Below are 72,089 nucleotides of genomic sequence, written 5' to 3' on the forward strand. Positions count from 1 at the left end.
TCAACTAGCATCTCCAAGAGCCCCTCAACGGCCTCAGCCGACACACTGGCTCCCCACCCAGGCTCGAATGAGTTAGAAAACAATGTTAGGGGGAAGCATGCCGCATCAAATGCCTCAGTGAAGTCCTTCCCTGTGATTTGGTTGTCTGCCAGGTCAAGAAAGGACTTGAAAGCCGCCATTTGGAGCTGCACCTCGATGACAGTCGCATGGTGCAGTCCTCTGGGGTTTTTGAATCCTCTTGGGCGAGCATGGGACCCAATGCATCTGAGGGCCCACTCTGTGAACTTTTGCACCTTTGTGCTGGCTTCAGCTTTTAGAACCTCATCTCCGTGGCATTCTTGCAGGCGCTCATTTAGCCTGAAAAAATGACACGTTTTCAAATTTTGAACGAAATTCTTTGAAATTTTTTTCTAGTTAAGTAATGGTGACGCGAAGTCAAGCACAGGCATAGTATAGAATCAAAAAATAAAAATGACTCGGCAACAAACATATTAATTAAGAATCAATTAGATCTAAGAAATCCCAAATTACAGAAACAAAAAAAAGGCTATCACAAGAGCAAACATAGTTACATACACCATGAACTGATTCAATACCAGCATGGTGTTGGTACAAAAAAAATGCAGAGAATTAATTACCTTTGGCCCATGATAGTAACAGCATCAGTCAGGCTCATACTTTTCCCCTGGCAAGCTGAGACACACGATGCAAGAAATGAGGTTCGTAATGTCGCTCTTGTGAAATCATTCGCACCATTAGATACAATTTTCCTAATCAGACCAGTAATTTCTTGTAATTCTTCACGGGACATTAAGAACCATATTGAATCAACTGCGATGCATAACACATCATTAAGGGTATGTGCATCGGCCAACCAAATTAATTCTTCGGATTTCTCCCAATCGCGCAAGCTCACCGCTTTTTGAAAGGATCGACCAAGCTCAATTCGGTCTTGTCTGCTCAATCTTCCTTCTTGGGTTTTTGGTTCTCTTTCCTTTCTCTCAAACTCAGGTTCTTCGGTGAAATCTGAAGATTGTGATCTGGGTTTCTTTGAGATTTTTGAGATTTGAGAGTCTTTGTGTTGTATTAGTGGAACTTGGGTGTTCGTATTTGTATCCATCTCCATGTCGGTACACATTTGGTCTGATTGCTCTTCCTCTTTAACAAAAGCCTTGTCGGTATCCATCTCCATCTTAATGAAATCAATCGCTCACCGATCCCTGGAATCAGAATACAATTGATTCATCTCATCGCCATCAACTGTCATAGCATAGAGAATAAGAATTAAGGTTAGACTTCTCTTTTTCTTTCACTTTATACCCACCCAACAAACAGAACATAAATGACTATCGAATAAAAGGAATAGTGTAAACTTAAATTAATAAATTAATGACCTTCTAAAAAGGCAAAAGCTTAGTAGCATATATGAGATTATATTCCACTAATCTGTTAATTGCCTATTTTTCTTCACCAGCAAAAATAAATCTAATTTACAAAACTCCGTCAATCAAGCAACCGAAAAATTAAAATCATCAAAGCGATGTGCGAGATATACCAGCAACTAAAACTTGAAAACTTATCACGATAGGAAGATAAATTGAAAATAATGAGGAACATATCGTCACTCACCACCCGAAATTTCCAGATGTGCAAGTACTGGTACAGCCGATTCAACAAAACTTCTTCCCGATCTAAGAACTTCTTTCATCACCCATATAAGAGGATCAATCGAGCTGAGAAGGAGCTGAATGGAAGTAGTAAGCGATGATGTATTGGTTGTACGGAGAAAACCCTAAAAAAGAGGAGGGAATCCTTGGGAGAAACGAACCCAATTGAGGCCAACCACCGAAAAAGTAATATTAAGTAATTAAGAAGGTATTTTCATGTAAGACGCCATGATCGTACCGGGCAGGAAGAAACAGGAATAATTAAAGGAGCTTTTTTTAATGGAAGAATCAAGAGAAGGGAGCAACAACTTGTTGTAAAAAAAAATTATAAGCAACAGGAGCGCGACAGAGAGTGGTGGGGGGAATAAAAGAGGAGAGAGAGGGAGAGAGACCCAACGATCGGAATCTTGGAATAATCTCTCCTGTGGTTGGAGAACAAATATTACAAAATTAGTAGAAATTGTTTTTTTAGTAGTAACTTTTTATGTCCAACCAAAGAAAAGTTTTTTTTTAAAAAAAAAAACCTTCGCAGAACAACCAAAGAAAAGTTAGTAAATATTTTGTAAGAGAGAGAAGAGACGGAGGGAAAAGTGAGCTGTTTTGTTGGGCATTGCAAATTTTGTTTATTTTGTTCAATATTTGGTGGAGATGGGCGCTGCTGTTTTATTTTTAAGTCCGGCTGTGGCGCTCCAATTTGCACCCATATAAAGCGAAATCTTATGTTTGTAACTTTGTTTACAAGAGAGAATATTACTATTGAATTTTCTTGACAGAGACAAATTCATTTTCAATTAATAACCACTTAATTATTAATCTAATTTCTTAAAATTTTCGAACACGGATAGATAAAACAGATGGCAATTTTAGTAATGGAATAAGTTATTTAAATGATAGGATGTACGTCTATAATTATCATTTCTATAACTTTATTTCTCGTGAGCCATACCAACAAAATTATGTTTATCAAATAATTTTATTCCAAATTACACACATCATTGTTAATACACACACACACACACACATATTTGCTTGAGTTATTGAGCCTGAATGCTACTAATTCGTTTTTTTAGTTATAAAGTTCAAATTATCAATCCGAAGTGTTCAACGGGTTCTTGGAGACTAAATTTTATATTTTTTGAAAATATTATACTATTTTTTTAAGAATTTTTGAAAATCAATGTGTTGAATAATAAAAAATCTTAAAAACACTGATTTTTAAAAATTCATATAAGATAGTAATTTTTTTCAAAATATAAAAAATTTGATTCCAATCATATTTTAATATGGAGAACATGATAAGCACTTCAGATCAACTATTCAAATTTTGAAAATTATAAAAATGAATTGGTAACACTGAGACTCGGAAACTACTATTTTGATCTTAGCCAAGCTCTTTCTGTGTGTGTGTGTGTGTATAGAGAGAGAGAGAGGGGCTACCATGCTTTGCAAATTAAAGTGGGTGATTTAATTTGCGTTCATATCTCTAATTTCAAGGTTCAAATAGTCAATTCGAACTTCTCAACATGTTCTTCATATTGAAACGTGCTTGGAGACCAAATTTTACAATTTTTGAAATTTTTTTACTATTTTTCAAAATAAGTGTTTTTCATTAAATAAAAAATAATAATTTTTTTGAAAAACACTGATTTTGAAAAATTCTAAAAGAATAGTAATTTCCAAAATATGTAAAATTTGGTCTCCAAGCACATTTCAATTTGAAGAACATGTTGAGAAATTCAGATTGACTATTTGAGTTTTGAAACTATAGATAAGAATGCAAATTAAAACACTTGTTTTAATTTACAAAGCATGGTGGCACACACTCTCTCTTTCTATACACACACATGTATTTAGAATTTAAATTGTTGTTAGACAGCTTCAATTAACTTCTAACTTAACAATTTAGAGATCCAAGTAATCTATTCTTAAATATCTTCCATGTAAATACAAATAGATTAAAAATAATAAATTAAATTAAATCTTCTTTGATATACTATTATATAAGTATTGCAAAAGCTACCATTTTTTATCTAGTAGATGTAAATTGGATACCGTTAGCAATTTCATTCATTTTTTTTTTTTCCAGTTTTCTTTCTGCTGCTGTCAAATGTCATTTTCAGAGAGTGATTGATTTTTAATTTTATAGAGTGATTTTCTTCCTTTATTTCACTGTCATGAAAGTGAGAGTCACCTTCCACAATGCTACCACCAAACTCCAATCCTTTTCTCTGGTGAGGTCCAACGCCTTACTCTGTGGTTCTCTATGGCCCACCTCAATAATTACATAGCCACTCTTTATTCAAGATCTTGTGTGGACATAATATTGTACACCTCTGTGTGGTCAAGTTGAATATACGAATCTCGGAGAAGGGTCCCACCTCCATCCAACGTCAACGCCGATGCTTTTCCTCTTTTGGGTCTGCTATCGAAGGAAATGAAAAAGCAAGGCTAAAAATATTAATTCCTTCAATGAAAAAGCAAGACTAAAAACAATGCTTTTCCTCTTTTCATATACCGTATTCTATATATAATAAAAAACAATCATAGCAGCTGTTTAATCTTCAACGGCGGTCCAACCGTTAGGAATACACTTTTTCATATAAAAATGATTAAGTGTTCATTTATTGTTTAATCGTCCGTTTATTTCAGTTTATTTAAATTTATTCCAGCGAATATTTATTTTTACATTTTTTTTCTGTGATAGTGTGATAATAAGTTTTATAAATCATGTATTGTAGTTTTATTTGTACTTGGACATGCATACAATATTTTTTATAAGTGTTTTTTTTTCTTCTTATTAACTTTGAAATTGATTAATTCTACTGTTATTTATATACCATATATTTTTTTCTTATTGACTGATATATTTTTTTTCAATTAGTATGACATATTCGTTTATAAAACTAAGTTGTTATCACAAACTAAATTTAGTGATTTTATGTTGTAATGTTTCATTTTTTTTTTCAAATAATATGTTATTAGTATTTGAGAAAGATTAATTCTTAAATTTATTTTTTTATTAAATAAATGTGTTATTTACACATGTGTTTATGTCTTAAGAAAAATAAGCATAGTCTCATGTTATAATAATAAAACTAAGTTAAATTAAATTTATTTGGTAAGTTTAATGAGTTAAACAAATTATTTTTAATAAATTATGATATATATACATGAATGTAATAAATATGTTAAATTGTCCGCATAATTTAAATTAATCAACCGCATATCGATTAATCGCTTGACGGTATCCCGTCTGTCCAACAATCGCATACTGTTATTTACAACACTGGTTCATACAATTCAAGTGCAGTCGCCAAATTAGTCCAGCGACAATCCATTTTAAACCTCTCAGGCATCTGCTTGAAATTCAGACCAGCGTAGGACAGTATTATCGGACTTTAAGATTCGTGTCAAGTTAAAAAAAAAATGGTTCAGATTCTACTAATTATAAAAGATTCCCTTTTCAGATACCTGGGAGGATGTGAATTCGCGAATAATAACCGTTGCCAGTTGGTAACAGGAATCTCAAAATAAAATTAACGGTGAAATTTGGTGAATTCGTATCAGTGCAGTATCTGTGTAGAATGAGATTTGAGTTTCATTCTAAATAAATAGATACCGAAATAATTTTGATTCAGGTTTAGAGAATTCTACCTCCTCCTCAGGTTCCGAAATCATATAGATTCAAATTTGGTACTAAAATTGATGCATCCGAATTTTTAAAATTAATTATAGCAGTAAAAAAGTTAAAGATTCTCTCACAGAAAGATGTCAACGGTTGTAATTTAAAAAGAATAATTATTTCAATCCCCACACTCCAGTACCCGCATTATACCCCCATCTCTTAAACAGTAACTTCCCATAAACTAACTTAACTAACTAATTTAATTAAATTTATTCAAAACACTAGTATAAATACTTGGAAGATAATAAATTAATGCTTGCAAATTAAGATATTAATACTTGCATGTATAACTATATGGAGAGACCACTCAAACTACATGGGGAGAAGAATCATACACGTTTTTAGAGGTGGGTTTTTTTTTTCAATATCTTCCACATTTCTCACGTTCTATGAGGAATTTTGCGAATCTAAAACCACGAATGTATTCTACGCAATTTTATCTTTCAAATGAGATCCATGATGATGTACTTTCGGATTCATCATCACACAAGTATTTATACCTCGTTGTGCAAGTATTTATACCGCATCGTACAAGTATTTATACCTATACTTGTAAGTATTTATCCCTAATCGTGGACCCTGCATCTCCGCATCACATTTCTCTAATCGTCCCCGCGTCAACCTTTCTCTAACAAAAATGTTGACCACATAGGTATAAATACTTCAGTGCATAGATATAAATACTTGTAATACTTGATATTAATACTTTTAAATTTCAGCAGTGTCATATGTGAAAAATACTATGTATAAATACTTAAATTACGAGATATAAATACTTGTGTGATGACGAGCTCGAAAATATGTCATCATGGATCTCATTTGAAAGATAAAATTGTGTAGAAGACGTTCGTGATTTTAGATTCGCAAAATTCCTTATAGATCATGAGAAATGTGGACGAGATTGAACAAATAAAATTGGGGGGATGAGAGTGCGGGTACTCATATCATCTCCCATTTAAAAAATAAAAATATGAGACATGATTGAAGACATAAAAGATATGAGCTATTTGAACTTTATTTATAAATAGTAGAATTTAAATACCTTATATTTTTCATGTTTTAATTGCGCATCATATTTTTATTTTTATTTTTAAAGTGTAAGTAGTCAATCTAAATTGTTCAACATGATCTCTATATTAAAATATGTTATGATGTCAAATTTTATATCTCTGTTTTGTTTTACCTATTTTTGATAGGTATAATTTTTTTGTTTTGGATGGCTCATATTTTTTTTTAAAAAACCAACGATTTTGTATTTATCTAAAAAAAAGATAGTAAAGAATTTTCGAAAAATATAAAATTTAGTTTTCAAGTATGTTTTAATATTGAGATGTTTTGGTTTAAATTGATTATTTAAAAATTAAAAATAAAGATAAAAAATATAAAACACAACATAAAAACACGAAATATTTGAACCCTACTTCTTAATAAAATAATAAAACAGCTGAAACGTAGAAACTTGAATACTGTTCCAATGGTCATTATTCCCTTCCGTCTTTCCTTTTTATTCTATCGACAATTGTGGGTCTCGACCGTGACAATTTGAAAGAAACCATTATACTTCCAGGTTCAAGCGAGGCTTCTGGCGAGATGAGTCAGCGAGGAATGACTTTTAAGATGCGAGGAAGCTTTCACGGGAGAAAGGGTGCGATGCTAGTGCTACACTGCTACGTGGAATATAAAGAGCTATTTGATTTATATCAAGAATAAATACAAAGAACATCATTTCAACGCGCGCTAAAATTTAAGGATTGTCAATCAAATTTATCAACTTAAATAAAGTAAAATTAAATTGTTTAATATATCATTTTCAACATGTTACACATCAATCTATAAGACATTTGCAAATTATTAAGTCATTTACAAGATTTTTTTTAACTATTAATATTTGGGAGGTGATAATTGCACCCGTACTAAAATATCTTCAAAGTTTATGCATCATAAATATTTGAAGAGCGCAAAACTTGAGCAATAATTTTTTTCCCACAAGTATTAATATTGTCATTCTCAACTATTTAACGCTATGAACGGAAGTATTTTATACTTATGATGTAAATAATTGTCTCCCATAAACCAAATTCCCCAAACGGCTCCATACCATAAATACATAGGGGACCACTTAAAGTACATGGGAAGTCCATACACGTTTCTAAAAATATTAATATTACCATAACTATCTCGGGGTAGGGATGGCAATGGGCCGAGCCCACGGGTATTTTACTAAGCCCATGCCCGGCCTGTCCGCTAAAAACTAATGGCCCACTTGCCCGACCCAGTATGATGTTATTGAAAAATCTATGCCCGGCTCGCCCATGCCTGCCCGTCCTTGCCTGCCCCAGCTCATGAGCCTGCTTGGCCTGCTCATACCCACTGGCTCATCCATATTCAACCACGTCAAATGAACCGTACAAAAAAACAAAACAATTCATAAGTGATTTTTCTAATGGAAAACAAAATAATTCATAGTTTAATAACAAACAACAATGTGATTTTGATACTAGAGCAACCAAAAATTTATAGTTTAATAGCAAATAAAGACGGCTAGTCTGCTTATTTTTTTTAACATAAGACCCATGGACTGCCTGTGGGCTTCGACATAAGCCCAGACCCGGCCCGGCCCGTCTCTAGACCCGCCCTTACCTGGCCCATCACAGTGTCGGACCGATTGGGTAAAGGGCGGGCCGAGCGGGAAAGACCTGGCCACCGAGCCAATTGGACTTTTTTGCCATCCTTATCTGGGGGGCGCAAAACTTTACATATGACGTCTGAAAATATTAATATCAAGTATTGCAAGTATTTATACCTATGTACAAAAGTATTTATGCCTATGTACAAAAGTATTTATATATACATTGTACAAATTTTAATCTTTAGATGTTTGATCATATCAAGTTATACATCAATAAAGTATTAATATTTTATTTTCCAAGTATTTATACCTATGAGGTTCACTACTTCATTAGAGGAAGGTTGGCGTGGGAATAATTGGGGGACTAAAAAAATGGATGATCATATCAAGTTACGTATGCAAATATTAATATCTTAGGACAAATTTGGTTGTGGAGTAAAGTTACCCGGGATTAAATTTTTTACTCAAAACTAAGGTAGATTAAAATAATCATGTTTAGTTGGAGTTTAGTAAAGTAAGTTCATGAAGAGAGATAAAATTGTAACACGACTCTAATCGCAGGACTTACAGGTAAAGTAAGTTACTCCATCTAGAGAAGCGGAGTAACTTACTTTGGATTGACTCAAATGTTACTTTATTATACTTTAAATTTACTGCTTGTTTGGCTTTTTAAAGGTGGAGTAGAGGATTTACTTCACTTTCTCTCCAATCAAACATGACCTTATTTTACAAGTATTAATGTCTTATTTTCAAAGTATTTATAACTATGAAGGTTGATGCAGAGATGCGTGCGGAAGCTAAAAAAAGAGAGATCATAATACATCATTAGAGGAAGGTTGATGGGGAGATTTTGAAGAAACTAGGAAAGGGAATTAATATAATTATTCTTAATATTTATAAACGTTTTGATTGATGATGAAAACAAATTTCAAAATAATATTTATAAAGTTGATCTATATAAAGCATCCTATATAAGTCATTTACGTGGCATATATTCGTTTGCCATTAGATTAAAGATTTGTTCTCATTTTATTTTTACTTTGAATTTTCACAGGTAAATTACTCTCCACTCCAGTAAATACCATGAGAGAAAAACGTGCTTCTAAACCTTAATTTCAGTTTTGCAACACAATTTAACAAGAGGCATTTATGATTTAACAAATAAAAAAAATGACTCCAATCAGATCCACATCAACTGGGACCGTCCAATAGGACCAAAAAAATTAATTAAGATTTAAGATAGATCCCATTCCCAATTAAAATAACAGGCAGTGCTACGCGGCTACCAAGAGGACACACATGGGTCCAACTAAATTGTCTCCTTGCCAATGTAAGTAACCATGCAACGACACAGGTGCGACTGTGACACGTGTACGATAGATAGACATGGCGACATGCCACGCCTGCCCCCTCTCGCCCTCCGCTCGGTTTGCTACAAAACAAGCCGCTACCAGCCGCTATGGCGTGAACTGAGGTCATAAATGGTAGTTGACAATTGGGGCCCCCTTGAAAGAGCAAGGTGACTTAAACCAAACATGGCAATCTATTTAGAGATGCCTGATGTAGTGACTCGCTGCTGCGTATTATGCTTTTTTTCTGTTTTATTCTTGCAAGCGAAATTAAATATAAAAGACGGTTCAACTGCTTCTATTTTTATATCTTTAGTTTTAAAATTCTAATAATTTTAAATTTAAAACTTAAATACTAAATAAAAATCGTTAGAATAATTTATGACATTTTTTCAATTATATTTTGATTGTTCTTACAAGCTGGCAGAGATACACTTAAATTAATATTTGGACTTTGATTTTTTTTTTTTACTCGATTCTTAAAAAAATAAAATCACAAAGTGATTATTTTTTATGTGTAACGGTTTCGTTTGACATATAAATTTTAGAAATTTTGTTATTAAAAATGGAAATAATATAAGTATGATGAAGACATACAAAAATAAAGAATTACATGTATCGATATAAAGTAAAATTACATGTTATTAAATTATTCAGCCTTTCAATTTCAATATTAAACCCTTTCTTAAAAAACAAATCATAAATGTATCAGGGCACTATTGTACCACAAGTCAACGTGTGTGTTTGTGTGTTTTGTAGAAACGGATGGTAGATGTTTTTGTTAAGGGGAAATTGTGAGAATGCCACTACAAAATCTTGAAATTTTGAGATTGTCACTACAAACTTCAAAATTGTGAGAATGCCACTATAAAACGTTCATAATTGTGAAAATGTCATTAACAATGTATTTTTATAATATTTTTATCAAAAAATAACTGAAAAATACTGTTTTGATATACATAATTCTGTATTTCCGATTATATCCTTCATACAAAAAAGTAACACTCCAGTTGATATCGCCTCTTCAAATTAATTTTTGATAAAAATATTATAAGAATACACTGTTAATGACATTTTCACAATTATGTACGTTTTATAGTGGCATTCTCACAATTTTGAAGTTTGTAGTGACAATCTCACAATTTCAAGATTTTGTAGTGGCAATCTCACAATTTGTCCTTTTGTTAAAGGTCAGGTAAACAGCAAGCAGACTAGCAGAGAATCGAAAGTACATAGGTGATCACTCTTGTTGTTTCGTTAGTTACCCATATAATTTTATTATTTCAATTAGAATTACAAATACAAACATTATTTGATAATTTTATAAAGAGGAGGGATCCAATTACATTCTTTTTTGGTGACACCGGATTACACTTTATATTTTCAAAGTTCAAATAATCGATCCAAACCGTTCAACATGATGGATATGTTAAAATGTGTTTGCTGATCAAATTTTACATTTTTTTGAACTTTTTTACTATTTATTGAGTATTTAACAAAATCGCTATATTCAAACCATTGAATTTTTGTACCCATCTTAATAAATAGTTAAAAAATTCTAAAAAATGTAAAATTTGATTAGCAGGCACATTTTAATATATCCATTATGTTGAATGGTTTGGATCGACTATTTGAATTTTGAAAACTTTGAAAATCGAGAATGTAATTCGATGTCACCAAAAAATGTGTAATTGGATCTCTCCTCTTTTAGAAATCATCATAACGAAAAATAAAATAAATTAACTTTTTTTTAAGATAATTACCAGATCACATGCAGTGTCTTAGAAGAGAAGCCTTGGTAATAATTTTTTTGTTTTTTTGAATGAGAGAGTTGGAGGTCAAGCCATCCAATATTTTGTTTAAAGTTTAAACCTTTGTTATTACAATAGATGATTTTTCATCTGAATTTTGAATTCATGATCTTCTACATGAGAGACATGTGTTTTTGCCACTAGATCAAAAGCTAATTTTCGATATATATATATATATATATATATATATATATATGAGGAGGGTTCCAATGCCTCATTTTTTTCATACCTCATCATACCTCATATTTTATATTTTCGTTTTCAAAGTCTAAATTGTCGATCTGAATCATTCAACAAAATATTTATACTAAAATATGCATGGAGATGAAATTTTATATTTTTTGGAATTTTTTTGTTATTTTTTAAGATAGGTACAAAATCACTGTTTTTTAACCGTTTAAAAAACAGTGATTTCCTACCCATCTTAAAAAATAGCAAAAAAATTCCAAAAAATATATAATTTCATCCCTAACTATATTTTAGTATCGATATCATGTTGAACGGTTCGGATCGACAATTTAGACTTTGAATATGAAGAAAATGAAGATATAAAATATGAGGTACGATGAGGTATAAAAAAAATGAGGCATTGGAACCCTCCTCTATATATATATATATATATATATGAGTAAGGCTACGCTACTTCGCGAATTAAACGGGTTGTTTTAATTCGCACTTATATCTCTAGTTTCGAAGTCCAAATAGCTGATCCAAACTGTTAGATGTTTAATCTATATTAAAATGTGCTTGGAGACCAAATTTTATATTTTTTTGGAATTTTTTTACTATTTATTACGATGGTTTGAAAATCGTTGTTTTTTAATGCTGCAGAATTTTAATAAAAACAGCGATTTTCAAACCATCTTAATAAATATTAAAAAAATTCCAAAAAATATAAAATTCAAAATATCACAGCGACTGATACGCGTCAGTACCGTGCCCAACTGGAATTCAATCCAGTTTGATACCCTAGAGGAATAGCTCAAGAATAGCGATTTTTGGGTTAGTGATTAAGAATAGTGCTAACCCAAGGGATTCAAGAATAACACTAACTTTGGCTATTCCGAATTAGTAGAAATGTTGTTTGGATTGTATGTTAGGAATAGCAAATGGAGGGAAGAAATATAATAATGATTTATTTGTTTTTATTTTTTCAACTAACTTTTATATTTATAATGACTTGTTAAATATATATAAAGCATCATATTTTTCAATAATACTTCAATCTAATATTTAAATTAATATTATATTACATTTAATATTTAAACTAATATTATATTATATTTAATCTAATATTTTATTTAATACTAATCTAATATGGTATTATATTTATTTAATATTAATATAATATTTAAACTAATATTATATTATATTTATGATTTAAATGACTACGATATGATATTTAATCTAATATTTTATTTAATATTATATTTATTTAATACTAATCTATATTTTAAATTGATATTATATTATATTTAATATTTACACAAATATTTTATTTAATACTGATCTAATATTATATTATATTATATTTAGTATTAATTTAATATTTAAACATACTTTAATTGAGAGGAATCAAATATTTTATTAATATCACTAACCCCACTAGAGCTATTCTTGCTAACCCACCATTTCTTTGGATTAGTAGAATAGAGCTATTCTTGAGCTAATCCTATTTGCAAATTTGTGTTTGAATCACCAAGATTTGAGAATAGTGAAGCTAACCCAAGAATAGCTCTATTCTTGAGTGATCCAAACACACCTGAATCTTGACCGTGCTTTAACCAGGCATAAATCTCAAAACAGACTCCTATTATTATTAGAATAGACACTGAATTCTAATCGCTCAACTGGAATTGTGTCATGTTTATTTGAGGAGACGGATTCGCTCAACTGGGGCTTCAATATTTCACAGAATTAATTTTTGTTTCCCCTTAAAATGAAAAGGAAAAATGGAGGAGAAAGCAATTCAAACTTCAAAGGAAAAAGAAATACGGAAACGGCCCCACGTTAGTTGGGGTACGATTGGAAATGGCAAGAATAGTGTATTCTATGAGATGCATAATTATTTTCCGATACAAATGTGGTTAAAGCATGGCCACGGTTGACGGTACCAGCCTACCAGGTGCATTATGTCAAGGCCCATTCTGGCATCATGGGACCCGATGAGTACAAGATCCAAACTGTTTTATTTCATATTCCATCTCTTCACCTAATTATATTCATGGTTACCTTTTTGACACCACTGCGCGGTACACAAATATATATATATTTGTCACTCTCTCTCTCTCTACGGGGAGAGAGAGAGAGAGTTGGGCTACAGTGAGTTGCGAAGTAAAGCGACTATTTTACTTCACGCTCATATTTTGCAATTTTAAAGTTCAAAATGTCGATCCAAACCGTTAGATGTTTAATCTATATTACAATATGCTTGGAAACTAAATTTTATATTTTTTGAAATTTTTTTACTATTTATTAAGCCACTTTGAAAATCTGAAAATCCGGATGAACAATAAAAACAGTAAAAATTTCTAGACCGCTGGATCGGCAATTTTCAAAGTGGCTTAATAAATAGTAAAAAAATTCCAAAAAATGTAAAATTTGGTCTCCAAGCACATTTAAATATGGAGATCATGTTGAGTGGTTCGGATCGACATTTTTAACTTTAAAATTGCAAAATATGAGCGTGAAGTAAAATAGTCGCTTTACTTCGCAACTCACTGTAGCCCAACTCTCTCTCTCTCTCTCTCTCTCTATATATATATATAGAGTTAGGCTGGGGTGCTATGGATAGCATAGTGGCCTCTATGCTACGGCTCAATATTCGAGTTTTCAAAATCCAAACGGTCGATCCGAACCGTTCATCTTATTCTCCATATTAATATCTGCTTGGAGACCAAATTTTATAATTTTCTGAATTTTTTTAATATTTATTAAGCCACTTTGAAAATCGCTAATCCAACGGTTTTACTATTTTGTGGAGCCACCGTTGGATCAATAATTTTGTAAAATACTTAATAAATAGTAAAAAAATTCAGAAAAATGTAAACTTTGGTCTCCAAGCAGATATTAATATGGAGAATAAGATGAACGGTTCGGATCGACCGTTTGGATTTTGAAAACTCGAATATTAAGCCGTAGCATAGATGCCACTATGCTATCCATAGCACCCCAGCCTAACTCTATATATATATATATATATATATATATATATATAGGAACCTGCTAGCATGCTACGCATAGCATAGAGGGCCTCCGTGCAATGGCTCAATATTCGACTTTTCAAAATCCTAATGGTCGATCCGAACCGTTCATCTTGTTCTTCATATTAATATGTGTTTGGAGACCAAATTTTAGATTTTTTGAAATTTTTTTACTATTTTTTTAGATTTATTGAAAATCATTGTTTTTTTATGGTCCAGGTTTGCTGAAAACAACGATTTTCAATAAATCTAAAAAAATAGTAAAATAATTCCAAAATATGTAAAATTTGGTCTCCAAACACATATTAATATGAAGAACAAGATAAACGATTCGGATCGACCGTTAGGATTTTGAAAACTCAAATATTGAGCTGTTGCACGAAGGCCCTCTATGCTATGTGTAACATGCTATCATATTCCTATATTATATATATATATTCCTATATAGGGTCTGTCTAAATTGCTGCTGGCAGCATTTCGACAGAGGTGCTGCCGGGGCTATATTTAGCCGTGTGATGTCCAAACAACAAATCCAAACCGTTAGATGTTTAATCTATATTATAATCTACTTGGAGACCAAATTTTACATTTTTTGGAATTTTTTTACTATATATTAAGCTAGTTTGAAAACTGCTGATTTCAGTAAATTTCTGCAGCATTGAAATCAGCGGTTTTCAAACCAGCTTAATATATAGTAAAAAAATTCCAAAAAATGTAAAATTTGGTCTCCAAGTAGATTATAATATAGATTAAACATCTAACGGTTTAGATTTGTCGTTTGAACATCAAAAAATAGAAAAAACAGTGGCAGCACCGCCGGCAGAAATGCTGCCGGCAGCAAATTAGCCACAACCTTCCTATATATATATATATAGGATTTGGCTAATATGCTATGGGTAGCTAAGAGGCCTCCCGTGCTACGGCTCAATATTCGACTTTTCAAAATCCTAACGGTCGATCCGAACCGTTCATCTTGTTCTCCATATTAATATGTGTTTGGAGACCAAATTTTACATTTTTTGGAAATTTTTTACTATTTTTTTATATTTATTGAATATCGCTGTTTTTTATGGTATAGATTTGTCTGAAAAACAGCAATTTTCAATAAATCTAAAAAAATAGTAAAAAATTTCCAAAAAATGTAAAATTTGGTCTCCAAGCACATATTAATATGGAGAACAAGATGAACGGTTTGGATCGACCGTTAGAATTTTGAAAAGTCGAATATTGAGCCATAGCACGGGAGGCCTCTTAGCTACCCATAGCACCGTAGCCAAGTCCTATATATATATATAGAGTAAGGCTTGGGTGCTATGGATAGCATAGAGGGCTACGGTGCTACGGCTCAATATTCGAGTTTTTAAAATCCTAATGGTCGATCCGAACCGTTCATCTTGTTCTCCATATTAATATGTAGTTGGAAACCAAATTTTACATTTTTTGGAAATTTTTTTAGATATGTAGAAAATCAAATATCTGAATGGTGCAGAATTTTTTAGATCAAGTGATTTTCTACATATCTAAAAAAATAGTAAAATATTTCAAAAAAATATAAAATTTGCTCTCCAACCACATATTAATATGGAGAACAAGATGAACGGTTCGGATTGACCGTTAGGATTTTGAAAACTCGAATATTGAGCCGTAGCACCGTAGCCCTCTATGCTATCCATAGCACCCAAGTCTTACTATATATATATATATAGAGTAAAGCTAGCGTGTGACATGCTCACCAAGAAAGTTTGGTGAGCATAACTCCAAAAGTATATCGGATCGACGTCAAATGCCAAATCCAAACCGTTGAAATCCATGTACTTCATGAGTGATGCATATACATGCAAAATTTTGAAAGTTTCGAGTTTATTTGCTACACGGTCAAGTGGTCAAAGAAATAATAAAAATTGAATATATAAAATAACTTATAATAAAATGTTCATTTCTTTGACCACTTGACCGTGTAGCAAATAAACTTGAAACTTTCAAAATTTTGCATATATATGCATCACTCATGAAGTACATGGATTTCAACGGTTTGGATTTGACATTTGATATCGATTCGATATACTTTTGGAGTTATGCTCACCAAACTTTCTTGGTGAGCATGTCACACGCTAGCTTTACTCATATATATATATATATATATATATAGAGAGATGGGCTATGGTGCATTGCAATGCATAGGTCATGGTGTGCATTTGACCATAAATCACCGATTCAAAGTTCAAATGACCGATCCAAACCGTTCATCTTGTTCTCCATATTAATATGTGCTTGGAGACCAAATTTTACATTTTTTGGAATTTTTTTACTATTTATTAAGCCACTTTGAAAATCGCTGATCCAACGGTGGCTTCTGATTTTACTGTTCCAAACAGTCACCGTTGGATCAGCGATTTTCAAAGTGGCTTAATAAATAGTAAAAAAATTCCAAAAAATGTAAAATTTGGTCTCCAAGCACATATTAATATGGAGAACAAGATGAACGGTTTGGATCGGTCATTTGGACTTTGAATCGGTGATTTATGGTCCAATGCACACCATGGCCTATGCATTGCAATGCACCATAGCCCATCTCTATATATATATATATATATATATATATATATATATATATCTGACAAAGTAATTTTTGTTTGTACAGAGTAACCGTGACACACCATGGTTTGAGATCCCCCCAAATGATTTGGGAGGAGACTAATGCTGATTCAACTAATGAAATGTCCCTATTTAACATTAAATTGAAATGACTTGAGGTCTTGAGGCAGTGGAGAAATTGAAGCCTTCTTTATGGCCCCTTTTACTTTCTCTTTTTCTTAAGTCTTATCCCACAATCCTTTTCTTAATGAACATGAATGACCTAATTGTCCATCTACCGGGTAAACTCTAATATCATCCGATTCGCTTTAAGATCTATGAACACGGAAATTAAAATAGACTGCACGAATTTTAAAGTGGATCGGACAGTGATTGAACCAATCGAATCAAAATAGATCCTATGGGCATCGGACCTACTCTTCCCTCTCACACCTACTCGGTCTTATTTGAATTGATATTATGTTTTTCTTTTTGGATTTTTGAAAAAAGCTTCATCGGTAAATAATGCAAGGAACACCACCAGTACATTTATTCATCCAAATCGGGAAATTGGCATCGTAGAGTTGACAGTGCGGTGCATGATATATTGTGAAAGTTTCAGTTGCGCGATACCAAAGTTAGAGCAAGCACAAAATGGCTTGTTCCCATCAACTTATTTCAAAAAGGAACGACTAACAATATCTCCTATTTAGTACCCTATCTGTTTCCCACGCTAAAAGACAAAAAAAATATAACGGGGACCATTAACTGACGCGCACGTGCTAATTCATACTTACAAATTTATAATAGTCAAAACATATAGTATTCATACCTACAAATTTATAATATTCATACTTATTATCTATAATAGTCAAAACTGGAGGGGACTATTAATCTTGAAAACCAGTAAAGATCAGGGAGACCGCTGGCGTCTTGTGACAGCCTGGATTGGGGACCGCAACCGTCTGAAAGCGACATTTGCCAAGATTGGAGATCACTACAGCGAATCTATATAGTATTCATATCTAAAACAATGAAGTATTCATATCTAACTAAAGAAGTATTTATACTGACGATTACAAAGTATTCATACATGTTCGAAATAATTTATACAATTCAAAATTCAAAGTTAGATTCATCTCTCTCACCCCACCTCTTTCAAGAAGTATTTATATCTAACATGAAGTATGCATATCTAACAAATGAAGTATTTATATCTAACTAATAAAGTATTAATATGTTCTACTTTGACAACTTTCATTGGGCTAGCATGGATCCCCTCCAATGGTGCACCACACTCTCCCGGCCGAATCTTGACAGTGCACCACTCTCTCCTTGCCGGATCTCGACAGTGCACCACGCTCTCCTCGCTGGATCTCGCCAGATCTCAACGGTGCACCCGGATTAATTAATGCCAATCATTAATAACTACTTTTGTTAGTTAGAACAACTTAGACCAGGAGACTGTTAGAGAACACGGGGACAATATCTTTATTCTTTCAAAAAAACCTAATGGTCGCTCAAGAAAGATTCTTTCAGGAAGAACTTTTGAGAAAAAAGGTTCTTTGTGAAGGTCTGTGTCTTGCTTCATTGTCATGTATTATTAATTTATTATCAGAATATCTGATTCGGCAAACCTTTTACCCCCATTTCAAATTGATTATATGAATCCTACATCTCTTTCCGTAATACTCTCAATCATCTTTTGTTTGATCAAGAGCAGTGGTACTCAAGTTCACAGCAGCTCTGTAACACAAAACCTTTTTATAGCATAATTAATATTTCAATAATAATTTCCTGGAGGATAACATTAAGCCATATATATTGTATAAGCTTAAAACTATTCCACCAGGTGGTCAGCTTGATCAGAAAACAATTACATCAACTCAAAACGATAAATTTGAACCGGTAGTGTTGATCAATAGTTAGGTTTCATCATTTCCGACCGATCAAATACTTTTTGAAATTAAATTCATGATGTTAATAATAGCTCTACTCTTATTATTTACACTGTATAACAAACTTGACATAACCCACCCAAAGCTCCTGTATGATTTTTGTTTTTTTTTGTTTTTTGTAGTTTTGATGGTAAGGTCTAAGATCAAATTAATCTAGATGGAACTAACGAATCGCCCATATCGATGACGGAGACATCATAATATAAATTAAATTTTGCATTAAATAAGCAATAGTACTATAGTAGTGAGGAGACAAGTTAATAATTCCAGGCTGAATTATTGAACTTAAATAAAAATAAATGTTGTTCAGGTATCACAAGGCTTTTGTCTTCAGTGACTGAGGGGATCCCCTAACCTGCACATCTGTCCCCATCTAACCAATAGAAATAGACCGGGTACTGCTTTTTCATTCTTCTATTGTTAATTTGCCACTGTCATAAGGTACTAAAGTTGTTGCCAAAACAACTAAGAAAAACAAAGGCTATGAAAATTAAACAGACGGAAGTCATATTTTCTCATGATAAAAAAAAAAAATCACCTCACAAGACGACAAAAAAAATATTAATCTATTTAAGGTAAAAACTTTTATCTTTTCTTTCCAAAGTCGTGACAATTTTATAGAAACTTAAAATTAAATATACATATCTAAGAACGAAAAGCTAACAACAAAATTGATTCCCATATACCGCAACCCCAACCCCCGAATTCATATCACCTAAGGTGCCTCAAATTTAGAGTTTAGATCTGGCCGTTCGATTTGTTTACACGAATATTAAAGGGGGTCTCATGCATTCCACCCCTAATAGGATTGGTCTGAATTCTGATTGGACCGTACGGATCCAAATTTGGATTTTATCATATCAGATCTTCATCTCATGGCACTAAAAGCCCTTTTGCAAAAATAAAAGGAAAAGGGAAAAAGGAAAAAGGAAAAAAAGGAAAAAAGGAAAAAAAAAAAAAGTAGTTTCTTAGCAGAAATGAACAATCTGTGAGCAAAATGATAATTGAAATACCAATATATATTAGCTGGACTTGGCCTCCTCAGGTACTACTGTCAGGTTCACATACTTATTGCCTCGCCGCACAACAACCGCTCTTAAAGGCACCCCAACCCTGTCACCCATTATATGCACAATCTGCAATTATATTTGTGAATTACTTAAATTATAACTTAATAAAGTTCAATTAGTCACAGAGACACAGAACTTCACAAATCTGAAAGATTTTACCTCATTGATGGATTCAACAGGTTTTCCATCGAAGGAAACAACAACATCATTGGCCCGGAACCCAGCACGATCACCTGGGGATCCTGGAATAACCTGCTCAATAATTATACAAACTACTTCATATTGCATTTATCAAGGAACCTTGCGAGCAAAGGTGCTACAAAGTAGGGAGAGATGCATGCTTCTGCATTTCTTATGTTAATTCTTACACTATCTAAATGGTTACTGAATCCAACATTGGACTTTATTAATCCAATATATCAGGTCCGATGGTAGGTGCCCATATCGTATTAAAAATCTAATAGGGCAAAGGATAGAATCAGGTCTAAGGGTCTTTCAGATAGGTGTTGCAAGGTAAGCTCACTTATAATTGAATAACAAGGTCGATTAACAAAACAAGAACTTCTGTTATTAATTATGAAGAAAACAAATAACTTTTTAAAATTTATTGCACTTTCTGAGTATCAATGGTGCATGTTCATTCTATGCTTACCAAGTAATAAACATAATTGTAATATGCAAGGTCAACTGCACCAGGTTGGATTGGGTAATGAAGGTAAACCATACCTTGCCAGATACAGCCAAAATTTTTATTAATAGGAAATTAAATAAATATCTATAATGAAGAACGAATCTGGATTTTTTCGAGATATAGGGAAAACGTGATAGTCTATAACTTCCTCTGGACGTTATGGACTATCACGGCCAGAAGTAGTGATAAACTAATCACCTCAATTATTAATTAACTAAAAAAAAAAATCACTGGTCGTTAATGTTTATCACGGTCAGCAATAAACCTGACGAATAGAGGGAATAGATTTCAACGTAACCTGGACGCCAGAATTTTTTATTTTTTATTTTTAGTAAGTGCGGTGATTAGTGCTAATTTTGGCCATGATAGTCTATAACGTCCAGAGGACGTTATAGACTATCACGTTTTCCCTATCTCTCGAAAAAACTCAGATTTGTTCTTCATTTTGGATATTTATTTAATTAATTTCCTATTAATAAAATTTTTGGCAGATAGAGTGTCAGGTCCAGTTAAAGCCAGGGATAAGCTTAGAGATACTAGACATATAACCCTACCGATGATACTAAGTTACTAACTGCCAACTGGTTATATGTTTGGGACTATGTCTACCTGATTTTAAGAGTATACAGGTTGATTCTGGTTAGTGTCTGATACTCTGATTTATGTCAGTGTCAGGACCAAAAAAAAGAGCAGAAGTAGCACTTCTACTTACATAAGTGATCAACTTTGTTTTAATGAAAGAAAATGAAATACCATGGGAACAAGAATGCCCCGGTCGACATCAGGAAACTTTTGATCCCTCTCTTTAAGCTGAGAAATAATCATTGCATTGAGGTCGAGCATCTTTAGGCCTAGCCAAGGCCTCATCACTTTCCTACACAATTCAATTCAAACAACCAATTAACAGAACAAGTTTAAAATCCTTAAAATGAAATTTTGAAATGCAACACTGTAGTACCCTCTTTTTCTGAAATGCTCCATTATTTTGGCAACTACATCTATCGGCACTGCAAAGCTTAAACCATCTGCTGCCATGACTTTCATCACATTCATTCCAACAATTTCCCCATCTAGATTAACTAGAGGTCCCCCAGAGTTTCCCTATAAGCAAATTCATAACATAACCAATTTAATTCAACAAATTTTGCAAAAGAAACTACTGAGACAAAGGTGTCCAATCTGATTGGTAAATTGATAAGTTCAGAAGTAATCAACCTGATTAATTGCACAATCAGTCTGAATAAACTCTCTACCAACTCCTTCAAAGCCTAGATCACTACCTTTTCGGTTAACACAGCTAAATAACAAAAGAAGCAAAAAGAGATTTGTTAATTTGCAAACAAAAAATGATACAAAGCCAATACCATACAAAATGGAAGTGCATCATTTGCTTCTCTAAAGATAAAAATAAAGTCTACCATGTATTTCATGAAGACATACAAATAAATAAAATCAATAAAAAGATATTATGGATAACAAAATCAGCTACTAAAAAGAAATCATCAATTCAGCATTGATACCCTAAAGATAGAAATAATAAACTAGACTTTAGCAAAATACCTTACAATACCAGCTGTGATGGTATTCTGCAAAGACAAAGGGCAGCCAAGAGCAACAACCCAATCACCTGGTCTAAGATTTGCTGAGTTACCAAACCTAGCTGATGGCAAAGGGGTGTTGGATTTGATTTTCACAATTGCCACGTCAGAATGGTGATCAGCATTGACAACACGGCCTTCAAAATTACGACCATCTTGTAGCATCACAGTTACCTACTATTATTGATCTTATCAAGAATCAGGCATTGCAGTGTTGGACTTCAGTAACAATTTTGGCAGTGTTCGTTTTGTGTTTAATGAACTGAAATAGGTTATTTAATGCTTAAGCAGTGACGGAGATACAATGCATGATTGATGATTCACTGAGGCAAAGCCACAGTAATTGAGACTTAATAAAATAACCAAAGCCTGCTTTATAGTTTAATTGCAGAATTTATTAGGGGGTACTACAGTACAGTTCCATTCTAAATCTGATTTGATTGAATAATTGATCTGGGGGAACTAAAATACTGGTACAATTCTGAATCTAATTTGAGTATTTGACAGTGGCAGGTATGGACAGGCAGCAGTTAAAGCTAAAAAAAAGTACGCACATTATGTATGTGTCTGGTAAGGAGAGTAACTTTCTTCAGCAGTGAATACTAAATTTTTATTTCAAAATGAGATGTACACAAGAAGCCTGTGGCTGTGGATGGAATCGATGGTGTGCAAATTGCTCCCCGAAAAACTTTTACAATTAACTAAAGTCATGCTGAGCAAGGCATGTTTTCTGATTAACCTTTAAACAAGACAGATAATAAGTACAATTGTACATACATTTCCTTTGTTATAGGCTTTTCCATTATGAAAATCTGCCACGACATGGGCACATGTCAGAATCGTCCCATCAGGGTCAATAATTGTGCCGGACCCAATGCCCCTTCCAAAACCTCCTAAAACACAAATTTAATTCATCAGTATTTGACAGTCTACACAAGAAAGTATGTGCAAATTGCAAACCTTGTGATATGGAAATATTGACAACAGCAGGAGAAACAACAGATGCTGCATTGGCAATTGAATTCTTGCTCATACATCCTTTACCGCACTTGCAATCATCCTTGTCGGCATCTGTTGGTGGGGCCGTGCTGCCAACAAATTGATGTTGAGAAGGAAACCCCAATCCTACATGTAATTTGTTCATAAATGTTAACAAGTGAATGGGTTTCATCCCATGACGTCAAGGTTTCCCATGATCATTTTTGGTACTTGTCAAATATATCTAATAAATTTGTTGCATAAGCCTCAACTGAGCTCTGGAAAAGTTCAAACATGTTCCTGTCTCCATTCCTGCGTTTTCTATCAAGCAACCAAATACTAAATGAGTTAAACCATTACAGAAACTAGACAATCTTAACGGGGGATGAACTAACATGATACCTTCACTGCACTGATGGAAAAGGTAAGAAACTGTCAAATTGGTTCTTCAATTTTACCCTGCTAATTAACTCGCAAATTATATTCCATTCTTACATGTGATATAGAGATTTAGTAAAAGAATTCTATGAAACGATAGAAAAAAAGAGAAAGAAAAAATCAGAAACCTCCAGCAGATATAGGAAAGGTGGAAGCGATGCCAATGTCTTTCCACAGATTACGCAGTGGCAGAGAAATGGATAAACTAGCTGATCGACAGGCAAAAGGAAACAACATAAAGATCACAGTGATGGTAATATGCATATCAAAAGAAACGAAAATATGCAACAAAATGGAAAGGAACGAGATATTACCGCTCGTGTAGTCGGGCGGATTGGAAAAGGAGGCGAAGTCCCCCGCCGCCGCAATAGCGGAGAGGAGGGCTACGGCGGCGCCGGCGGTCCGGTGAGGTTTCTTGAGGAGGAAGCGCAGCATTTGGAAACCGCAAACTGACAGGTACAAGCAGCGGCAAAATCCCGCTCTAATGAAACGGAGTGCATCTCCACCCTTCGTATAATCAAAGCAATTCTAACTTAACAAGAAGAATTTGCGGGGCTGCCCAGATATTCCTTGAATCAGGATCCAGTGAACCCAATCTTTGGGTTTTAAATTGGGACCGATAAAAATCTGCGATAATCTATCCGAAGTGGAACTCACATATTCCGAGAAATAAATTCGAACTGCAAAGCAATCTCTAACGACGGATTCGAATCAGACGGTTTCAACTTTCAATTCAAAACCCAAAAATTGAGTTACTTTAGGGGATCTGGACCCGACATTCCTCGTTAGAGGTGTCAACGACATCCTTTTACTTGCTTTGTATCATATCGAAAACACAAATATAATGATAAAATTATTTTTTCGCTAACTTATCTCGTATGGATAAAAGTAATGATTTTTTTTCGTTATCTTATCTATTTTCGTATAAGATACTTTTTACAAATAAAATAATATTATAGATATAGAGTAGAACTAGGGTGTTCTTAAGCTCACCAAAGTGTTTGGTGAGCTTAACTCCAAAATCTATCAAATATATTTCAAATGACGAATCAGAACCGTTGAAACCTGTCTACCTTACGAGTGAAGAGTTTACATGTGAAAATTTTAAATATTTAAATTAATTTAGTATAAAGTCAAGCGGTCAAAAAACGTTCAAAAAATGAATGCAATAAAATTAATTTATTAACCTTCTAATTTTGACCGATTGACTTTATACTAAACTAATTCGAATGTTTAAAAATTTCACATGTAAACGCATCACACGTAAAATAGGCGGGTTTCAACAGTTCGGATTCGTCATTTGAAACCGATTTGATGAGTTTTGGAGTTAAGCTCACCAAAGTGTTTGGTGAGCTTAACTCCAAAATTCATCAAATATATTTCAAATGATAAATCCGAACCGTTGAAACCCGCCTACCTTACGAGTGAGGAGTCTACATGTGAAAATTTTAAACATTTAAATTAATTTAGTATAACGTCAAGCGGTCAAATTAATTGTATTTATTATTTTTTCTTATTTTGAAAAATATTTGATCGAAAACACAAATTAAAACATCAAGGACCTTTTTTTAATTGTTTATCCGATCTATAATATATTCAAAAGATGAATTAAATAAGAATAAATAATATTTTTCATTATCACAGCGTATACATGAATCGTATCGTACCGGTTGACACCCCTATTCCTAGAGGTGCTACTTTTACCCGATTACCCGGATCCGATCCGGATCCGATTAATTTGGATAGGGTATGATTTAAAAAATATAACCGATTAAATTATGGGTATGGGTACAAAATTAATAATTTAATATCCGATCCGGATCCGAACCAGAACCGATACTGTAATGGGTAGGATATGGGTATCATTTAATTATCTGACCCATAACCGGACCCAACCCGATACCCGTATAAATACCCAATAAAATATATATTAATAACTCTGCATCAAGTTTTTGTGTTAGATAATATATTTCAGTTGAGCTATAATTTGATAAAACTTAACCAAATTTATGCTACTGTTTGACACTACCATTTAATTACATCCTTAACTAGCCCTTTAATTACGCCCTTTAATTTTTGTTCTATATTATACACATGTGACACATGACACATGATTGTCAAATTTATTCTTCCATAATCAACTTATTTTATACCTTTTTTCTTCTATTACATTCAATTCATAGATTTTTTTGAATTATAGAAAAGGAAATCATCATCTCTAATATTTTACTTTCTAAAAATTATATCTCCTCCATCCTCCTGAATTCAAAAGCTATTAACAAAAAACTGAATTCAATATTTTTTGTTACACCATGAGTACTCCAAACAACCAACAACCAACTAATAATTTAGAGTTATTATTTTTATTTTGCTATGTAGCATGATATATTTTATTATTTATAAACATGATTAATAGTATAATTTTTATTTTGCAGTAGTTTTTAATTTATATTGTAATGATTTATTATATGAGATGTTTAAGAAATTATAATTATATTTAAATGTAAATAATTTCTCGAATACTTTGGAGTTGTGACCTATACCCGCTCTGGATCCGGAACCGCCCCGTATCCGAACCGGACCCGATAATCCACAAACAAGTTACGGGTATCTATCTACCCGGAACCGAAAGACTGGACCCGAAATATCTACGGGTAGATAGGTATCCGGATCCGGACCCGACCTGATTTGAAACAAATAAGTATATGGATCGAAATTTGGACCCGAACACTTTTAGGGTCCGGGTCCAAATATAATAGTACCCTGACCCGACCCGACCCGATAGCACCTCTACCTATTCCTCGTCACGTCTCATCGTTGGATAGTAGTGGGTCGGATTTATGTCAACTGTCTAAGTCCAATGTCCGGTCCGCTGTTTAAATTTTATGCTCGGCCTGCTCAATTATCGTCCAGAGATCGGAATCCTCCAAGCTAGCCACTTGTCACTGGAGATGGGTCAATGAGAAACACTGGTGCATCAAATTTTGTGATGATGCCGTTGTTAAATTATGTCAAAATAATCCCGAACCTCCCCAGTCTATTTACCAATGCATTTGCGGAGATAGCTTATTATTTATGCTTCTATATTTGTCTCTTTTTTTTTTTTCTTTTTTTTTATATCTATGCTTCTTTACTTGTAATGCATTCGTTAAATGAAAATTAAAAGGACTCATTTAAAAAAAGATTCTGATTGCGTGCTTAGTTAAAGATATATTGACCGCTCATATGCCCATTTTTTATTATACTTCATTTACAAAAATTAGCTAGGAAAATGGGACGAAATTAAGTGTGAAGAACCATGAGAAACAACTTGCATTAAAAGCTCCGAAATTTTTAAAAATATTCCTGCTAAAAAATAATAAATTAAAAGACCACTTAAATAAGAAAATTCCATATTTAGCACGTTTGTCAATTCAAATGGCGAACAACTAAAACATTCAAAATTCCCATTTAAATGGCTGAAATGAATTTATTGAATTTATTTGTTAATTAATTTTCAAAAATAGAAATAACAAGTTATAATTTGAATATGTTAGAAGGAACATCAAACAAAATAGATAAAATATCTTATAATTTAGATATACTAGAAGCATTACGAAATATTTTTCAGGCATAATTTTTTCCAGTTACAGAAAAATTAAATTATTTCTTTATATGTTACTGGAAAAAAAAAATTTTAAAAATTTGATTTATTGATTCCAATTCAAAAATTACTTCTAAGAAATTATCATGAGTACATTGAAATTCTAAGACACTTGAGATTATATTTCACAAATAACGTTATGTAATTGAACTCTCTTGTAAATTACTCTTTTTATTAATACATATGTTGTTGACTTGCCGAGAACCTTTATAAAAAAAGTTCTAACTGCTGCATTTTTATTTCAGTAAAAAGAAACTAGCAACTTCAGTACTTTTTGAATCAACATTATTTTGAATTAGATAAGTTAAATAATATTTTATTACTTATCATAATATTAATAATATTTTTTTACGTTATTCAAATTAACAATTTTTTTGGCACTATTTACAAGCTAATTTACATAGCATTTTTATATTATTTTATTCACTATCTAAACGTACCTAGTACGATAGTATGGTTTCTACTTTCTAACAAACGCAAGACTTAGACTTGGATCAGGCAACTTGGAGCCACCACTGTGGAGTAAGTTTGAAGAGCATGAGATTTACTTTTAAGTTTGATGGGTCCAAAACCGTTTGATTCACTTTAAGGTCTATGCTCTTCACTTTAATAATCGTGCACACACTCGCGTCAACTTTTGTGTGTATAAATCTTAAAATGGATCGGACCATTCTGCAACCCATCAGATTCAAAAGTAGATCTGATATCCATCGGACCTACTCCGTTCTCGTATGCAATGCTTAGCAGGACTATCAAGGTGTCATCAGGGGCGGAGCCAGACATTTACCGAGTGGGGGTCAAAAACATACTAAAAAAAAATTCAATAACATATTTTTTTTTAATAAAACTTACATTAACAATTTAATATTTACATACTTGGACATGAAAAGCTCAAAAGTCCAAAAGTGTCCCATATCAAAAACAAAAATAATTTCTATTAATAACAAAAAGGGACCAAAATGCTTTCATCACTTCAAATTTCATATTCATTATTGCTCAATTGTATTCTTTGATCTCTCACTTTCTGAAAACGACGTAAGATGACACCATTACTAACTCTCTCCAACAACCTTTCTCAACATAAGTTATTAAGCAATCATTCATCCATTCATCACACATTTTGTTTCGCAAATTGTCTAATGAATTTCAAGGAAAAATACTCTCTCTACATAAGTTGTAGCAACCGATAAAATCAATGCCAACTTTAGTAGAAGAAAAACTTAAGGATGTGCTTTATGCTTGTTGGTTTGTGCCATAACACTAGCTATTTCACTTAACCCATTCAAATTTAAAAATTTATCAATTGGGCGCACATCAACAATGAAGTTCTCTAGGTGATTGGGAAAAGCTAGAAGACCAACATTGAAAAATTCTCTAGGATATAATGAAGCCAACTTTACCAATTTTTCATTGTCAAAAGCCCGAATGAATCTCTTGGATTCAAACAAGTCACACAAAGAAGAAATTCTGAATTTATCTCGTCTAATCTACTTTTAAGTTCTTGTAGTTGTGTATCTATAATGACACAAAATATATCTACTTGGTACCGATGAAGATGAGTAATGTGAGGAGCCTTACGGGCTGATTTACCTTGAAGAATAAATCTATCCTCCATGTTGGATATGTTGATTTCATGTTTCATGCAAAATGAAGACACCTCATCTAATAAACACGCTCATCCATTATCTCTCAAGGCTTGCAAGCAGTCCTTTGCCACTTTAACAAGAGACATCACATTTTCAATGTCTTGATCTTTCCCTTGTAGTACTAAAGAAAGCTCATTTGTTATCCCTAACTCATTTTTCATTAGGTGCAAGAGGGAAACAAAATCAAAATCTTACAAAAAATTTACAAGTCAATTTGCTTCGGTCTTTTGTTCTTGCTTTGGGCTATCTTTTTCAACAATTTGAAGCACCTCAATGACACATTAGAAAGTAGCAATCAAGTTCAAAACACTCCCGTAATGAGAACCCCAACGACTATCACCTGACCTTCTAAGATCGAGCTTTTGATTCAATCATTTTCCAGTTTTAAGATTGTTGTGACTTAATTCTTCTATAATCTTTATAGATTGTTTTTCTCGAAACAAATCCCGACGCTTTGTTGAACCTCCAACAATATTGCAAGATTGAGAGAGCAAAACAAAAAATTGACATCATCATTACGCCTTGCTACATAAACAAGTGCCAATTGAAGTTGATGGGCAAAACAATGGATGTAATATGTTGAAGGATTTTCTCTCAAGATTAAGCTTTTCAAACCATTAAACGAGCCACACATGTTACTTGCACCGTCATAACCTTGCCCTCGTACTCTTGACAAGCTTAAATTAAGACTAGAAAGCAAAGTACAGATTGCTTCTTTAAGAGATGAAGCAGTTGTGCCAGAGACATGCACAATTCCAATAAATCGTTCCAAAACTGAACCCCTCTTATCCACATAATGCAAAAGAACCGTCATTTGCTCTTTATCTGAAACATCACAAGATTCATCCACCAAAATACCAAATAAATCATCTCCAAATCATCGGTTATGACTTTTAATACTTCTTTAGCTGAGGCATTAGCGATATCCTTTTGGGTTTCATGACAAATCATTTTCTGAGTTTTTGGAAGCATTTTGACCATCTTACTCATCTCTTCATTGGCTTTAGAGTAAACTTTTAAGAGCTCAAGAAAGTTACCCTTGTTATGAGAATTTTCTGATTCATCATGTCCTCAGAAAGGTAATCCTTTATGGAGCAATAACCTCGCCGTGGTGATTGTCACCTTCATTCGCAAGTAATAGTCACGTTTTGATTGCTTAGTTTGATTAGTAAATTAGGTTCAAATTTATAGTTTATGGTTTTCCAAAGCATCACACTTCTTCATTGCTTGGTTATTGAAGCTATTGATCCTACCAATATGTCTAATTAATATATCATTCTTATTCCAACTTTTAAACCTCTCGGTTATGAAAGTATCACCACCTTGTTTATTCTCATTAAACAAATAACAATACAAACTGTTACATTCTGAAATTTTAAAACACGATTAATTGCTAAATTTATGTTTACAGTAAATAAAAGTCCTTAACTAAATTAATAATCGATTCGATTAATCTGGTTATTTAAAACGAAACTAAAATTTCAAAATAAAAATTCTATAAATTAATGGTAATTATGCGTGTAATTCATGAATTTAAAAATTCATTACCATCGCAAAACTTAGAAAGAAAGTAAACTAAATTTTATCGATTCATTTATGTAAATAAATAAATATGTCAAATTCCAATTAAGAGAATAAATAAACAAATGTTTGTCCCAATAACATTATATAAACGTTACAAGCTTCGTTCGTTAAATCCATAGAATTGAATTGGATAAGTATATATATATACTAATTAATATCAAATAATTCGGACTCTAAAATTCAATTATAAATACTTGAAAATATTCATACGACCTTATAAAAATATATTATGTAACCTCGATTCAGAATTTAGAATGGAAATGTAATATTAGATCAAACAATCAAGTTATTTAAATTTCTGAATTTTTGGAACCGTTGATCTAGTAATCTAGCACGCATCTTGAAGACCATCTCAACCTTCCATTTTGAATTGACGGGGGATTTAACCCCCTTTGATAATGGGGTCGGGTCCGGACCCCTTTCTTTTTTTTCTTTTCCTTTTCCCCTCCAGTTTCTCTTCCTCTCTCTCTCGCTTACAGCCTAACCCCACGCGAATCCCTCCGTCTCTCTCTTTCTGCCATCTCTTTCCTCTCCGTTGAAAACCCTAGTTCGGCTCTCTCTTCACTCTCTGAACTACGGCCCCCACCGCTGAGATCCTCTCTCTCTCTGGTTCCTTCAAGAAGAAGGAACCGAAGTGATTCCCCGCTCTCTTGTGCCGTCCCGTCGGTTGTCAGAAAACCCATCTATCTCCCACGCGAGAGCTTTGACTTGTGCGCGATCGTACACCTACCAGGGTCTATCTCGTGCCTACCCTCTGGGCTTGGCCGACCCCCTACTGCCTTCCTCGTGAGTATATAAAAAAGCCCTCATCTCTCTTTTGGGTGTTTTGGAAATCTGAAATTTGTAATCTCATGTGCTGAGAAATCAAACCCATCATTTCTGTTTTCCCTCTGATTGAGTGCTAATTATCCAAATTTTTGAGAGATTGTTGTGATTTTGAGAAACTCGGTACGTTGTTGTCTCTCGACTGAAATACGGGCACATTCCGGCACTGCCTCTGTGGTGCTTTTGATTTCTCGGTGCTTGCTGAATTTTGGTGTGACGGCTGAGAAACAAGGCGGTTCTTTGGTGCCGGCCACTTTCCATTTCCCTCTCCATCTCGTGCTAGCTCTAATCGGGTAAATTCTAAAATGCTCGTTTATTTGATCGAATTTTATTCTTTGCTCGGGTGGTTGATTTTCCCGGCAAAGTGTGTTGACTTGAGGCTCGTGCCTTGTTTGTTGATCGGTGTTGTTGGTGCCTTTTTGCTTGGTTGCGATGCGAGGCTATACCAGTGTTGGTACAGCACTTGTTGTGCTCTCTTTTTCTCCACCCTTGTCTGCCTCTGTCTGGTTTATGTGTGCCTTGACTTGCCTTGTCGACCCCCCATTTTATTTCCTTTGTTGCTGCCTTTTTCTTATGTTGTGGTGAATTGTTGTATGGTGCTAATTACCCTCTCTGACTTGCTGTGATGATCATGTGTATTCCGATGCTTACCAGTAAATGTTGTGATAGGGGCCTTTTCATAAATTGGTATAAGATTAAGGGGTGTTGTGTGAAAATTGCTTAATTTGTGGTAAATAAATTAAGAGTAGGGGCCTCTATGCAAAATCTGAAAATTTGAGTATGAATTCGGCCGAATTGAGTGAATTAAATGAAATTGGGTTTGGTATTGCCGTTGGGTCAAATTGAATTAAATTAAAGGTGAATTGGGTTCTTAATGATATAGACCTTGATAAATAATTGATAAAGGTGCCTTATTTTATTGGGCTTAGGCCTAATCCGAAAATAGAAGGAATTAGATTGGAAATAAAAAGAAATAAATTTATGAAATTTGGATTTTTCCAAAATGCTTAATTTGTCGGATTAAAACGCGGCTTAAAATTTAGGGTTAAAATAAGGAATCGAATAAAATCGAACGCTTACGTAAACCTAAATAGCTCGGGAAATGATTATACCGTCCAGGGTCTTGATGCCTCGATGATAGCTCATAACATAACTTGAGCAAATACTAAAATAACCCGATTGGACACCTGTATGATCCCGAAACAAACCAAATTAAAACACCCAACACATTAAACTAAAATAAAAGTTTCATAAAAAGTTTTTAAAGTTAAAATATTTCTTTTAAATATTTTTCGAACTTGTACAAAATTCGTTGCTAATTAATGAAGGACAATTAATTAGCAACGAAAAATATTCATTATGGACTTAGATTCGAAACGACTAATTAAACGTAGAAATTAATTTAGTTATAAAAATAACGAATTGCGCGACTTAGGAATAAATTAATTAGAAAACGCGTAAAATAATTAAAGGTTCCGTTCTTAAAATTTTATAAAAGAATTATACATCTAGAATATAAAATAACTAAACTATATTAAAACGGATTATAAAAATTGCAATAATCATACGATCAATATATTTTTATTAAAATACTAGCATTAGAGATTTTTGATTTTAAATTAACTTTCGAAACCGAATTTCGATCCATTAAAATTAATTGTAGCCCATTTAAAATAAATCAAAGTAGATAGGCAATTAGAATATATTAGTTAAGTAAAACTCATTAATTTACCGTAGCTCTCGAACAATTATTTTTATTTGCGAATAATTCGACATTTGAATTTCTACAAGCAATATATCTTCAAATTGAATTATTAAAAATATAAATTAACTGGGGATTAAATTAGATTAATTTAGATCAAAGTGAATGATCAATATCTGACGAACTTATAAAGAAATTAAGATTAATGCTAAGCTCGATGACATGAAAGTAAATAATTAATATATGCCTAACCGGATCAGTTAGAGTGACTGAATCGGTAATTTTATAAAACCGAAATAATCGAGAATTTAACTTGCTCATTAACTGGGACGAGGGTTAGAATAAAATTAGCGTAGATTTTAATTAGTTTAAATTACGTGATCACAGATCAGTCAACTCCGTACGAGTCCGACCCGTGGGCCGATCTGACTGACCCGCAGTTCGGAGCATATGCGGAGCACACTGATTTTTAGCGACAGAGACTCCAGCCCCCTCAGGTGTGGGATATCTGAATTATTCTTTTCGTGGGCGTACTCTTACCAGTCGATCCATCTGACCTGACATCTGCACTTTATTTTTAAGTAGTTGCATTAAAACTGTAGAGCATGTTTATCCTTTCTGCACTGTAGGTAGAATTGCATAAACCCTAAAAAACCTGAATTTACTATAGTTTAGGAGTAGAATAATTAAATAATATTATGAGTATATTATTAGAATATTAGGTTATTAGTTGTCTCCCTCTCGTGGAAGACAATATATTATTATTATATTACGTGCATACGCATGCATTGGTGAGAGCTGAGCAGAGCCGAGTGACTTCGTTCCGTCTTGGTGTCACTTGGCATAGGACGGCCCGATAGCCACTGAGCTGAGGGTCACTTGATCCTTGGATGGCTTTAGGATTTATATTATATGTATAAACTTTGATTATATTTATATTTTTCGATTCATTTTACCATTACGTGCGGGCCGGATGCGAGCCCTGAGGCACGAACGATTCGGGATTTATTCCTTCCCTACATTAGGAGCTACTTTGCCTAGAACGGAAGTTCCCAAGGCTAGTGCAGGCCTTGAGGAATGATGTGCAAGTGCATAAGGTCGACGAGCCTTGATGCACGGGGTCGACGAGCCCCTGATCCTATTGGTCTGGCCGGACGGTAGAGTTCTCTCCTGCTCATGAGGGAAGAGATTAACTTTTTACGACTTGCATTGTATGATTTCTCCTATTGGATATGTTTGGGTGATGAATCGTTAGGCGAGATGACACACCGGATTTTGATATAACCATCGGCTAGTGTGCAGTTCTTGTGGGCAATGCGCGATGTCATTAGGCAATGTGTATCATTGTTCCCTGATCACAGTCCTTGGATTATATTATTCAGATTCTTTTGGTAAAGGTATAACCATCGGCTAGTGTGCAGTTCTTGTGGAGCAATGCTCGATGTCACTAGGCAACGTGTATCATTGCACTCTGATCACAGTCCTTGGATTATATTATTCGATTCTTTTGATACTATTGGCACGGCACGGGGTGATTTGTTTTATCCATATTATTATTATTATTATTATTATTATTATTATTATTATTATTATTATTATTATTATTATATTTGGACACACAGTGCAATGAGTACTGGATTCCGATTTGATTTATATCCGATATTACACCTTGATTTTATTTTGGGTTTATTTCGCATGTTGACATAATAGAATAATCGCATCATGACATCATTCAAAAGTATTATAAGTTCTATTAGATATTAATATAGGTTTACACATGTGCATATTTTAATTGTATTCATTTTATAAAATAAAAGTGCTTTGACCGTAGAGGATCCCTGAGGGGATAATTCTGGGTCACATACTGGGCGATTCGTCGCTCACCCACAAGTTGTTTCGTGGGTTTTAGGTACAGCATCTGGCGATCCGCAGCAGGAGTTGTCAGGAGTTGTCCCCGATGGCCACACCGCTTGATTAGCTAGAGTTAGACTTTTGATTAGGTTTACGAGTCCCGTATTCCTGTGTTATATATACGGGCTCGATAGATCATGTATCCCCTTCTATAGATGTTGTTATTTGGATCCGAGATGGATCAGATTATAAGTTATGTACGTGTATGTTTATTTATTAGCTATGTGACTGATACTTGATATTTATATTATTTTGCTTCCGCTGCTGTTTGATTTATTATTGATGATTAGCCTTGCGTGCTTAATGACTAATTAAGCACGAGGCGAGGTTGATCACACCTTAATCCAGAATTCCTGGTTTGGGGTGTGACACAAACAATATACTCCTCCATCATGTTCACTGTATTCTAACCAATTCCCAAACTCTTTAAACCAACTCAGATTGAAGTTGCTCATCAAACCACTCATTTCAACTTGTTTAAAATCTACAGCTTTTGGTTGAGAATGACCTTTTTGTAAATAGTATCTTCTAACTTCAACCCTCTCGCTGGATCCGAGTGTAATCCCTTGGTTTCTTTGGAGCTCGCTGAAAGATTAGGTACTATGTGTTATTTAAACCCCCTTTTGCCTCTTTGGTTAAATTGATATACTATAAGAGAAAAGCTTGCAATCTCTGATAGTTTGGTAGAACATGATAGAAAATATCCCCATTTTTTCAGATGGGATGTATTAGCTCTAGGCTATAAATCTTTGCCTAGTTTCTTTTGTTAGAGAACCAAATTTTATATGATAAATGGTACTATGAATTGTAACTTTTCCTTCCTACTAAGAATTTCTTTTCCACTTTTGGTTTAATTACGTTACCATTTTTTTGTTAATTTTCATTATCTATACCCACAATCTTGTATGGTGTAGTACCAAATTGTCTTTTATTAGCACTCATCAACTGGGTTTATCAGTTGAGCAGTACAAACAAGTGGTTTGGTCAGTGCAAATGAACTGACTAGTCTGGTATAGGTACCACTGTACCAGTAGGAAAACTTGGTTCTGCTACTGTGTAAACTAAAACCACAAATGAGATAAAATGCCTAATAGCTAAGACCTCTACACTTCAAAATTGTATTATTTTACCTTTGTAGTTCCTGCGAGGCTGACATCAGTACAAAGTATGGACTTGGTGCTGAACCATACCCTTAGCCTCCTCTCTATTTGTCATCTTTTGAATCTAAAATTGACTTAACGATCTCCCTCTCTCTTTCTAAATTCAAACATTTTTTGGACAAAACTTGTGGTATTTCAACTTTCAAGTAGCATGCTTAATATTTTAATTCATGACTTGCATATATGATATGCATGCTGTTTGGATTAGGTCCAATTATTATAACGCGCTGCTATGTACCAAGTTATACTACTTTTTATTGGTTAGATACTGTTTTGATTCTCATTTTTCCTGTTCCTTGCTTATGGGCTTGCTTAGTATTGGTGCAAACATGCCACCAACCATTAAAAAAAAGTATCGGTGCAAACAAGTAATTGGTATAAACATTTTGCTTTTGGGTGGCAGTCCTTTATTGGAAGAGTACAGAAGTTATTATTATTTGCATTAGGGAGAAGTTGTTCTTTGGTGAATATTTCATACATGATATCCTATACTTGGTTTTTCACAATGGGATTTTAATGCGAGGGTTGTTATTTTTCCGGATTGACATTGGTGTTAGCTGTGATGAATTTTTTTTTTGTGCTTGTATTTCTGTCACTGGCTGTGCTGAATCTTTGGCTGTTGCCCTGTCCTTGGTGCTAAGGCCTTGTGATTGGGGTTTTGACCTCACTGGTACTGTTGCTAGTACCAGCTGAGACATTTTTTTCTTTGAGTTTGGCTTTTATTGGTACTGTTACCGGTACGAGTCTGGTGCTGACTTGCTTGTTTTTGTTTCTTGAAATGTTGTGCCCAACGCGGGTTGTTGATTTTCTTGGCTTTACTAGTTGATTGTGTGTTTTGCGAGACCTATGTGGGTAGGCACTGTCTGGTCTATGCTCGCTTGTTTGTGACTTGACGCCTTCCCATTTTCTGGTTTTTCTTTTCAGATATAGATCTCTTTACACATTACTGACGTATGCCTTGAAGGTAGCTAGTTAATACCAGTATCACCAATCTAGTTAATTTATGCTGGTCTATTGCCTTGAAAGTAGTTAATCAATACCAGTATAAAGAGTGTTGTACTACTATCCTTTGGTACAATTCGTACTGATGATGTTTAGGCCATGGCAAGTAACTATCCAAGTAGGCCATGGCAAATAACTATCCAAGTAGGCTAATACCAGTACGATAGTTTCCAGTACTATTTATTTCCCTAAGCCAAATATCTTATGTATTAAGTTACCCTCCTAATTATATTTTTTTTTGTTTGGCTTTTCTTTTCTATTGGTTCTTGTATTTGTTGGTAGCGGCCTAGCTTTTGTTTTCATTGATAAGCTCTTGGTCGGTTTATAGTGTAATTAAGAGACATAGCTTCAAATCTAATCTATTATTCTCTTTTAACAGTGACGAATCAGGTACAACGAGAATTGCATTTGTTATTTCTACGGATCCAATAGCACCTGAGATTGCTCTTCGTCTATTGGTAATTTTTTATATTTCATAAGAATTGTAAAATTTAACTAGTTAGCTACGGTGATATATTTTTGTATTACTTAGTTCAAACCAATTATGCTAATTAAATGAGATGAATCTAGAGGATTGCAGACAACAATTAGTGTATCACTCATTTTTGTATTAAAATACTTGCTACATTGGTTCTCAGCATGTGATAATTTATTTTATTGTTATCTTGGATTTCCTTCTTGTTTATATTTCATTCAAAGTTCTTGCTGCACTCATAATATTGATAATTAAAATACTTAATTTGTGTAGGTCTAATTGTTGTTTTATGCTATTGTGTTTTATATACTATTGTGTAAGTATAATTGAAATACTCATAATATTGATAATTGAAATACTTAATTTGTGTAGGTCTAATTGTTGATTTATGCTACTGTTGGTTTTTATTAGAATTTACAAACATAAATTATACAATCAATTGCAGACTAATTTTTTGTTTTCATGTAATTGTCAAATTGTGATGTAATTCTACTAATAAGGGTGACTAAAGATACACGAGAGAGCTGCCCTTTTGGATTACCTTCTCAACTTCTCAAGATTAGTCTATACTCTATATCAAGGTTTTCATGTAATTTGTTATTAAAGGGTGATACTGTTTAATTAAATTTTAAATGTGATTAGATGGATATTAAATGAGATAATGAGAAATATTTTCTAATCGGTTAAAAGCAATTGAGGTATTATTGAAAAATATGATGCTTCATATATATTTAACAAGCCATGGTAAATATAAAAATGAGTTAAAAAGATAAAAACAAATAAATCATTATTATATTTCTTCCCTTCATCACTATTCTAAATATACAATCCAAACAATATTTCTACTAATCCGAAATAATTCAATTTAGTATTATTCTTAAATTATTTAAATTAGCACTATTCTCATCCACTAACTCAAAAATCACCAATCGTGTTGGAAAACAAGTGGAAGGTAACATTGTTTCTATATATATTTTCCTTCCCAACAACAACTCAGAAAAGCAAAAACCTAGATGCAATCGAAAGTATTTCTTATTTTTTTTCCTCATAATCCAAAAACCGATCTCTCAATGTTCGGTGGTGACCTCCTCGAGAGTTGAGAGTTGAAGGCACAATTGCAACTGCCGATGATCTCATACAACTGGTTTAGTCTTTGTATAGCTTCCTCAGGTATACTGTTGTGATTTATTCTCATTTCGTTTCCTTCTGTTTCCTTTTTCTTGTTGACTTGTGTATCTGTATGTTCTTGAAAATACTCTTCATTGCCAGATTGAACGCTGATTTATCTATTATGTGGTGATGTTGCTAAATTATAGTATATCTGATGTTGATTTTATCGAATAAGAGGGAACAATAGAAAGAAAGAGAGAATGAATAATATTTTCTGATATTGTTGTATTTTGTTTTACATTGAGTACATATTCTTATATAGGCTAATACTAGCCGTTGCTATTTCCTAATTTACAATTAGCCGTTTGTATTTCTATATATAACTTGATTACACAGATTGTGCTAGTTGTCATTTCCTAATTATTCTAATTGGATCCGGATATGCTAATTGGATATGATTTTGGTTTAATATCATCAATACTCCCCCTCAAGTTAGGATTGCATATGTCGATCAATCCTAACTTGCTTGTCATTTCTTCAAATGGTCTTGGTTCTAATCCTTTCGTAAAAATATCCGCTAGTTGGTCTTCACTTCTTACGAAAGGTGTTTCAATTTCTTTGGATTAAATTTTTTTCTCTAATGAAATGGCAATCCACTTCAATGTGTTTTGTTCGTTCATGAAACACCGGATTGGATGCTATGTGTTGTGCCGCTTGATTGTCGCAAAACATTTTCATTGGACCTTGATCTTCAATTCCAATGTCCGAGAGGAGTTGCTTAATCCATGTTAACTCACTCGCGGTTGATGCCATGACACGATATTCTGCTTCAGCGCTTGATCGTGCCACAACATTTTGTTTCTTGTTTTTTCATGTGACTAAATTTCTGCCTACAAATGTGCAAAAACCGGTTGTCGATTTTCTATCGAAGCTTCCGGCCCAATTTGCATCGGAATAGTCACATATATCGTTAGAATTATTATTTTTCATGCACACTCCCTTTCCAGGAGTTCCCTTTAAATATCTTAGAATTCCATTAATTGCTTCTAAGTGTGGTGTTCTTGTTGCATGCATGAATTTGCTAATTTGGCTTACCGAAAAAGAAATATCCGGTCTTGTTACAGTGAGATAAATTAATTTACCTGCTAATCTTTGGAATTGGTTTATGTCCTTTAAAGGTTCTCCATCATCATAATTTAATTTATATTTACTAGAGTAAAGCTAGGGTGTGACGTGCTTACTAAGAAAGTTTGGTGAGCATAACTCTAAAAGTATATCGGATCGACGTCAAATATTGAATCCAACCCGTTAAAATCCATGTACTTCATGACTGATGCATATACATGCAAAATTTTGAAAGTTTCAAGTTTATTTGCTACACGGTCAAGTGGTCAAAGAAATAATAAAAATTGAATATATAAAATAACTTATAAATTAACTTATAAAATATTCATTTCTTTGACCACTTGATCGTGTAGTAAATAAACTTGAAACTTTTAAAATTTTGCATATACATGCATCACTCATGAAGTACATGAATTTCAACGGTTTGGATTTGACATTTGACGTCGATCCGATATACTTTTGGAGTTATGCTCACCAAACTTTCTTGGTGAGCACGTCACACCTTAGCTTTACTCTATTTACTATCTATCGATGTGGAGATTGGCTTACATCCTAATTTTTCGATTTCTTTTAATAAATCTAGTATATATTTTCTTTGTGAAATAGAAAGATCCTTTTTGGAATGTGCTACTTCAATTCCTAAAAAATATTTTAAATATCCTAGATCTTTGATGTCAAAATTTTCTTTTAATTGGAGCTTCACTTTCTTAATATCTTGTTGGTTATTTCCGGTGATTATGATATCATCTACATAAACTAGTATAATTGTAGTATTTTTACCCTCATTTTTGGTAAATAATGAGTGATCAACGTTACTAATTTTGAAATTACAAGAATTTAAATAGGAGCTAAGTTTTCCATACCATGCAAGCAGAGATTGCTTCAATCCATAGATTGATTTCTTTAACCTACAAGCTAAATTAGAATTTTTTTTCCATTTCATGGACGGGTGGTAGTGTCATATACACCTCTTCTTCAAGTGTTCCTTGAAGAAAAACATTTTTAACATCCATTTGGTAAAGGTCCCAACCATTGTTTATCGCAATAGAAAATAAAATTCTAACAATATTCATTTTCTCTACCGGTGCAAAAGTCTCATGGTAATCAATGCCATATGTTTGGGTGTAACCTTTGACAACTAATCTTGCTTTATATCCTTCGATGGTACCATCACTATTGTACTTAATTTTGTAAACCCATTTGCATCCTACGGGCTTTTTATTGTTTGGTAATGGTACTATGGTCCAAGTTTCATTTTTTTCCAAGGCTTTGAGTTCTTCTTTCATTGCTTTACACCATATTGGTTGGGTTATGGCTTCTTGAAAAAATTTTGGTTCTTCTACTTTAGAGAGAGAACTTAAAAAAGCTTGATAATTAGTAGAAATTTTATCATATGAAATAAAATCTTGAATATGATATGTTACCTTGTAAGTCACGAAATCCCTAAGTCTCGTAGATAGTTGTGTTGATCTTGAGGATCTTCTTAAACCAGTTCCTTTCTCATGCCCATTAATAACCATCTCATGCCCATTGTTGTTATAGTTATCATGCTCATCATTATCATTATTATTATTTTCATAGGGTTCTTCTGTTTGTTCATTTACTTCACTATTATTTCTAGGAGCTTTTATTTCTTCAAGAATATTTGTTACGGGTAGAATTATATTTTCTTGATAATTAATGATAGAATTATTTTGTCCTTTTTGAGTTTTTTCAAAGTATGGTTTATCTTCATTAAAAATGACATCTCTTGAAACGTACAATTTTTTTAGTAATAGGATCATAGCACTTGTACCTTTTTTTTGTGAAGAATATCCTAAAAAAATAGTCTTAACAGAATTACAATCAAATTTATCACTTCTTTTTTTATGAACAAAGACAACACATCCGAACACTCTTAGATGTTCAATACTAATTTTTCTTTCAAAAATAATTTCTCTTGGACTTTTATTTTCTAATATAGTACTTGGAAGTCTATTAATTAAGTATGTAGCGGTTAATATGGCATCCGACCAATATTCCTTAGGAACATTATTTTGAAATAAAAGTGATTTTGTTTTTTTTTCTAAAAGATGTCTATTTTTCATTTTTGAAACTCCATTTTGCTCGGGTGTATTTACACAAGTTGTTTGATGTTAAATGCCTCTATGTTTTAAAAATTGTGCAAAATTATTATTTATAAATTCCGTACCGTTATCGAATCTAAAATTTTTAATTTTTGCATTAAATTGATTTTCTACAAAATTAACAAATTCTTGGAAACATACAAAAACTTCATTTTTTGATTTAAGCAAATATAATTTAGTCATACGAGAGAAATCATCTATAAATATGACAAAATATCTAAATCCATTATATGACGTGATAGGGGTCGGACCCCACACATCGGAATGAATTAATTCAAAAGGTTTTTCACTTTTACTACTAGATAATTGAAATGGGAGTCTAGTTTGCTTTGCATATTTACATATATCACAATTATCACAATTATTACTAGAAAAATTTAGTAACGAGTTTAAGACTTTGTCGGAGGAATGCCCAAGTCGTTTATGCCATAATTTGCTTTCATTAATTTCTTTTGTAGCACACATATTTATTTTTGAATAATTTAAGATGTAAAGTCCATTTTCACAAAATCCTTCCCCGATTATTTTTCCATTTTTTCTATCTTGAAATTTGACATTAGTTTTTGTAAAAATAACATCACAATCTAATTCTTGGGTAATTTTACTTACGGAAATTAAATTTGAAGTAAAAGATTCTAAATATAATACATTGGAAATTTTCTTAGAAAATAGGTTAATGGTTCATATACCATTAATAGGTACTTTTGTTCCATTTGCAACTAAAATATGCTGGTTATTTTGAGATAAATCTAAATTGTTGAAAATATTTTTATTGCAAATCATGTGATCAGTTGCTCCGGTATCAATAATCAGTTTATCAGATGAAATAAATTTAGTAGAATTTAGAGCAATACCACATGTCTTATGTTGGTTGTTTAGTATGGTCAGCAGATTGATAATTGCTTCGATTAACAGCCGCATCAGATCTGATTCTTGATTCAGTGGGTTGGAATGACCCGCCTCATTCCTGAGTTTAACCCCCCTGTCATTTGCTTCAACGCCGAGCAACACACATTTCGTTCGTAATTTTTCTCCCCCGTTTCCTCTGTCTCGTGATTAACCCAATGCTTCCCCTCCCGACCACCGCCATCGCATCCCTTTCTTTTTGGTCGTAGAGACGGGTAGAGGAACCAGCACTGGATGCGCTCGTGCCCTTCCTTCTTGCAGTTGGTGCACCGAACGGTGGTGGAGGCTCCCAACATCTCTAATCTAGGACTAGGGCTTCGGCTGGGAGTAAGTTGCATTCTTTTATTTGGGTTTGATAAGTTTAAAGGAGTTGACGAAAGGATTTTGTTTCTAGGGCTAGGGTTTATTTGGTTTTTTCTGGTGCGATCCAGTCGTTGTTGTTTGCTGGTATGCGACTCCCCTTTTCCTGGTATTTGTCAGTACCAATTTTTTTTTCTGGTTTTGCTGGCTTCAGTTCAGATCTGAACCAATTTTGGTTTTTGATGGTGCTGCAGTTCTCGTTAGCTGTAGTCTAGTTGTTGATTTGCGGAATTGAGTCAGGATTTTAATCCCGCTCTGATAACATGTTGATTTTATCGAACAAGAGGGAACAGTAGAAAGAAAGAGAGAATGAATAATATTTTCTGATATTGTTGTATTTTGTTTTACATTGAGTACATATTCTTATATAGGCTAATACTAGCCGTTGCTATTTCCTAATTTACAATTAGCCATTTGTATTTCTATATATAACTTGATTACACAGATTGTGCTAGTTGTCATTTCCTAATTATTCTAATTGGATTCGGATATGCTAATTGGATATGATTTTGGTTTAATATCTTCAATATCTGACTTCGTTTTTATCAAAAGGAATGAAAGAGGAATCTTGTTCAGTCTGCATCAAAATACAATGCGCCTCAATCAATTCAATTTCATGATTTCATCATTATAAAGTCATTCAAGAGATTTCACTAAAAGACCCCCCCCCGTCAGCATTTACCTTTGGGATTCTCGGGTACTTGCTTGGGTCCAGTGTTATCAGAACCGGACCGGACCAGTCGGTTCAACCGAAAAAAACTGGAACCGGTCACCTGTCCGGTTCGGTTCTCATAAAGGACCGTGTCTGCTGTTAAACCGGTCAAAATCGATTAAACCGGACGGGTTTTATTAAAAAACCAACGATCAGACCAACAAATAAAACGGTTCAAAACAGATTTATTCCCCCGAAGATTTTTGGAGACCTTTTCCTGCGTGACCTGAACGAACCCTTCCCGACCTCTCATACAGCCCTTAGCCTCCGACCACCACCGACCTCAACCCTCTCTTTCCTAACATCTGCTATTAATCCTACCAGGCTACCACCACCACCACCACCTCAGCCCTCTTCTTCTCGACCTCTCCAACTGCTCCTACCACCACCCGCCTCAACCTTTCTAGCAAAAGGACGCTAAATCGCTAATGCCTTACTCTAGGTATCAATGGTTGTAAAACGGTTGATTGAGAATATTGCGGTGTTGTTTGATTGGATACGGTACTCCTTTTGTAAAGAGACGAGGGAGGAGGAAGGATGAGGGTTTGATGTGCTTTCAAGGTAAGAACTGTGCTGAGTTTGGAGAATTTTAAGGGCGATGGCAGACTGATTAGATGAAATTAGAGTTGAGATTTGAGATTCAAAGAGAATTTTTCTTCCCAAAAAAATTGAACTTTAGTAATTAGTTTTACTGATACGCAGAGAATACTGATAAGAATCAGGGTGGGTATGTGTTGCATTTCTTTTCCTTTCATTCTTAATGTACTAGTGGCATTAAACTCTTAATTGAGTTTCTTTTAGCCTAATCGACAATAAATTGATAAGTATTACTAAATTTCTTACATATGAGCTACAATAGTTAAAGCTTTTGATATTGAGTACATGGCCTGATTGATTCCACCGAATAAAATAAACTATTTGTGCAAATTCGGATAATGTTTGCCACGAATAAATATGATCTTTTTTATTGTAGTTGAAAATTGTAAATAAAATGCATGTATTATTTACACAAATGAAAGTCGATGTATGTTAGATAGAATAATAATATGTTTCTGCCTTGTACATAAGTTAGTTTTTCAGTTTCTTACACACTATTTTTTGTTTTACATTTCTCCCATGTCAGTTACAAAATTTCACTTATTAGTTATATATCCTTTGTTAGATTTAGATAGAAAAATAAATAATCAGTTAGACTTTTGATTATAAACTATAATTGTTTTAAAAAAACAGCGGTTGAACCAGTTGACCCACCGGTTCGACCAGTGAACCATTGACCCGGAGCTATACCGGGTCGAAGTCTGGTCCGGTTCTGATAACATTGCTTGGGTCTGCATCCTTTTTAATTAATTCATTTATTAATATGCTGCTGAGTTGTTGACAGGATGACTGAGCTGGCACTGTATAGCCCTTTTCATGATCTTGTTTCTTTATAGTAATTGCACAATAACTCTTTTTTTTTTTTTTCCTGTTACTAAAAATGTGTTATGTCAACTGAGTCAAACGCTGCCTTTTTTCCTGGAAATGAAGAAAGGTTTCCTAATTTCCCCTAATATCTTTATACACTGGGAAAGGAACAATTTGTTCCTTTATGCAGATAGAAATGAGTAGCTCCAAAGTCCTTTGGATCACATCAATAAGCTATCCCAAATTAAGTACTACTTTTCTGTTTTCTCTATTTCAGCTAAATAGGTCCAAAGGGCTTTGTACCTATTTTATGTAGATTCCTTCCTATTTCTGTGAATAAGTCCATTAAAATTGTGATTCTCATTCTGGAAAGGGCATTTACAAAATCCATTAACAGTGCCAAGTTTGTATGACATCTAGTTACCTCTCTATGCTTAAGGAATTCATCTGTTAGCTTACTAAAGTTTACCCTGAAAATGCATAAACCAAAAAATGAAGTTGCTAACCGAAATGTGGGATTTGGGAGCATTGCAGTAGTTAATTACCAATCAACAGCTAACCCATGAAAGTAAATTCTGACCTGAAGATATACTTTATTTTTAGAGTTTATTACCCTTAAGTCAATTCTTTAAATTTTATTATAATTTATTATTAGTTTGATATTTGTGCTTGATTTGGTAATAATTTATGACGTCAGGTCATATTAGTGAATTTGCTGATATCATTTCAATTTAGGTATGTTTAGTATCATACCTAAATTGATTAAAACATGTAGAAGTTTTCAGGTTTGTTTCATGCTCCAAATAGGATAAGGTTTTCTTATTGTTTGATCTTGTAACACATGCATATGATATGAATATATGATGGTTATTATTAAGGAGAAAATTTCCAACAATCATATTTTTTAACACTTTATTTGATGTTAGTCCTATAACATAAATAACTGCTATATTGTACTTACCTCGTGATCTCTTAATTTACTACAGATTCAGCTTCATGACGGAGAGCTGTTTACCTGACGATTGCTTGCTACTAATCCACCAAAAGCTGCAAAACCGTGACGATCGAGATGCATTTGGGTTGACGTGCAAACGATGGTTGCACATCCAGAACATGGCACGTACACAACTTGTGTTCGATTTCTCCTTCAACCCAAGAAGGCAACAAGAGTACCCACATTACATACAGCGGCTCTTGATCCGCTTTCCTTACCTCAGCAAGCTATCTCTTGCGGGGTGCACAGATCTTCCTGATTCAGCTTTGACACCTTTAATGGTCTCCTGGTCTAGTCTCAAATACCTCTCTTTGTATTGCTGTTTCAACATAACTGATGCCGGCCTTAGTCTCCTTTCCACTGGATGTCGTAATTTGGAAACCTTAAATGTTTATCGGTGCAACATAACAGATGCCGGCCTGGAGACTATTGCTGGATCATGTCACATTTTGAAGAATGTGAATCTATCCGATTGCTCAAACATTACAGATCGTGGTCTCAATGCATTGTGCAACGGATGCCCTAAACTCTATGCGCTGATTATCACATCTTGCAAGGGCATTACAGGTACTGGATTAAAGGGTGCTTCTCCTACCTTGACCTATCTGGAAGCTGAGACTTGCATGCTTTCTTCAGAGGGGTTACGGGAAGCCGTGAGTGGGGGCGGACTTCAATACTTGAACCTCTCTCATCCAAGAAACCTATCTCGGCATGGTGACGGGTTGGGCCATATCGGGTCAGGATATGCACAGAGGCTTCGGTTCCTTAACCTACGCATGTGTCGTCACATGTCTGACGAGTCGGCCTCTGCCATTGCCAAGGGTTGTCCTGTGCTGGAAGAATGGAACCTTGCAATCTGTCATGGTATAAGGCTCTTAGGTTGGCTGGCCATTGGGTCGAATTGTAAGAAACTCCGGGTTTTGCATGTTAACCGATGCAAGAACCTGTGCAACCAGGGTTTGAATGCATTGAGAGATGGTTGTGGCCGGCTGGAGGTGTTGTACATTCATGGGTGCAAGGGAGTTACTAACACTGGACTAGAGATATTTAGGATGTACCGATATAACGTGGCACTTAGGAGAGAGGAGTGTGCGACAATGTTGATCGGCCCCTGTGTTGCCAGGTTGTTTCTGTAGACTTGTTTTTATATGTTTAAAGTGGTGGATCTTCTAATAACTTCAGCAGATTAGGTGTAATAATAAACCTGTTTTTATTTGTTCTAGGCAGTTTATCTTCCCAATAATTTTATGCAGAGTAGGTTTTTCTCCAGGACCAGCACATTATTGGCAGGACTTTTGCTTCTGCTTCCAATAATATCTAACAATAGTAGTAATTTTCAGGATATTTTTTTTTTCTTGAGTACACAAGAGTACCTTTCCCTAATAAATGTCCTGGACAGATATTCTTTCATTGCTGTCTCTGTCAGCTTTTAGTAGAGAGTATCTGGCTATAAGCAGAGTTTAATCTGAAATTTGTCTTTAGCTCCTTCCAAATAGGACTGATGCGCATTTAGACAAGAGTGAGTCTATGGTACTATGCATATTACGATTTGGCACCGTGCTACGGCTCTATATTTGAGTTTTCAAAAAGCTAAAATGCTCTAAGCCACATCAAATTATCTTTGTTGAAATAATATGCCTAGATATAAGAATGTTCAGGAGTAATTGGAGGCAAAATACTATTAATTAGTTCTTTCCTATAGTAATTATAAACCCTACAGTTTATTACCACAAAAAACGAGCACTTTCGGACTTGTAATTTTGACAATTGCGCACCTGAACTTGCTATTTTGAAGCAATTATGTTTTTTCAATGAATTTTCTATTTATTTCGGATGGATTCTGATGACTTATCCCACAGTCCAAATTTATTTCAGTCTAGTCTGTACTAAGAATAATGACCGTCTGTCCAAATTTTGAAAAAAAAAATCATGTGGCCAAGTTTCCGTAGTTGTGTGATTAGGCGTCTTCAAAGTCTAGTCTCCAAATCCCAAACTCTCCGGTACTCTTTCAACTGTCCTCTCTACTTTTCTCATAAAAAGAAGCTCTTTTTCAAGCAAAACAATTAAATCACACCAAGTACAGTATTTTCCATAGAAAAAAAAAAGATTCTATTCATTCACAAAGATATAACAAGAGAATTGCAGAATTTTCAAAGAATTTCTAACAAAATTTCTTTTTTTTTGAAGGTATTCTAACAAAATTTCAAATAGACTTCCTGAAGTGAAGTTCCTTCTTGAAATGCTAGTATTGAGCATTTGCATAATTGATCCCATGCTTTGGTCACCATAATAACTAGGGTGAATTTCATGTATACCTCTCAAAAACATTGAAATTACGTATTTTTCTCGCTAAAGTTCATAATATCATATTATCCTTCTAAATTTTGAAAACTCACAAATTTACTGATAATATTTCCTTTTCTATCAAAACTCATTTTATATTTATGAAGTGCTCATTTTATTCTTTATTGAAAAAAAAAATGTAGCATGTTTAAACGAAATGTCAGTCTTCTAATTGGTTGGCCGAGAACAAACGGTTCATTTTTCTACTTCTGATGCGAGTATAAGCATATACCTAAATATTATTGTGTATACGTCAAAAGTAGATAAATAAACCATTTGTCCTCGAAACCGACCAATTAGAAGATTGACATTTTTCTTAAATGGACTACATTTTTCTTTATCATTTTTAATAAAGGTTAAAATTGTATTTATAAATTTAAAATGAGTTTTGATAGAAAAAGCAAATAATATGGGTAAGTTTGTGAGTTTTTTTTTTTAGAAGGATAAATATGATAGTATGAACTTTATTGGGAAAAATACGTAATTTCAAAGTTTTTTAGAAATATACATGGAATTCCCGCTAATAACTAAATCCAAAGGCAATTTTAAAAAATAAATAAAACTAACAGTCAAGTTTCTGAAAAAGATCAACATAGATATAACAATGAATATTTATTTGAACTCTTCAATTAATTACGTCATAATAAGTGACAATTTGTACGAAAATTTGTCTGTTACGTATGCGAATACAAGTCATAATTACAATCTTGGAACAAAAAGTTGGTGACTTAATTTTAATCTCTAATAATTAATCTAGCACAAATCAATTGAGCCTGAGCATTTTTATTCTAGATCATATATATACCACAAGATCAGTGCCATATTTTTTTTAATTAATTGTTGCACTAGCACCAAAGTTCATAATTTTAAATATTAAAATTGTACAAATAATAGTTAACAAGAAACTTTATAGACAAATTTAAGCACCATCTGAACTGAACCGCGAGACTTTATGGTTCAATGTTAATAACAAATGAGTGAAGCCCTAAACAATAATAATAATTTCTACTATACCAAGTGATTATTAGAATTATAGAAAGTAATAATTTATATCTATCAAACTTATGAGTAGAGTTAAAATGCACCATTGATTTTGTGTTTCAATCATACCTTACGTCTCTATTTTCGTTTACAAAGTTCAAACAGTTGATCCGAACCTCTCAACATGGTATACATATTAAAATGTGCTTAGAGACCAAATTTTATATTTTTTGAAATTTTTTACTATTTTTTTAGATAGGTACAAAATCACTGTTTTTTGGATGGTCCAGATGCAGTGATTTTGTACCTATCTAAAAAAATAGTAAAAAAAGTTTCAAAAAATATAAAATTTGGTTTCCAAGCACATTTTAATATGTATATCAAGTTGGGCGGTTCAGATCGACTGTTTGAACTTTGTAAACGAAGATAAAGACGTGAGTATGATTGGAGCACAAAACTAATGGTGTATTTTAATCCTACTCCAAACTTATATGTTTATCTGGTTCAAACTAAATTGATAATTGTGAAAATCATGGTGAAATTTCAGGCGAAAAGCAAGAAAAAGGAAAAGTTCAGAATTTGCAGTTCGTTTCAAATGATTAGCTCTTTTTTTTTTTTTGTCAATTGGTGATGGCAGCGCGAGGTACTTCTGTCTGGTGGATCTTGTTACTGTTTTCGGTGCTTTCGTCTAATAGATTTGGCCACTACTCTTTGCTTCATCTTCGTTCGAGCAGCTGCTTCCGTCTATTGGATCTTACCACCGTTTCTCGGTGCTTCTGCCTAGTGGATCTGATCACCACGCTTTCCTTTGAGATTTTTATTAAATAAGCGGTTCGTTTTTTTTTCTTCTCTTTTCTCGAACTCTTCTTCTCTTTGGCAATGAAAAAGTGGGTCGAATGAGCTGTACATATAGTTATTTACTTTCTATGTTGTTGTATGTTTTGGCTTGTGTTGGTGTTTGTTGTGTGCTCTCTTTCTCCTGCTTCTCTTCTCTCCCTCTTCTTTCTAACTCTCACACTGGCAGCTCTTTATTGGGACCTTTGAGTGGTGATTGTCCATGTCCCGTTGATTTAGTTTCTTATTATGTTTGATTCAGTGCCTCCATTGAAACTTCTGAGTGGTGATTGTTCCGGTCTAGTTGATTCAGTTCCCGATCCGGTTTGATCCAGTGCCTTCTACAATAAAGTTTGCCAGGAAGACAAACTTTGCGTTCACAAGATACACATACTTTTGTGTGTTTTTAGTTTGTTTATAGTTATATGTTTTTTAAAATACTTGTTTTCTCATCTTATGTAACAGCTACTTTGTAATTCTTTGAATAAATAAAATTGTCTATGAACTTTACACACAAAAAAAAAAAACTAAATTGATAATTCTACTATATCCTGCGATTGGAGGCGACATTGATTATAGAAAGTGAACAAAACAAGAGCTCATGTTACCTGTAATAGAAGAAATTGACAACTACACTGAGATATTGCAACGTGCATTTGGGTTTGGAATCAGGTCACAGCAGATGACAGCATGTGAATGCATGTTACCGGATGGATTGGGCTGCTATTGTTATTCAGTCCGTAACTTGTTTCGCACTCCGTTGAAAATGCCCTTATTTTTTGGGTACAGATTCGATATCCAGATCATATTAAAAGATAGAGATTTATACTCTGATTATGCTTCTATTGTACATTAAAATTATAATCACTTAAATCACAATACAAATTTAAAATGTATAGCACATTTTTCTGATAATTAAGAATAACAAATTTAAGATCCACTTTATGTTATTTTCATCATTTTCACTGCCAAAACAATTAATGGTGTTAATTAAAGTTAGCAAAATCTTCCATTAAGAGGTAGGCTTTTTACAAAGCAGAAAATTCATGACACATGTCAAAAAAATTAAAGGATGTCGACGTAATTTTTTTCCTCAAGCATATCAATAATTTTCTTCAAGAACCGAAATAATTTTTCTTTCGGTTTGTCCATGAATACAACTCCGTCATACGTATAAGTCATATATATATACAAAATATTCAGAAAAATATAAATCATATTTAAAAAAAAAATTGAATAAAACTCATATTTTCTGAATGTTTTATAAATTATTTACCCATCTTGAAAAGCTTTATTATTAGGGGAAATTGGTTCCATGCCACTCCAAAATGGTGAATTTAGAAAAATGTCACCCCAAAGTTTGAAGTTATGCCAATGCCACTACAACTTGATTAATTCTGAATTTTGTCATTTTTCATTAAAAATAATCTAAAAAATCCTGTTTTCAAATATGTATTTCTGTATTTCCAATTATACCCCTCAGGTAAATTGGAAATATAGAATTTACTGGTATTTCAGAGGGGCTGTCAGAAGGCTACGGGTGATACTGTCAAGCTAACCAGTTTCAACAGGGTGAGAAATGAGCATTCTAGTAGATACTGATAAGGAATCAGCTTGTCAGAAGATGGAGTGGCACTTTTTACCAGGAGCCCCTCAATCTTTCTTTATTCACAAAATGGAAAGGGCCATAGTTAGGATATTTAAATTCCAGTATTGGTAGTTTATATAAGTTAAGATAGGACAATTTAATATTTCTTCTAAGTAGTTTTTATTATTATTATTTCTAGTTGAATTTAGACTTCAATGTAAGGATTTACATGCTTTGAATTTTTAATACAAATACCTCCGGGTTTCCGCTCTCAAAAAAAAAAAAAGTTTCGTGTAGGGATAGTGATGGATTCGCGAGGGATGGTGATGGATTTGCGTAGTACATTGATTGCCTTTAGGGTTTCTAACTTCTCCGAAGGTGGCAGATCCATTTTTAATTTTTGGTTCTTCGGAGAAGAAGAGAGCAGAGGTGGTGGCAAGCGGTGAAGGGTAATTTTGAAAATAGAGAAATACATATTTGAAAACAGGATATTTTAAATTATTTTTAATAAAAAATGACAAAATTCAGAATTAATCAAGTTTGTAGTTGCATTGACATAACTTCAAACTTTGAGATGACATTTTTTTAATTCATCATTTTAGAGTAGCATGGAACCAATTTCCCCTTATTCTTATTATTAATGTATTGAGTTTCAGATACAATTGCCTTGGACAACATTTAAATATCGACATCTTTCTTCATTTTCCGTGTCAAACATGGTCAACATGATGACGAAATGCATTTTGACTTTTTTTTTTTTTTCTTCTTGCAAAAGGATACTATTAGTATATATAAATGCATATATAGTTAAGGAACCATAAAAGGGCACTTTAACTTTAAGTGTAGAGACGCGTAAAGGCCGTAATGCATATAAGCCTATTTCTGTCCCGAGACTCGCAACACCGCTGAGAATTGTGTGGGAAGTCATCCCACAAAAGCAGAAACAACTCCAGTTGGCAGTCGTTGTGCTTATATGCTTTTATCTTTATCTTTATTTTATTTTTTTCTTTCCCTCTCTCTTTTTGACACCAGGTTTCACACGTCGCAGCATAAAGACTAATAAGATGAAAGTCTTCACACAAACTCCAAAGCCACCACCTTTTTCTCTCTAAGTAATCTGAAACTAATAAAGCTTTGAAATTTAAATTCTTTCCTTGGTTGAGTGGATTTGGTGCTCCCGATCGGTGCAGATGCATTTCCCTACTCCACAAGAAAAGCATGCTTTACCCTTTTCAGCTCCTCTTTTAGAATAATCTCTAAATATAATCGTTCTACCCACTCTCTTCTCTCCCTTTTATAAACTAGAGAGAGAGAGAGAGGGATTTGTTTGACACGGCGGTATACTGGATATAAGTGTAGTCATGAATGGAAACAGAGAAAGAGCTTGACTGCTTATTTGATTTGATTAAAAAGGTTCTGTTTTTTTTCCTATGGTTGAAGGCGACAAAGCTGCCTTAATTGGGAATACATACTGCATGCATGGCCTTCATAGTAAGTGTCTATTTTTTCAAATTATCATAATTAATCCCCACCCCCACCTCCTTCCTCTTTTGGTGTTTCAAATTTTTGTACTCGAAGATTGTTATTTGAAGGTGACATGTTATCTAATAAAGAATGTGTAGTAAGTTCAACACAAGGACTGTACTTAGAGATGTTTCTTCTTTCAAGGAGTAAATAATTTCGATATGCATAGATCTAGATAATGAAACTAAGCGTTCTTCATGGTCTAAATATTTTTATATCAGAAGTACAAGATGGGGTCCAGAAGAAAAGTCGAAACTCTGGTGCTCCTCTGTTTTCTCATGACAGTCTCATGTGTGAGTTCTATGCAAGTCATGCCTCAGAGGACAGGTAGCCATACTTTATTTGGAATTATGTATTATACTTTCATGTCATGTCTCAGACCATAATGTAAACTACGACTTTGGCGGATAAAGGAAACAGATTTCCATGTGTGATTTCGGTACATCAGTTAAATTATAAGCAATTTTAGTGGCCTATTTGCAAAACAAAATCCAAAATAGTAAAAGAAATAGAGTGGAGACAGTGCACCCAAAATGTATATCCATGATAAACTGTTTTCTGTTAAAGGAAATAGGTAACTTGGCTACATTAAATAAAAAAATGTATATGCATCGAAAATCTCGAACTTATCGAGTTTCTATGTTATAGAAGTATTGCTTGTGTTGTAGTGTAAATTGAGTTTACTAGTTACACCTTGTTTAAACTATTATTATTTTCTTAAATTTGTTCTTTTATCCAGCATCGAACAGGATTTTGGTCGACTCAAATTCAGACTCAAGCAGCACTGTTCTAGCATTGAGGACAGAGAGGATTGACCCGCTTGATAATTTTGAAATATACAGAGGAGGATACAATATCACAAATAGCCATTATTGGACTGTAATCTCCCTCTCTCTCTCACACACAGTATCATTTTTATATTAAAGGCCTAATAACACAATTAATTACCCCTCTATTAAAAAATCCATCTAATATGTCAAACATAATCAAGTATTGTAAATCAGGGCCCACATAATTTAAGACAAGGTTTTAACCTTAAAGCACAATCTAACTAATCTTATAAGTTATAAAAAAACCAATACATTAATGGAAAGTTTGAAGTGGGCCCCTATTATGTATGCAACCAGCTTAATTAGCGGTTTTTTGAACATTTGACTTGAAAAAAATGTCAGAATATATTCTTTTCTTAACTTGCTTTTCAACCAGGGTTGCCTCATAATCATTTTAAACTTCTCTTATGTTTCTTAAATTGAGTTGTATCTTACCTACTCCATGGAAGAAAAAAAAAACATTAAAAATTCCCAATCAAACGATCTAATTTTTATTTTTTAAATTGATTTTTCCAGTCAATCATATTTACGGGGAAATATGGATACATTCTTGCAGCACTATGGCCTATCGGAGGCATTGCTCTTGCTATCTCCAGCATTTTCTTCACCAGAAAGAAAAGAACAGAGAGCAGAAGAGAATCTGGCTCCACAAAAACCAAATTTTGGTTTATTTTCTTGGGCATTGTGTTTTTACTTTTTACCATGTAAGTTGCTTCCTCTCTACTACTCTGGATCAGGAATTCAAATTGTACTGGTACATATTTGTAAAAATCCATAAGGTCACTATTTACATCCCATCACATCTATACCAAAATTCTGATAGGTAGTTGAGGGAAGTATGTATCACCTCGTGCTCTTAAACCAGAATGGCATGACCAGATCAAAATTTTGTTGACTTACGTTTTGCATTTTTCTTTTGTAGAGTTACATCTGCATTTGCACTCACAGGCAGTTCAAGATTCCACGCAAGAGCGCAATCAATTAAAAGAATAATTTCTCGAACTGCAATAGAGGCCTCAGGCACTTTGTACAATGTAACGAAGGCTGTAGAATCCATGCAAAATCTAACAAGCCTCTATGCTGGTCTTGCAAATTCAACCAATCTCAATTCTACTGCACAAAGTCTCAGTGAAGAGGCAACCAATATACAGATAAAGGCTGAAAATAGCATGCGCCTTGTCAATAGAGGAATCAACATTTTGTAAGAAATGACTAAGCTTCTCTAATCTCTATTATTTTTTATTTCTTTAGTTTACGGAGTTTGTTATTTTATTACAATAAAACTTTTGGAAATATTTACCTTTCATTGTAATCATGACTTCTTTTAACAAGGCAATAATCTCTTAATTATAATACCAATGTTTTATTACGTACCAAGGCAATGGTAGTCCGTCAATATGATGTCTTAAAATGAATTCCCTACTTGAATATGTTACTTTATCATTATTGAATTTCTACCATATTGGTTATGATTCCATTGGAATTTCACTGCCACAAATCCTGTAATAACCTCTTTAATTTTTGTGTCCGAAACTCTGAATTGTCATAGATGTGCTTTCCGTTTTGAGTTCGCATGCATTGTTGTCTTATTTCCTATACCTTAATAGTTACTCTTTATTCTTTTACTTTTATTTTTCTTCTCGTATCATTACAAGGTCGTTGTCTATTGTCTAATTAGGGTGATGTATTTTTTCAGGCAAGTTGTAACAATTGTATTTGTACTGATGAACCTATTTGCAGTACTCATTTTCCTTGGTAAGTCCTATTACAGGATCAACATATGAAAAACACACTGTACCAGAAACTATGTAGTTCAACTATTAACTTTTTGCACTTTCAATGCAGTGGCAAGATCTTTGAAACTGAAGCTATTATTCTCCTCGTAAGTTTAAAGAAAAATTGCTTATCAAGTTCTCTAAAGCAGCCTAATCCATTGAGGACTTATAATTTCAAATCTTCCTACAAATGAATTTCTCTGAGATGAATATTTATATAACAAATAAACCTCTGGTACAGGATAATATTTGTCTGCTGGATATTCACATCCCTCTTTTGGATATACTTCGCCCTTTATTTCTTCCTTGCTGAGTGAGTTACATCTATACTTTTACAAGCAAAAGAACATTATACTGGATGGGTTGTACAGTACAGAACCTGACCAGTTTGGTACCAGATGGATAAAGTAGCCTTCCGTTTTATTTTCACTACACACACAAAAGAAAGACAAAAGGAAATAAAATAAGGGAAAAAATGGGATGATTTTTTATATATGAAGCAAGCCAGAAACAAAATGCATGGTACAGGATTTGTATGGGCCTACATGCTACAGGTACATTTCAAAGCCTATCAGTTCCATACCACAACTTAACCAGATTGCAGTTCAATCCACTGTAATAATTTGGAAACCGAATCTGATCAGGTTTTCAGGTGATACATGCTTAGCGCTTGATGAATACCAGATAAACCCACAAAACAGCAGCTTAGGATCCATCCTTCCATGCTCTGATTCAGCCAATAATATGCTGGAAGATGTTGGAACTGGAATTCACAACTTAATTAATCAGGTAATAGCAACAATAGAGAAGTGAAGCAGCATTATTTATTTCGTTTATTTATTTATTGTATGAGTCCGCTCATCTTCATCTCTCTCAATATTCTTTTTTCCTCATTTGGGGTTTGAACATACCGCCAAATTAACCGTTTTAACATCCCTGCTCAATCCTGCCACCAGGGTGAGCTTAATTAAGTTACCAGTAGTTGGTAAAATTACATTCTATCTGGAAATTAAATAGTGATGTCTCTGTTATATACATAGGTGAATGCTGAGATTTCTACTGTAAGATTGTCAGATATGCCAGATTTGGAATATGTCTGCAACCCATTTTCAGGACCACCGGATTATCAGTATGAGCCTGATGATTGTTCTTCAAGTACTATCAAGATTGGAGATATCCCTCAGGTGCCTGCACTCACTTCTCTTTATACTATTTTAATTTCAAATTTATGGGAAATTGTGAGAAAATTAAGTATTACTCGGAAAAATGAAACCAATTAGATCGATGCAATTGACACTTTCAAAAGTAATCTGACTTTAAATGATGCTTTTTGAAGGCATTGCGGAGATACGCTTGCTTAGAGACAGATGAAACGGACTGTACACAAGCTAAATATATTCTATCTGCAAGCGACTATAGTAAAATCCAAGTATACACAAACTCAATTCAATATATACTAGATGTTTTTCCTGGCATGGAGAGGCTGGTCAACTGCCAATTGGTGAAAGATGCCTTCTCAGAAATTCTTCTCAACCAATGCACACCGCTCAATAAATATGCACACATGACATGGGCAGCAATGGCAGTTTTGTCTACATTCCTGATGTTATTTAGCATATCATGGATTTTACAATCTTTACATGAAAGACGGTCTCGTACCCTTGATGGATTGGTAAAGCCACATTTTTCTTCTAGTAGTATGTCAGAGGACAAGATACAACCGTAGATGAAACAGTGCCACAGGTAAAATTACAGAATACAGAGACAGGAAAAGATTTTGTTAGAGTTTTTTTTTTTTCTTTTCTCTTTTACTTGTATATAAATATAAAAGAAAAAATAATAATAACCTAGAAATGGGGTTGAGACTGGATCCGAAGGAAAATGTCCACCCTTTAATCTCTTTTTCTCCTTTTTGTTGTGCATTGTATAAATTTATTATATTCTTGTGTTGTACTTTTCAATAAATTAAAGGAAAAAAAATCAATTTGCATTCTTAAGTTTTATGATTTTACCAGAGATATCTGGTTGTCCATATGTGTTCTATATATATACAAACATACAGAGTGACAGTACTGTTTGATCTGCTGATGCAAGAAAGAAAATATTCAATTAGGCCGACTTTTAGTTCCTTAAATCTCTGGTAATCTAATTACCTTTTGGGGTTTTGCTATTATGTTTTCCTTCTAATAAATATAGAAATTAAAGAGCATTTAATATAATATTAACTGCTTTTCTGGCAGAAAAAATATTGTACAAAAAATATTAATGAAAAGAAAATTGGCTCTAAAAGTTTCATGATAAAAGAATGCATTCTTTTTTAAAATTGCATAACCTTTTTGTTGCTAAAGTAATTTGTTTTAGAAAAAAGAATGAGGATTAAGTCCTCAAATTTAATTCAAAAATATTATTCAGGAAAAGAAAATGGGCACTAAAAGTTTCATGATAAAAGAATGCATTTTTTTTAATTTGCATAACCTTTTTGTTGCTAAAGTAATTTGTTTTAGAAAAAAAAAATGAGGATGAAGTCCTCAAATTTAATTAATAAGAGATTATATGATCACAAGTCTGTGATCAATTACAGAATTAAAAGAAAGAGGTCAAATATAATTAGTAAATAAGTACACAATTCAATTAAAGGTAAAAATAATTAATTAGATAAGAATCAAAGTCTGTGCTCTTCATTTATTTTGTTTAAGTGATCCTGTTTCCACCGAAAAAAAAAAAACTCCAGCAGGTCTCCCTCCACAAGATAAAGCATACAGTTAGCTCCCTTCTTTTCCATGTCATTGGATGATTGGCTCTATTGTTCTAGCAAGGATCTTTGATTTGTTTTCTATTTTGGGAAGTATCGGCATCAATGGGTGAAATGCATGTGCCACACGCTAGTTCTGATCTGCCTTGTAATAAATGTACAAGATGAGAAGATGTGATTGGCTGTTTCTGCTTCCTAGATGATGTAAGTAACAGCTAACAGTAACAAACTGCAACCCTCGTTTGATTAAACTAGTTAAGTGTCCGTGCGTTGCAACGGAAATTGAAATATTATTTTGATAATTTTCTTTAGATGTTTTTAATTTTTATTTGATTTCTTTATCATGTATTAATAAATAATAAGAGCCAACGATAACTTTAGAGCTTGATAATATATTATTTGTCTACATTATCTACATTATTAGTAAATAATTTTAGGGGAGATAATCAATTATAAATAACTAGATTCCTTCTTCCCCTTAACTTCTGAAAAATTGAACAGATTGGAAAAAAGACTCAATAGGTATCAATCCCTTTGGCATAAGATCAATTTCCCTTTTAAATCAATTGTCAATCTCTAATAAAACTATCATGCAATCATCTTTTAATACAGAATTAGCATAAGATACAAAGGCTTGTATTATTTTGGCATGAGATAAAGTAGCGGCTTGTATTTTTCTGACATTGCACAAACATATTTTTTTGTAGAGAGAATGGTTGCCACGAACACTCCTTTGATGTATCATATTGCAAATAAAAGGAGACGCCTAGTGACCCTAGTCGGTGGTTTGAAAAAAAGGAAAGGGATACATATTTGCGTTGGGAAGAAGCGAAGACAGGTGCGTGTCCTTCTAAGTTGTCTTAAATGATACAATTTTCATGTGTCTTTTCATGTGGTGAGTACGTTTTGAACTAAATTTAGATTTCTACATAATTGACAGCATGAAATAGATATATAAAATCGAAATTAATGATTAATGGCTGAGATTGAACTATATTTTTGATGAGTGACTCAGATCTTTTCAATGGACGGCTCAGATCTTGTCTGGACAAATAGAGGGTTGGATCCCAAAAAAATATGCATGCTATTATAGTAGTCCTGATTATTAGTGGCAACTGGCAAGTCATGAGTAACTTGTGTATCATTAGCCATCCAAATGTGGGCTATTGCATGCCAGAGTGGGGGATATGTGAAGTTATTAATTTACAACATAAAACAAATGAAGAACAAATTATACTAGGACGAAATATCTCTTTAGCGGGAACTGAAATCTGTTGAGCTAGGAACATGGGTGAGATACATTGACTTAATTCTCAACCGTCAAAAAATAATTTAAAATTTAAAATTCAAATTATTAGAATTTAACTTATACATCATGCGGATCAAACACATAAAAAATAAATAATGAAAATTAGTACAAATTTTACCATCCATCCAATGACTCAAATTTTACAACGGTGCATATTTATTGCCATTCGATGAAATATCAAGTGACATTCAAAATGTGAAAAATGAATGAACAATCAATCTATAAATCTATAAGATATACGTGCTTCATACAACTATAATTTAAAGGATCCTGATAATTATCCCGCACTCTCATCCTCGCCTTTATTCCCGCATTAACTTCCATAACTATCATGAGATCATAAAAACTTCAACACTGATTTTTTTTTTCTAAAATATTAATACTTATGCACAAAAATATTTATCCATAAAAATGGAAGTATTTATATCTATAAGGTGAATAATTTTTACATAAATAATTGTTTCTTCAACCAAATTTCAAACTACATGGGGGGGACCATGCATGTTTTTAGAGATGTATTTTTTTTTTCTTGTGATGAACTTCTATGAATATAGTTGAATCCCATGCCAATATTATTCCTCTGCTGTATCCTCTGCCAGGACAAGGAGAAATTTATCCATTCGTTTCCAAGTGTTTTTTTTATCCAGCTTTCATTTTCCTGTAACTATTTTGTTTCTTGCAAACAAATTAAATGTGGTGTTTGTTTTTTATTTCTTGTTTTATCTCTATTCTCTTATCTTTATGGTTCAGTCCCTTGACATTCCAAGACATAAAATTAATTTTTTTGGTGTTTGTGTTATTCATTAGAGAACAAAGACAACCCTTAAAGATAAAGAGACATTTTAAACACATTCACATAAATTAAGCAATATATATATAATATAAGGTTTACATTTTCCTTTCACTTCTTGATTTCCTTCAAAGGCATCACCCATTACTATCCTATCTCCAAAATGGGCCTCATATGCCATGGCTCTTTTTGCATTGTTGCAAAAAAAAAAAAAAGACTTTGTAATTCATACCCCTCCTTTCTCATCCTACTTCTAATGAAAGATGGAAATAACCAAAAAAGCGCAAAAAAAATAAAAAAAAGAAAAGCAGGGAGAAATATAATTTCTTCCCTTGATGCCTTCAAAAGATGAAATATTCATATCCGTAGTACCCAAAATACCCTTCCCTTACCCAGCTTGTTTCACAACGTTGAACATGTTACCCAAAATATCCCTACATTGCCCAGCTTGCTTCATCACACTTTTCTGGTCCTTTGCACAAACATTGTAACCAAATGGACTTGAAGTTTGTTTTTCAGACATTAATAACGCGACCGTCCTTGAACAGCTCCTCCCAGACAATGTTGACATCATAGAGCTCCTCCTTTTCTTTTGATGTCCTGTAGAGGTCCTCTTTTATCTTCTCTGACAATTTTGCTCCAGATTCCTCAGCAATTTGGATTGCCAGGTGTCTCAGTATTGGTTTTTTTCTCTTTATCAAAGTCGATATGGAAGTCCTCCTGCCTCATTTTTTTTCCTTTTTGTGGACTTGCATTTTCTTCTTTTTTTGCCAGCTTGGCGCTCTTCCTAACTTGCGGTGGACCCTTGTACTTTCCCTTTAGGCCTGATGATTGAATTCTCCCCTCTTATTTATTTAGTGTGAGAGGTTGTCCCACATAACAGGCCCGTGGAAAGACGATGGGTGATCCACCAGTTCTTCTTGCTCTATTTGTGGGCCTTCATCTTGGCCCATTACCTTCACGAAAGTAAGTTTGTTGTATGTTTTTGCGCCGCCCTAATGACCCGATTTGGGTCCCCCAATCTATATGTCTCCCAGATCTAACTCTTTCCCCTTTTGTAAAGTGTGCTTGTTCCCACTCCCATTCAGTTCCTCTTGCTATGTGTCCCCCAAATCCAAATCCCTATCCTGACTCTCTATTTCTTCCAAACCTACCCATGTCAGCTTTTCCTTTCTCATTCCCTTTAATTGCTGCAATTATCCCTTTTCTTCCTTTTCTGACTCTCATTCCCATCAAATTTAATGCTCGCTATTTTGAACATGAAGGAAAGATCTAACAAAACTTTTGGTTGTATAGCTAGGTTTATGATCGTTTTATCTTGTTGAAAAATTTCAAAAGCCATGCCCTTCAGATTTATTGTGCCCTCCCCTTTGGCTGTGGTCTTTGGTGTTGCCATTAACTTCATGTTGTTGCCAGTATCCCTGGTCACCCGAGTCTGGTTTATGTTTCTCGTTCTTGGTCCCTGAACACTATTGGACCCACCACTACCATTCTGGCTCCCTCCTTTACTAATTGTGTCTGAGCTCTGGTCTCCCTGTTGGTTTTGATTATGCTATTATGGTGGAGGAGGTGGTTGTCTAGGTGGATGATTTTGTCTTCTGTGATGTAGTTGCCTTGGTGGTATGTTGTCTTCATCTCTTCCCGGTCCCCTGTGGTCTGGGTGTAAAGGAAATGGTCATGCTTGACTCTCTCTTCATGCCAGTAAACGAAGTCTTACTCTCGTTGCTAAATTACCTTCTCTATACATTCTGAATTTTGGTATTTATGCTGGGTTCATACATCTACTCTCATAGTTATATGGTTGAAATGTCATGCCTGATGGCCAAACAGCAGTACTGATATTATCCTTCCTCCCTTGGTTGTGAATTTCTTTAGGTCTTTAGCGTTCCATGCTTATGTTAGTAGGTGTATCAGCCTGATCCATGCCTCAAAAGGAGGTCTGACTCCCTTAAGCATGAGAATCATTCTTGTGCTCTCCAGAAATTCTACACGTATTCTCTTGGAGGACAGTAAACTTGCATTTCTTCTGGTCTAACATCTCAAAATGGTTCCATGGTTGGTTGGTGTAGTATGCACTGGTTTTTTTGTGTTTGTTTCTTGTTGATGTTGTTTTGTGTTTTTCAGCATCTCAGTAAAAGATAAGTTGTGGTTATACTTCGTTACAGGTATGGGGTTTTTTTTATAGGCCTCTCTACTTTGCCTTCAATGCTTTTACAACTACCATATTTATGACCTATATTATAGCATTTGAAACACTTGATTGGTTCTTTGAAGTGGATTTTTTGGTGGGATTTTGAGACACATCTGAAACATCCGCCTTCTTTCAATGTTGTCATATAGGCCTTCTGATTTTGCTCTGTTGCAAATCTTTTTTTCAGCGATTTTTTGTTGTTCTCCATACCCTATTTATTATTGATTTGGCCTGAGAGAGGTTGTCTGAACTTATCTCTTTATCCATTTAAGAAGGCTCTCCTCCTTTTATTTATTACTTCCTGCCATTGTTCTTGTTCAGTATTGACTTCTTCTGCTCCCCCTGATATAGTGTCACTTATCCGTCCTTCTATTGCTACATTATTTGCTTTTAGTTGGTATTCTCCAGTCTCCTTGCTCTGTGGTTGATGAGGTTCTTTGAATGGCGCCTTTCTTTTCTCAGAGAGTCCCTCCTTTGTTAGTTTCTATGTTCTTTGCAGTATGGTTGGAATGTCGTTGATGTGAGCTCCATTAATGCTTTGTCTGAAGTTCATTGAGTTTTTCTGTTAGGATTGCCTGTGGATCCTACTGCTATTACCCCCTGTTGGTCGCTCGCAGGATCGCCCTCATGATCGCCTTTTTTTCGCTCTTTTTTCGCTCCGCCATTTGCCTTCAACTCGTCCGATTTAATATGGACGAATGACGATCCAGATTTAACGGAACATGCATTGATGGATCTGGACCATCCAATTGAAATCCACACTAATAATAAAGGGCTCTATGCATTATAGGCATAGACTGGCTCCGATACTGATCAGACGACTGAGATGTATTAAAATACAAAAATCTTTATAAGTTAATGCAGAATATGCGGACTCTTTATAATACTGGGTGAAGTAATTGGAAGCATTTAATTGTTAGTCTGAAACATGGAAATATCTTGTAAATTCAATTCTATTATAGCTTTAGTGGTCATTCAATTAAAATTCAAGAATATATTGATAAATTCAATTTTTAAAATAATTAAATAAAGGGTTACAAAAATAAAAAGAGATAGAAATATATAAGAATGTTAAATTTTTATGGAGACATTGAATATTATTGAATATTATGATATTTGTTTGAGGATATTGACTATTTATCTATTTCAAATGTTTTTATGGACACGCTAATTTTTTTTTTTTTTAAGTTACACATAACACACTACAGTCTACACATGAAATTCCCTCTTTTTATCTCTGATTAATAAAGCCTTGTGTTCGGCAAGCAAGATTAAGACAGTGCAGCTTAAGGATTTAAGCTTTGCTAAGGAGGAATTGTTTGGTAGAGATAAGATGAAGAGCTTAAATATAATAAAATATGTATTGTCCTATGAAATGAGATATTAAAGACTGAACTACCCTTTGTCAAACATGCTCAACTAATTACAGTCAACCATATTACAATCATGCAACTGTACGACACTAATTCAACTTAATTTTACAAACAAGATAAAGAACAAGCTCAATAACAATGTAAATAAAGCTTAGCTCTAAAGATAATACAAACATGATGATAATTAATAAATTATACAAATAAATATGATAATAAAAAATTCATACAATTAAAAATTACAACAAATAAATGAAATTATAATAAATAGTTCATACAATAATTAAATTAAAGGAAGATGATGCTGAACTAATTTGGGTAGTATTAGGAAGTATAGTATTCATAAAAACTCACGATTCGTTGTGGTCATCTAAAGCGTGTAATAGTTCATTGCCAAATCCATCCTTAGTATATCATTTGCAATTTTTTCATAAAAAAATGATTCAAATTATGCTATCTGACATAAAAAAGAAAGTTGTAACACTACTTACAAAAATAAAAGAAATTTGAGGTGTTCTGATCAGGAAGGAAGAGGACAGTTTTTTTAAATTTTATTAAAAACAGTGAGCAAAAAACATTCTCCAAATCAACACAGTATATCTTTGAACTTCTATTAAGAAGGTACAATTTCTTTGACAGGTTTGCAAGTGCTATTAGAATTCTTAGATGTGCCTGCTTGTTACATGCTAGTTGGTTCTATTTATAGATGTTTTGGAACCAACTATAAGAAAGAAATTGAGATTTATTGTTTGAGTAGGCTCAGGGCATTAAAACTAAAAGGCCAAATTAGTCTCAATATTTCTTTTGACATACAGTGGTATGATTTCTTCTATAACGAAGCTTGTTACAGTATAATTTTGATTAATATAATTATACAATGGTACCAGAATCCCAACCATACAATTTACAAATTTTAATACTGGTAATATTATTTTGAAGTTTTGCCGAAATCCGTTAACATCCCGCGTGTCAAATTTCTCTAAACTCATCTATTTACTTTTAATTGCGATTATTTTCAATTTTTAGAGCAATTAGTGGTGCATTTAGTATAACACATCGCAGTATTAGAGAAATCAAATACATAATAAATGGAGACAAACCCACGCTATATTTGAAGATGTCGCTAGCCAACTCAGACGAAATGGAGACAAGCTTACTGTCTTGTTATTTTTTATTAAAAAAAAATAGAGACAATCCATGCTGTGAAGTTTGTCGTCAGTTTTATTAAAATTGGTTTGAAATTAATTTTAACTTATTGAGCACTAAAAAAAAAAATTTCAGCAATAATGTCTCATGTTAATTATTTATTCGGCTTAACGTAATTTAAAAAAAAAAAACTAATTTTACTATTATTTTAGTGAAAAATAAGTTTCTGCCAACAAAATATGATTTTCCGATTCAGCCGATTAGAGATTTGCTTGTTGAGAATGGTTCTATTAATTAGAGATTCTAATATTAATTTTTCTAAAGATAAATACAATAGGAGTTCTTCACATATTATTTTGATAAAAAATTATACATAAAATGTTCAAAATTTTCTCCCGCCCTAGACTCCAAAATCTTCAAGACCCTGTGCTTAACCCTCTGATCGGAACCGAGAACTATCAAATTTCAATTCAATTCAATAGAGATGACTTCAATAGAATAGAATTAGAATTGAAATTTTCTGGAAAGAACATTTTCATCGACAAGAATTCATTTGGTGAAACAGAAAAAAGACAGCTATTTCTTATAATTTACCATCTATGCCATTTATTGTGATTTTGTCGCTTTAGCAAAAATATAAATTAAAGAAAAGTTATAGAAGAAAAGACTGGATGAGCTTCTCTCTATCTCGCAGTCTTCTACTAGAAGTTTCTTCTCCTTTCACCAAAACAAAGGAAAATAGCCCAGTCGATTGTTGGAGTTTCACATTTTTACGTACGATAGCAAGGCACTAGAGAATAAAAATATAAACGGAGAAAAAGAGGAGTTTTCGGTCCTATCACTTCTTTCCATACGATTTTTGTCAAATCTCATCGTTTTGAAGAGAATTTTCTAGCGCGATTTGACCTCCCTCAAACCCCACTGAAATCATTTCTCGTGACTCTCAGGTTCCGATCAATCGTACGACACGAATTCCATTTCCAATTCTTATTTCTTCGTTTTTTTACGCGTTCCGATCAGAGAAAGACATTAAGGCAGGCTAAGGACTTTTAATCCGTGCTGCCGAACAGGTACGCGCGAGTCATGCCGCTTCCCTGATAGGTTGATTAGATTTCACAATAAGTCCATGATAAAGGGAACGCCCCGATGTTACAATCGGTTCTTAAAAATCTGATCGTTGTGTCTGGATCAGACGGTTTGAGATACAGGACATAGCTGTCGCGTGATTGATTCCCTCCGGATGATCCCTTCGTACCAGCGTCTCCCTTTCCGAACAAAATTTCATTTTCCTCCTCTCGCACCACAGTGAAACCCTAGATAAGAGTGACAGGTTTCGCTTCACACCAGGTAATTCATCACTCCATTGCAATCACCGGACTTGTAGCTACAATCACAAAAGATAACCAATATGAACAACTGAGTTATCTCTATCTTTGATATGAAAAGAGGAAGAAACTGAGATCATATTTTTATTATTATCTAGTCCCAGGAATACAGAACAGTTCTCGGATATTTCATCTCTTTGCTTTGGGGAAAGGTATTCAATGTCGACCAATGGGGGACTGGATGGACTGGAAGGGTTGGTACTGGAGATGATTGTAAACAGAATTGGTCCGAAGAGTGCAGCTGCTCTTGCCTGCGCCAGTACAAGGCTGCGATCTGCCGCATCGGATGACACCGTGTGGAGCCGCTTCTGTGCCGATCACTTCGATCTGTCAGAGCCCGTTGACCCTGATGGGAACCATCTCGCATCCTTCAAGGTTCTTTTTTCTCTCCATTTTATTTTGTATTTAGCTTCTTATAATTTGTAAATTACATGCACGACTCTAATTGCTAAAATTGCCACAAACACTTCTTATTGAGTACCTCACATACCCAAAAGTTATTCCTCACTTGATGACCAAATCCAGGGCTGGATTTTGAAAAACTATGACATCCTAATATCCTACAATGCAAAAAATGGCAAAGAGGTGAGGTGTCTGGTGGAATTTGGTAGAGAGGGGAGACATGTTATTAGGTAAACAATAGCCCAAACCCCAGTTCAGTATCTAATACATATTTTAGTCCATGGGCATCTCAATTTTGTCAATGAAGTTGTATAAAATAGAGCCTAATAAGTGATCCGAACCTAACTCTAGAAAATCATGATGTGTGTTTCAATATCACACTTTTATAGTAGCAATGCCTAAGATCACTGATTAAGGTCATAGCTTTCACAACATCCAACAAAAAGAGTAGGATTTTTAAAGCAATCATATCTTTACAAGGGAGGCAAATATTGTCTCAATTCCAATGTTTTAGCATAGCTTTTACAATATTCAATTTGTAGTAAGCAACACAACAGGTGTTGTTGAATTGCAAGAGTCATACGGTGAAAATATAGATATAGTAACTACTAACAACAGTAGTGCAACGAAGAACATTTTAGAAATATTCTAGAATGCATGTTACGACAAACATTGTTAACTCAAAAATGACTACATCTTATGATTAACCATAATATTAATCAACTAAAATATGAAAACCTGCATTCCGTTCTATATGTTCCCTTTTTTATTAGTCCCACATACAATTTTTTGATTTGGAAGAAGTATCATTTACTAGAGCACATAATATCTTGGACAACATTTGTAGTCTAATTTTATGTTATATTAAATTTTAGTAAAAGTTGATATTTTGATTCATTTAAAAATAAAAGTATTTGGCCTAAATTTCTTTTGCCTACCCCTAATGAAAAGTCTGGCTTCGCCCCTGGTTAAGATGTTCAGTGTTCTCTCATGCATGAAGTTGTCTCTATGCCTAAACTCTTATTTTGGTCATTTCTTTCTGCAGGAGGCATATACAGCATGGGCTGAATCTTTCAAAATGTACCCCCTTGAGCTAGTTAAAAGAGCTAGAAGTTTCTGGACTGCAATGCGAAACTGGTTGGCTGCAAACTTCCCAGAAGCACTCAACACTTTAAACAGGGGAGCTTCTGAAAACCAAATCAAAATAACCGAGAGAACCCTAGGTATCAGCTTTCCACTTCCCACAAGGGTTCTGTACCGTTTTTGTAACGGCCAGCTTACTGATTCTGAAACAAAATGGCTTACTAACTACGGAATCATAGGTGGATATGAGCTTTACAACCATTTTGTAAATGTCCACTTGTTACCGCTTAAGCAAGTCGTAATGACAACCAGGCATGTTTCTGGGGATTTGGATTTCATGGCGAAAATGAATGTTGTCACAGTCGCAACTTCTCTCAATTTGCGCAAGTTGTTTTTTCTGGATTGCAACAGAGGCCAGCTTTATGTAGGGACCCAGAACATGGCTACTGATGGAGAATTGATGCCATGTGTCCCCGAGTCATTGGTCAAGCTTGGTGATGGTGCTGATATGCTGCAAGACGGACTCATGGTTTGGTTGGAGGAGCATCTAAGACGGTTGCAAAGTGGAGTGATTGGAACTAGAGTTTTGAGGAAGTACCCCAGTATAAGTTTATTTCCCGAGGCTCCTCCTTTGTGCTCTACAGCTGTGACAAATGGTGTGAAGGTATGCGCCTGCTGTTGATTGATACAATGTTTACTTCAGTGATTTTCTTATACATTGATAAATGACAATCCTTGGTCTGGTGAGGAGGATACAGCAAGGTGTAGGTATTTCCATACTCTTAATAATCAGAATTTATCAGAACCCCTGACTGATACAGAACATTGGAATTTTAACTTGTACTAATCATTTGTGGGTCCAATTTGTTGGTAATCAGTAATTATAATCTAAATCAGATAATTCTGTATTATATTGTGTTGGAATATAACTTTTCCTAGTGTATTTTATAACAATTATTAAAATATATTCATAATTAACAAATTGTGATATTACAAAAATTAGTTTTGCAGTGTGTTTAAAACAATAACAAGTTAAAAGCAATATGTTAATACAATTAGCAGTCCTAATCCAATAGACTTATAATTATTCATTTAATAAAATTAGCAGTCCTAACATTGTGCAGGTAAGGGCATCTGCCGTGTTTATACCAGAATGCTCAAACCCTGGTGCAGAAGGGCCTGACACTGACAGGTATCTGTTTGCATACTCAATACGCATCTCTCTTCTTCCACAAGGTTGCATGCTAGATGGTGCATACTACTCTTCCTGCCAGTTGCGGTCCCGCCATTGGATTATCAGGTCGAAAGAAAACATTGTTGATGATGTAAGAGGCGAAGCTGTCATTGGAAATGTAATCCCTTTTTTCTTGTTCTCATTCTTCTAGTATTCTATTTACTTATCATGGAATTTAGAAAAAAAAAAAAAATTCCCCTTTGCTTTTCAGTATCCACTGCTGCTTCCTGGTATGGATGAATTTGTCTATGAGAGTTGTACAACGATACCAGCAGTTCCAGGATCTATTGAGGGCTCTTTCACCTTTGTTCCTGGCAGGTACTACTTAAGGGCATGTTGCATCCATTAGAAATTTAATGTGTTTGTTCTTTTAGATAAATTATGTGACACAATGAGAGGTTGCTTCACTTCAGGTTGAGCAAGCCTGAAGGAAGGGAGTTTGAAGTTAGAGTGGCTCTCTTCATGCTTGAGGAACCCCGCTATATTTTCTGATGGTCGTCTCGCACTCTATGTAATATAACCAAAATCAATGTGTTGGTTTGTGTTTGGATCTTCGGAGAAATAATATTTATGCAGGTGTGCTTATGACTTTTAAACTTGTGGAAGTATGCTTGCAACTTGTGTCGTTATAACTGGTATTGCTGCTTGGAGACTTGGAGTTGTGTATGACTATGAGAGAAAATGAAGTGAGAAATATTTCCAGTAAATTGCTGTCCTAATTATGTTGAAGACTGAATTGCTTATATGTGAAAGAGAAAGACGGACACTAGTAAGTGTTTAATGCCGTTAGACGTTAGTTACTTTTGTTGATTCGATGAGAAAATAATGAACACAGAAATTCTATAGCGTCAAGTCTGAAAACTATTTTAAAAATATATAACTGCAAATGGTATGCCATAAAAAAAAGAAGAGAAAAGTACAAGGTCCATGGTAGAATGAGATTTGAGTAGTCTGTTTTAATTTGACACGAATCTCAAAATGAATTTCTTATATTTTAATATATTCCGAATTAGGCCTTGAATCTGATTACAATTCGATTGTCGCTGCTGTCAACACCAAGGAGACCCTGACGTTTGCTGAGCTGCAAGCGATGAGGATAATTTTGAACCAATGAACATACTCATGGTCATGGTTCTGCTTTTCAAATTGGACCACTGCATTTTCTGAACGTGATTAACAATCACGTCAGTATTTTTTCAAGTTAATTAATAGGTGCAGTAATTAATTTATCACTAATCATACTATATAGTTTATAACGTTCAGAGGACGTTATCAACTATCACATTTTTTTTATATCTCGAAAAAAATTCAGATTTGTTATCCATTATTAATATTTATTTAATTATTAATAAAATTTCAGATTATTGAGTGCATCAAACTAAAATAAATCCAACAACATAACTTACTCCAAACTCTTTGCACGTTGGTCACGCAAAAGTTGAGATATCTCATAGTAGAGTGGAAAAAACGTGATTTGCTGTGACTTTGGTCTCATGTCGTAGCGTGATCAAAACGTCGAGGGATGGTCACGCCACTCGAATGGTCACAGCACGTGAGTCATGTCGTGACTACTCGCGTGCTGTGTTCAAACGTAACTAATTATGTTTAACTATTTTTTTCATAATTTAAGTTAGTTTATTCAAAATTCACCATTTGATTAAGACCTAACGGTCATAATTATACGTTACCCGCGTGATTACGTGTCATGTCGTGATCGAATCTTTCGCGTGATATGCAGCGCCAAATTTTCTACAAGCTAATCACGGCACGCAAATGATAAAAGCATGGAACACGCAAGTCACGGTATAAAATAATAACATGTACCGTGCCGTTCCGTACGGAACCGACTCGGCCGTGCCATTTTTCCCGCTCTATAGGCACTCGAAAAAAAATCGCTTCCATCGTTGCACGAGAAACATTTTTTTTTTTTTTATCTCAAAAATAACGGATGGTGGATTCAATGCGACGGGAAGTTGCGAAGATCATTTCTGCGTATCATTACAATAACGCATGGGAACAGCCGAACAGACAACGCGGTATTAAGCATGAACGCGAACCCCAATGTTACTGGGATGGAAAAAAAAAATGCTACTGGGATTGTCTGTTATAAGGTTTCGGATTTATTCTATGGTGCAAGTCAGTGTTTTGTGAAGCGTTTTATTCGCGAATAAAATGTTTTTTAGAAGTTATCGAATCGAACAACGAATAAAACAGTT

The 72,089-nt window shown here is 33.8% G+C and overlaps 5 protein-coding genes and 1 long non-coding RNA gene across 17 annotated transcripts in view; 4 read left to right on the forward strand and 2 right to left on the reverse strand.

Moving 5' to 3' along the window:
* Window positions 1-2,269, reverse strand: part of LOC144545102 (ankyrin repeat protein SKIP35-like) — a 5,815-nt gene extending 3,546 nt beyond the window's left edge. Inside the window, exons 1-3 of one of the 2 annotated variants that reach the window (XM_078293682.1) lie at window positions 1,630-2,269; window positions 639-1,260; window positions 1-357 (exon numbers count right to left, since the gene is read on the reverse strand). The exon at window positions 1-357 is cut by the window's left edge and continues 82 nt beyond it. In XM_078293682.1, the coding sequence (XP_078149808.1) occupies window positions 1-357; window positions 639-1,192 (911 nt within the window). In that variant the 5' untranslated portion in view covers window positions 1,193-1,260; window positions 1,630-2,269. Of the gene's footprint in view, window positions 358-638; window positions 1,261-1,394 lie in introns of both variants that reach the window. The other variant, XM_078293691.1, reaches the window with a different exon arrangement.
* Window positions 2,270-19,450: 17,181 nt separating this feature from the next.
* Window positions 19,451-24,140, reverse strand: DEG14 (Trypsin family protein with PDZ domain-containing protein). Of its 6 annotated transcripts, none has more exons than XM_078293705.1 (10): window positions 23,966-24,140; window positions 23,780-23,860; window positions 23,196-23,360; window positions 23,013-23,125; window positions 22,198-22,409; window positions 21,853-21,934; window positions 21,596-21,738; window positions 21,391-21,511; window positions 20,106-20,198; window positions 19,451-20,012 (listed from the first exon to the last, which is right to left on the reverse strand). In XM_078293705.1, the coding sequence occupies exons 1-10, from the start codon at window positions 24,084-24,086 to the stop codon at window positions 19,899-19,901; spliced, it is 1,245 nt and encodes a 414-aa protein (XP_078149831.1). In that variant the 5' UTR covers window positions 24,087-24,140; the 3' UTR covers window positions 19,451-19,898. The 6 variants fall into 6 exon arrangements, with proteins under 6 accessions (XP_078149831.1, XP_078149825.1, XP_078149853.1 ...); XM_078293699.1 differs by having other exon boundaries at window positions 23,013-23,128; XM_078293727.1 differs by having other exon boundaries at window positions 23,013-23,128; window positions 23,616-23,860; window positions 23,966-24,033.
* A 6,878-nt stretch (window positions 24,141-31,018) lies between these two features.
* On the forward strand, window positions 31,019-35,225 carry LOC144545245 (uncharacterized). The gene is made up of 3 exons (XR_013508445.1): window positions 31,019-31,642; window positions 33,439-33,548; window positions 34,961-35,225. It is a non-coding gene; the product is annotated as an uncharacterized LOC144545245 (long non-coding RNA).
* Window positions 35,226-38,598: 3,373 nt separating this feature from the next.
* LOC144545154 (RNI-like superfamily protein) lies at window positions 38,599-47,746 on the forward strand. 2 transcript variants are annotated; one of them, XM_078293742.1, is made up of 2 exons: window positions 38,599-38,769; window positions 46,329-47,746. In XM_078293742.1, the coding sequence occupies exon 2, from the start codon at window positions 46,339-46,341 to the stop codon at window positions 47,470-47,472; it is 1,134 nt and encodes a 377-aa protein (XP_078149868.1). In that variant the 5' UTR covers window positions 38,599-38,769; window positions 46,329-46,338; the 3' UTR covers window positions 47,473-47,746. The 2 variants fall into 2 exon arrangements, with proteins under 2 accessions (XP_078149868.1, XP_078149872.1); XM_078293746.1 differs by lacking the exon at window positions 38,599-38,769 and adding an exon at window positions 42,973-43,193.
* Window positions 47,747-53,094: 5,348 nt separating this feature from the next.
* On the forward strand, window positions 53,095-58,208 carry LOC144545165 (uncharacterized). Of its 3 annotated transcripts, XM_078293764.1 has the most exons (12): window positions 53,095-53,194; window positions 53,523-53,573; window positions 53,828-53,933; window positions 54,346-54,485; window positions 54,953-55,140; window positions 55,359-55,637; window positions 56,133-56,191; window positions 56,282-56,318; window positions 56,453-56,524; window positions 56,856-57,000; window positions 57,252-57,395; window positions 57,548-58,208. In XM_078293764.1, the coding sequence occupies exons 2-12, from the start codon at window positions 53,562-53,564 to the stop codon at window positions 57,935-57,937; spliced, it is 1,572 nt and encodes a 523-aa protein (XP_078149890.1). In that variant the 5' UTR covers window positions 53,095-53,194; window positions 53,523-53,561; the 3' UTR covers window positions 57,938-58,208. The 3 variants fall into 3 exon arrangements, with proteins under 3 accessions (XP_078149890.1, XP_078149895.1, XP_078149881.1); XM_078293769.1 differs by having other exon boundaries at window positions 53,095-53,573; window positions 55,385-55,637; XM_078293755.1 differs by lacking the exon at window positions 53,095-53,194 and having other exon boundaries at window positions 53,390-53,573.
* An 8,645-nt stretch (window positions 58,209-66,853) lies between these two features.
* Window positions 66,854-70,596, forward strand: SKIP16 (SKP1/ASK-interacting protein 16). Of its 3 annotated transcripts, none has more exons than XM_078293807.1 (6): window positions 66,854-67,116; window positions 67,259-67,529; window positions 68,602-69,303; window positions 69,764-69,991; window positions 70,085-70,191; window positions 70,287-70,596. In XM_078293807.1, exons 2-6 carry the CDS (start codon window positions 67,314-67,316, stop codon window positions 70,363-70,365), a joined length of 1,332 nt encoding a protein of 443 aa, XP_078149933.1. In that variant the 5' UTR covers window positions 66,854-67,116; window positions 67,259-67,313; the 3' UTR covers window positions 70,366-70,596. The 3 variants fall into 3 exon arrangements, with proteins under 3 accessions (XP_078149933.1, XP_078149939.1, XP_078149928.1); XM_078293802.1 differs by having other exon boundaries at window positions 66,905-67,116; window positions 67,253-67,529; XM_078293813.1 differs by lacking the exons at window positions 70,085-70,191; window positions 70,287-70,596 and having other exon boundaries at window positions 66,889-67,116; window positions 67,253-67,529; window positions 69,748-69,887.
* Window positions 70,597-72,089: the final 1,493 nt, after the last annotated feature.

The sequence above is a fragment of the Carex rostrata genome, chromosome 2, assembly GCF_964058835.1.
Source record: "Carex rostrata chromosome 2, lpCarRost1.2, whole genome shotgun sequence".
In the NCBI taxonomy this organism is placed as follows: domain Eukaryota; kingdom Viridiplantae; phylum Streptophyta; class Magnoliopsida; order Poales; family Cyperaceae; genus Carex; species Carex rostrata.

Coding starts and splice junctions, on each gene's coding strand:
- DEG14 (XM_078293699.1), bottom strand. CDS start 24,086: ATGCTGCGCTTCCTCCTCAAGAAACCTCACCGGACCGCCGGCGCCGCC. Junction 22,410..23,012: donor AAGCCTATAACAAAGGAAAT/GTATGTACAATT, acceptor CAATAATAGTAG/GTAACTGTGATGCTACAAGA. Junction 21,935..22,197: donor ATCACAGCTGGTATTGTAAG/GTATTTTGCTAA, acceptor TTTGTTATTTAG/CTGTGTTAACCGAAAAGGTA.
- LOC144545154 (XM_078293742.1), top strand. CDS start 46,339: ATGACGGAGAGCTGTTTACCTGACGATTGCTTGCTACTAATCCACCAA.
- LOC144545165 (XM_078293764.1), top strand. Junction 54,486..54,952: donor CAAATAGCCATTATTGGACT/GTAATCTCCCTC, acceptor TGATTTTTCCAG/TCAATCATATTTACGGGGAA. Junction 55,141..55,358: donor GTGTTTTTACTTTTTACCAT/GTAAGTTGCTTC, acceptor TTTCTTTTGTAG/AGTTACATCTGCATTTGCAC.
- SKIP16 (XM_078293807.1), top strand. CDS start 67,314: ATGTCGACCAATGGGGGACTGGATGGACTGGAAGGGTTGGTACTGGAG. Junction 69,992..70,084: donor GCGAAGCTGTCATTGGAAAT/GTAATCCCTTTT, acceptor TTTGCTTTTCAG/TATCCACTGCTGCTTCCTGG. Junction 70,192..70,286: donor TTCACCTTTGTTCCTGGCAG/GTACTACTTAAG, acceptor GCTTCACTTCAG/GTTGAGCAAGCCTGAAGGAA.